The 72,089-nt window shown below is 45.4% G+C and overlaps 2 protein-coding genes, 1 non-coding gene and 2 pseudogenes across 3 annotated transcripts; 2 read left to right on the forward strand and 3 right to left on the reverse strand.

Moving 5' to 3' along the window:
* Positions 1-1,479: 1,479 nt before the first annotated feature.
* On the reverse strand, positions 1,480-6,277 carry LOC136486140 (uncharacterized; annotated as a pseudogene).
* A 2,082-nt stretch (positions 6,278-8,359) lies between these two features.
* LOC136489185 (uncharacterized) lies at positions 8,360-21,929 on the reverse strand (annotated as a pseudogene).
* A 6,648-nt stretch (positions 21,930-28,577) lies between these two features.
* Positions 28,578-29,453, reverse strand: LOC136489186 (uncharacterized). Its single transcript, XM_066485899.1, has one exon. The coding sequence runs from the start codon at positions 29,451-29,453 to the stop codon at positions 28,578-28,580; it is 876 nt and encodes a 291-aa protein (XP_066341996.1).
* Positions 29,454-58,886: 29,433 nt separating this feature from the next.
* On the forward strand, positions 58,887-58,990 carry LOC136490293 (small nucleolar RNA R71). The gene has a single exon (XR_010767584.1). It is a non-coding gene; the product is annotated as a small nucleolar RNA R71 (small nucleolar RNA).
* An 8,911-nt stretch (positions 58,991-67,901) lies between these two features.
* Positions 67,902-68,844, forward strand: LOC136485232 (actin-binding protein wsp1-like). Its single transcript, XM_066482154.1, has 2 exons — positions 67,902-68,583; positions 68,712-68,844. The coding sequence occupies exons 1-2, from the start codon at positions 68,051-68,053 to the stop codon at positions 68,719-68,721; spliced, it is 543 nt and encodes a 180-aa protein (XP_066338251.1). The 5' UTR covers positions 67,902-68,050; the 3' UTR covers positions 68,722-68,844.
* Positions 68,845-72,089: the final 3,245 nt, after the last annotated feature.

Below are 72,089 nucleotides of genomic sequence, written 5' to 3' on the forward strand. Positions count from 1 at the left end.
CACACACATAAATCATACGCTTATGTGTATCTTCGAAGACCGGGGCTCTTAATTTGGACATACTACAACTTGTCCTACCAGTTATGAGAAATTTAAAAAAATAATGAAAATTTGGAATCAAGAAAACAAAATTTATTACCTCCGACCACAAATTTAAGAAAAACTAACAAGATGACCTGCACAAATAACGTGGGATGCTAGTGTATTTCATTGTAAAGCATTATATTTTTTAATTTGATAACAATTTTTGAAAAAGGTTTTTATTTTTTTAACTATAATTGTCCGGTCTCGATGGTCTGCAACTATACATCCACTTGTACCAACTCTGTACAACTATGAATTACCAATTTCTTGGCTCAAATGACTCTCGTAACGTTTAATGACTTCCTATGTTCCATTAGACATAACTGAATCCATCTCACTCTATACCACTTTCTTCCAACAGTTAACATCAAAAGAAGAATATGTCTCTTCAATGGTTCTTGGTGTCATCGATAAGGTACACATTTGTCTCTTACTCTTTCGAGTAACTACAATATCCTCCTCCTCAGGATTTTGCACATGAGGTTCCTCGATTTGTTCTAACGGAATAAATAACTCATGGGGTATTATAGGTTCATGACTAGATGTATTCACTTTCAAAAAAAAGTAACATCTCTAGACTCCATTCTAGTATCAACATGCATATCGAGGCCTAGAGCCAAACTAAAACTTTGGACTCCTTTATAAACATGATAATAATAATTCTCAATATGTATATATCTATATAAAATGTTACCATGTATAACATTTCGCTAAAAGCAATATTCGTACCAATTTTTTTCGAAAGGACAGCAAAAGCTTTGCCGCATATTTTATTAGACGATAGAAAAAGGAAAAAGACCGTACAAATTCGTACCAAATAATTATACATATTAAATTGTGTTAAAAGTTTCGTCTAACGTTTCTCAATGCAAAGTCAATGATGATGGTATCAACCTCATCCAATAATTTCTTCTCAATGCATCATGTTGTCAAACCATTTACCCTCTCTTGAGACATTGAAGATCTCAAATGGATCTTCAACAATAGGCACTGTTTGGGGAATGTTAAAGAAAGTTGATGCCATAGTCACATGCATTGTTTCAGCATGCAAACATATATCATGCTAGCAAATGCCCGTGCATTGCTATGGAAAAGCCTTAAAAGAGTATGAAAAAATAGTAGGTCAAAATCAACAGGCAAGCAAACTTTTAACTCAGCTTAGCAACATACTATTCCGAGTCACGTTCCATTAAATAAGCATCAATTTCAGTAACACTATCAAATCAAGTACATGATAATCAATCTAGCCAAAGACTCTCTGTAGTCTTTTGTCTGTGATGCACCGTCGTGAATTCTGACATCTGGAAGCACAAACAAGTCCACATAAAACATTGTATGAAACAAAAAAAAATGACAACATCACATATATCCTAGTTGGATTCGCATTGTTTAGAATTAGCTTGTACGTATAGGATCAGTGATGGAGATTCGTCGATATCCAAACAAGTGTCGCATCAAGTTTGGTAGCCTTGGCTCCAATGGCGTCGTAGCTGTAGCCGTAGTTTCAGTTACATGTGGAGTTGCATCGCTAGTGCGCAGCTTGCAACATCTCCTAATCCCGCGTAGTTCTTCCGCCACTTCCTGCATTGTCGGCCTCTTGACCATCTCATCTGCATTCAAAATAGTACACCTCAGTGCCAACCTCCCCATCTCTTCAAGAGCAGCAGTATCTCGTTCAGCTGTTATATCCTTATCAAACATTGCCTTCCCACTGTTATCCTTTTGGTAAGCCTTGGTAAATTCGACAATAAGTTCATCATTGTTTTTCCTACTAATGAGTGCCAATAAATTACCGCCAAACCTGTACACATCGCTTTCCAGATTCATCAACACAGTCTTATAACGAGATGGGTCACTGTCAAGCACCTTTTCAAGAAGAACGCTGTTAATTACACTGTCACCAGCATTACTTCCACTGTCCATGATAAGCTTAGAAGCCCCTGAAAAATCTGCGAGCTTTGGTACAAAGTTATTATGAAGAAGTACAGTGGATGCTGAAATACTACCATGTCCGATGGTACCGGTTGCTGATGAATGAAGGTATTGTAATGCTTCTGCAGTCTTAATTGCAATCCTCAGACGTAGATCTAGTGGGAGATATTCTTGGCTACCCAGAATGTCCAGTAAACTACCTTTATCAGCATACTCATATATAAAAGCTAGAGTTTCAGCTTCCAAGCAACAACCCAAAAGCTTGATAATATTATTCTTGTCGGCAATTTGAGAAAGGACAATCCCTCCGTTGATGAATGCCTCTTGAGAGTCTGTCACGAAATTTCCGGACCGCCACCACCGTGTTGTCCTCAAGTCTCCCTTTATAAAACTTAGCTGAAATACCTCCACTGAGTATATTTGAGTAATTATCTGTGATTTCCTTTAGTTCCGCCTTTGTGAAACTTCTTACACTGCTGAATTCTGATATAATCTTAACATTGCTAGCATTTCTTTTGAAAAAGCTACCACTCTTCTTAAGCTGTGCTTTCTCTGGCTTGTCTTTTGTGTGCCATGAATGGTGTGATGACAAAATGGATTGCGAAGATGCTTGTTCTTGTCTGCACTTCAGATCTCTTTTAAGCACCCGGAGACGTTTTTCCACATGATTCATTTCAGGGCGATTTTGAATGTCAAGTCTCAGGCACTCCATTGCAAGTTCCACAATTTCTTCAAGAATCTTATGCTGGAACCGGTGGTGACCACCGAGTTCTCGATCTTGGAGCTGGCTTGCAGCCGGCCCGGCTCGTTACGAGCCTGCACTCCCACAGGTCCCAGGTCCACCGGAGCTGACAACATATAAGGCCTTTGGGCCTTACTCAACCCAAAAGATTAGCCTGATAGGTGAGGGTTCTCTCGCCTTATATCGCTACACGATGTGGGACTAAACCCCAACAATCTCCACATCGGGGTACCCCTGCCATATATGTGACGTTCGAGATTTTTTATCGGGTTTAGCTTTTCTGACCATGGGCTCGTGATACCAATTGTTGGAACCGGTGGTGACCACCGAGTTCTCGATCTTAGAGCTGGCTTGCAGCCGGCCCGGCTCGTTACGAGCCTGCGCTCCCACAGGTCCCAGGTCCACCGGAGCTGACAACATATAAGGCTTTTGTGCCTTACTCAACCCAAAAGACTAGCTTGATATGTGAGGGTTCTCCCGCCTTATATGTTGTGCTCCTCCACCATCGCTACACGATGTGGGACTAAACCCCAACATCTTAATACTATTCTTGTTTGCTATTGATGGATCAAATAGTTTCCTCAACCCTTTCCCCTTTGCACATTCAAAAATTCCAATGAGATTCATCTGACCTTGTTTTACTCTTTTCCGAGTTATTAATTCCAGGAGAACTATTCCAAAGCTATAGACATAATTCCTCGGAGTAAGTCGTCCTGTATGCATCAATACAGGATCCATGTAATCTATACTTCCTATTACCTTGCTAGCATATTGAGTGATTCCACCCAAAAGAAGCCTTGACAACCCAAAATCAGAAACTTTGGCTGTAAAATTATCATCTAGAAGTATGTTGGCCGGCTTAATATCACCATGACAAATAAGGCTGTCAATTGATAAATGCATCGAGTGCATGTAGCTCAATGCTTCCACACACCCTATAGCAATACTCAATCTTATATCCAAGGGAATTGCAGTGTCACTGTTGTGCAGTATGTCATCGAGGTTTCCCTTAGGTACATACTCAGTTACCAATGTTAGAGTACTTCCACCCACACAACAGCCTATGAACTTCACCACGTTCTTGTGTCTCATTTGACTATGGATGCTTACTTCTTCCATAAACTCATCCCTCAAATTGTCAGGGATATATCTCTTCACTGCAACTAAATCATAGTGATCATCAAGGACCCCTTTATATACTTCTCCAAATCCTCCCTTCCCGTTAAGTGTGCCATAGTTGTTAGTCATTCCTTCAATCTCATCTTCGGTGAAACACTTAATTTTTTGCCACATAGCACCCATGGATGAGATCCTAGTCATAAACTGAATGTTTGAATCCATGCCAACAACACAGATCCTATAGTACAAAATGACAGTATAGACCCTGCAAGAAAACAATTTATTACATGTCTGAGCAAGGCATTGTAACATTTATTTAAAAATTTCATGTTTTTGTAAAGCACATTTAAAGGACATACATGTCTATTGGAATTTTAGGACCACAGAACACTAACTCAACAACCCATCCTTTTGTACAATCTCCTAAGGTGCCCTTTATAGTATAGGTGCACTTTCCTAAACAAACTCCTATCTAATCTCTTAACCAATCTAATCTCTCTCTGATCTAATCTACTAAGGAGTCCAGCCTAGCCACGGCTTGGGCCTGCTGCCTGGCATGGTCGACGCCTATAAGTGCGTCCAACAAAGGAGTCTAACTCCCTCTCTGTTTGTTTTTCATTTTTTTAATGTGATATCCATATAGGTACAATGCACTCCCTCTGGTTATAGGAACAAATCAATTACGACAATAATACTCCCTCCATCCCAAAATAGTAATAATCACATTTCGTGCAGGGAAAAGTCAAATCTTACAAACTTTGAACAACAATTTGTCAAACTATATACAACTATAAGACATAAAATTTGTATCGATTTTATTCCAAGTGCCCCTGAGATGATATTGATCCTTCAGAAATGACACTATATTGTAAGAGAAATTAGGAGTCAAATCTATTTTGTATGACTTTTTCCTGATCAAAATACACTTATAATTCTGGGAGGGAAGTAGTATATATTTGGTATGGTCATGTATGTAAGATTCAAATGTAAATTTGTGTTGGAAAACTTGCAAATCTCATCAATCTCGAGGATTTTAGGAACACATTATACAAGATATTCATGATCAAAGATATGCATCAAAGACTTTACAAAGTCAAACGTTTATCCAATTTTGATGAACTTATTAATTATTTAATATATGTTTTTTTTAATTTTGATGACACATATCTATAGTTTTTCTCTCTTGGCATAGAACTTCATGTGTCTTCAATATGCATCTAGTTAAAACTACCTTAGCTTAAGTTATGGTGATTCTTGTTGCAGGCTATAAGTTAAGATAGTTTGAATCGAGAGAAAACAAGATTAACATGTTCTTCTAGGACTGATGAGGTATTACTCCCTCCAGGTTCATAAAAGAAGTCATTTTGGACAAGGCTTGGACAAACATTGAGAATATAAATCATGAAGAACCTTTAAGTCGTTGAGTTTAGAAATGTGAAAACCATAAGTATAGATTTGTCTTGAAAAATACTTTCATAGAAATATACATACATCAATTTTAAATAAATATTTTTATAAAAATAATAAGTCAAAATTATATTTTGGAGACCGTTTCACTGTCCAAAGCAACTTCATTTAGGAACCTAGAGGGAGTACCTTATATCTTATAGGAGTTATAGCTGTATTTTCGGACTCCCATAATCGAAAGGTAAAACACCATTACGTGACATGAAAATAATGAAATTACACCAACATCCAAGTAGTGTATAGAAAGCTCCATGATAAGGCAAGGTTACTATGCTGGAAATAAAGCCTAGTCATAAAGAAATACCGTTATTTGGTGAATTGACTTAATGACCTGAATAATATAATGGCTGTGGAATTAATCTTGTGTATGTGTCATAGATTTTAAGAAGAAATAATCAAGGAAACAGACTTCCTAACAGGCAACAACTACCTAAAACAAGACATTACATTCTTGGAGTGGACTGTTAGAGGTGCACCCCAGTCTTCCTACCATTTTGCATCAAGAAGTTGGGACTTTGGGCTGGCATGGTGCCATTGCCATATGATGGCACAGATAGATAGAAAGATAGATGTTTGCATATTCCTTGGGCGTTCCGGCGTCCAGGTTATGGCCTTCTGTTTCTCTCTGTGTACTACCCTGTTACGCTAATGGAACTAGACTAGAAGCTCGTTAGGTCGTCCTGCTTTCTAAAAACATAGGAGTAATCCTTAAGAAACTCCCCCCAAAATTCGAAACTTTCAGAACCCTGCTAATAACACCTCACGCGAATTGGTTTTCTAGCTATCACAACTCGAAAAGCAAGACAGGATGGGAAATTGGGAATGTGCGATGATGGAGAGAATGTTCATACATACCGACAGTTGAGTGATGAACACCGCCGGATGAATTCGCAGCGACGAAGCTTGCCGTCAACGCCGCCCCGGAGGTCTATCCGTCGACGACGGCGACAAGCAGCTTGTAGCTTCAGCGGTGCTTTAAGGAGTCTTCGTTCCTTGGCTTCAGCGCCTCCAGCCTCCAGAACAAGTAAAACACACCCATCTCTATTATTGTCAAGCTGGCATGCAAGTTGCAACCGCAGCTGCAGGAGTTGTTGTCACCAGTTGACTTTGGGCGCCGGTTACGAGAACTGTGTTGATCAAAGTATATGCAGAAATGCAGAATTAGCAACACACCCATCGTCTCTATTATTGTCAAGCTGGCATGCAAGTTGCAACCGCAGCTGCAGGAGTTGTTGTCACCAGTTGACTTTGGGCGCCGGTTACGAGAACTGTGTTGATCAAAGTATATGCAGAAATGCAGAATTAGTTCATGGGTCACCTTGATAGATATGTACGGAGTATCTTGTGATTTTTTAGTGCAGCGCAATGCTCGGAAACCCACGGTGACGGTGACAGTGCAGCACTATATTCCAGTTCCAGCCAGGCCACCGTACCGCCGCTGGAACTAGTACATAGGCCTAAACACTGTACAGAAAATGCAAGCATGCATCCACCGACCCAAACCGCTAGCCAGTTTATATCATCTCCCTTGGAAAAGAAACCTCCGTATCTTTCTCTAATCATCATGGAAGTCCTTTGTCAATTTGTCATGTTCGGTTCGAGACTGAAGAAGTTGAAGGTACAGGGGGACGTGAGAGATCGGGGGAAGAGGGGACCGAGCGATTTCAGAATTTGGAACTCGGTGCGTGGGCCTCAGTGTTTGACACCTAATTCACGTGCTGTCACGGACCTTGGTATTCAGACAAGAATCAATCAACAATAACAACAACTCGAGTTAAGGGAAGTAGGGAATCTGAGGTAAGAGCAAGAACAGGTACAAGACGTTTTAGGACAGAGGAGGAAGACAAGTTCAGTCTTGTTCGGTTTTCATCCCTTCTGCCAGTGTTGTAGCTTCCTTTTGTAAGCCATCTTGGTTGACTTGGGCTGAAAACCCACTTGCTACTCACCCGTTTGTCGAGTATTCTGGCCCAACCAATGCGTGACATTCTCCTCCGCTTAAAATGCGACTTATTTTTTTAACTAGGCAGGAGATTTGTCTTTCAATTAAGAAAAAAAATAGAGTTTCATGTACAATAATGGCTAGCCAAACACATGATGCCTACCAAACAGGACATCCGAATGGTTAACCTACGCACGCGATGCGGTAAAGTAATACCATGAGTAATCGTTGCCAAACATGGCTGCAGAGCAGCCAGCAGCTCTGACTTCCCATGGCAAACCTCATATGACCCACCCTACCAATGCCAGGCAGACGAGCCAGAAGCATGAGGCCGCTACAAGTCATCGTTATCAAGCTCAAACACGTCGCAAGAGCAGCTCCAACTTCCCATCTCAAACCAAAGCCCCATATCCGCCAGCCACCAAACCTCACACGCAGAAACCCCAAGATGTCAACGAAGGAAAGTCCGCCCCATGTTATCGTTGCGGAGCCATATCCTCTGATGCAGTAGCTCCGACTTCACTCTGCAAGACCGACCTCCAAACATCAAGTGGGCGTCGAGAAGCAGGGGCAACCACCAAGGGTGACCTCTATCGAAGCCAAGACAACTTTCCAACAGCGACGCCTTCAGGAAGGGAACGACGCCGAAAGCGCCACCGTCGCTTGTCCAAAAATGGACAAGTTAGGGTTTTCACCCTTGGAAGACAATGCTAGAGGGGAACAATACGACGCCCCAACAAGAGAAGTGCCGCCCACAAGCGTCACCATCTTCAAAGCTTTCGCCCAAGGTTCCCCCCTAGCACAAACTTCGCCCCAAGATGCAGATCACCGCTTGCCTACCACCAGTGTCGTTATCGATGTCCAGCCGCCCCATGGAAGCCCTCTAGAGGGGCATCGATGCCCCAACTACACACGGCAGCCGCACAGTTGTGTCAGCCACCACCCTCTTCAACCGGGCATCCCACAGAACCAGACTTGGCTCTGTCCAGTGCCGGCCCTAGAGGGAGGGCATGGGGTGCGATGGCCAAGGGCCCAGGCGGAGGAGGGGCCTAAGCCCAGTATATAAACCTCCGGTCCTATAGTCCATTAGACATCAACAAACTATTGAGAAGAGAGGCAGAGAACTGGTTAGTCGACAGCCTTGGCTTCTGGCTTTCTTTCCCAATGCCAGTTTTCACCACTGGGCCACGGCGGAGAGTAGGCGAGGAGCTGTGCTGCAGTGCCACACTCTGATCGTAGATCGTGACTCGCGTGTTCGACGCCCGAGTGCCCGACGCACACATGCGGAGTCGAACGAGGCGGCGAGCCGCACCACCGAGAACGGTGCACGACGGCGGCAACCAGGCAGAGCTCCACAACGACGAGTTCGCCAGAGGGCCCTCAAGATCATAGGACCGGTGCTGGCTCTGTCGCACATGCAACAGTGGCGCTACTCCATTGCAGCCCACCACTTGCAGGTCGCAGCCCTCTAGCTGCGCGCCCCATGGCCGCTCGTCGTCGCCGGCACCCTCGCAGCAGCCGTATGCCAGCGCGCGGCCACTGCATGCCATCAGGCCAGTGCCGAGCACCCCACGGCCACGCCCGCTATTGCTGAGCACCACCGCCGCCCCCGCACCCGAGGCCACGGTGGCGCCGCGGAAGCTCCGATCGTGGGGTGACAAGATCCCACCCCCAGGCACCTGATCCGTATCCATGTCCACCGGGTCTGCGCCCCCGGCCACCTGAACCGCACCTTTGGAAACCAGAATTGAGGATGGCACCGGCCGTCCTCGAAAGCACGAGTGCGGAGGATGGGAAGCGAGGTAGTCCTCTGAGCGGCGCGCAGCCGACAAGCCAACGGCCGGCCAAGCAGACGCCCATGCCTCCCTCACACCGGCGATCACCAGCCCGGCACTCCTGGGGTCAGCCACCCGCGCCCCTCGCAGATCCGGGCAAGGATCGAGAAAACTTTGCCACCGCCGTCCTTTGGGAACCGCATGGGCATCCTGGCGGCTGCCTTCAGCGGTGGCGAGGCACAGCTTCGAGGGAGAGGTGCGGCGGAGGCTGGGGCGGATGGAGTGCCGCCCGTGTCGCCCTGTACGGAAAGCGACGCAGGGCCAGGGTGTACTCTGAATAAAAAATGCGGCTTATCCCCAAGCTGCTCTTCATGCTACTGGGATCCTATAGAGCTTGCAATTTTTGTATGTTGAGGATATGCAACTACCTTGACATTGGCTACTATAGGATCGGCTATCTCGATGTCGACAAATACACAACAACACCAGTAGAAGAGTCCCTATCACCGCTATCGTCCATGTCACTCCCGCTATGACTGCGGAAGAGAATATAGGGGGGGGGGGGGGGGGGGGGGGGGGGGGAGAAAGGACAACACTAGAAGGGAAGTAGGGAACGTAGGCACCGCCCTTAGGTGCTAGATTCCTTCAGAGACGCGGTTGATGATGGAGAAGCAGCAAGGGTGGTTTGAAAGACAAGACTTCAAAATCCAATCGCAATCGTCAGCTTCACTCTTGCTACGATTGAGGGGGAACGCCGGAAATAAAGGTATGTAAGGTTATATAAAATAATTGGGGATGGAAACGAACTCTATAGATAAAGATAGAATCCTAGTGAGAATAGAGTCCGATTAGGCCTAGTACACCTTCGAGTCTCTCCCCTGCATACTATATACCCCTTAAGGATCAATGCAGTCAACAATAAATCATTATGGTGTTTATCATATCCAACATTTTCCACAGAGTGGACCACCTGTGATACTAACTTTCCACATAATTTCTGCAAGGCTTCACTCAAGAACGGTTGTAGCCTGTATAAACAGGTTGCTACCCCCCTATAAAAATAATTTTTATAGCTGCGATTGCCTCATTCTTGTGAATTTATCAAACATATACAAATTGCTGAACTACAATTCACGCATATTTCATGCGGGGGAGAAATGAAGTTCTTTTGAGTTCTACTACAAGAGTCAAGAGTTGATAAACACACTTGTGCGTAGGAGAGCACAGCAACCATTGCATTTTATTTGATGCCTCTCCAGGCACAGATTGGACAGAAGAACAGCATTGATCTGCAATATCGAGTATCTATAGAGGTTTCGTCATCCCAAACGCAGAAGGGCACACAGAGTTACACTGAACATATCACATTACAAAACACATGAGAATTGTAAGGTGGGTTCATTCCAAGAGAGGTCCATCCTGCTGACCAAACCGCTCATTCATGCTATTACAGGTTGAGGTTGATGATCTCCTCGGTTCCATTGGTATATAAAGCCGCAATCCCAAATTCTGGGAATAATCAACTTCTGCTGGCATTGCTCCAGATGCGCTCATAAGCATCTTAAAGCTTCCTACCTCGATCTGGTTTGGGGGGCTTGGGTAAATGCGAAAGATGCCTTAGGATGAAATGCCAATATACATGTAGATGTAGCCTCCTGGTCCGTGCTCACCCTACAACATCTCCTGAGCATCCGAAGGTGTTCTGCCACTTCCAACATTTTTGGTCTCTCCTCTGCTTTTGAAAGGGTACACTTCAGTGCCAACCTTCCGATGCCTTCAAGGACAGTGTTATTCCCTTGAACTGTTATTATATCCTTATCAAACATTGCATTCCCACTATGATCTACCTCATAAGCTTTGTTGAACTCGTTGACAATGTCAAGATTCTTCTCATCATACATCTTCTTCCTCGAAATGAGTGATAAGAGAAGAATGCCAAACTCATACACATCTTTCTGGGCTCTTGACAAGACCAATACACAATAATCAATTTGTCTGTCTTTAACAGGAAGTCCCGTTTGCTTGGCAAGCTTCTGTACCCATGAAAAACTTTTGAACTTTGGAGTGAATACACAACGTGGCTTTTGTCCCGGTTGGGAAAGGGCTTTTGTCCCGGTTTCCCAACCGGGACTATGAATCCGAGACTAAAGGTGGGGACCTTTAGTCCCGGTTTGCTACAACCGGGACTAAAGATCCTCCCAGCTTAAAAAAAATAATGTCTCCCACCGCTGCGCCCCGTGAGATTCGAACCCAAGACCTCATGCACTGCCTCGCGCGGAGCTTACCACCCCACCTACACAACACATCTAACAATGGATGTGATGCTTTCCTTTTGAACTAACCCATCGGGGGACCTTTAGTCCCGGTTGGTGTTACCAACCGGGACTAAAGGGTCCTTTAGTCCGGGTTGGTGTTACCAACCGGGACTAAAGGGTGTACCTTTAGTCCGGGTTGGTATTACCAACCGGGACTAAAGGTTGGAGGACTTTTTAGTCCCGGTTGGTGGCTCCAACCGGGAGTAAAGGAACCTTTAGTCCCGGTTGGTATTACCAACCGGGACTAAAGGTCCTTTAGTCCCGGGGACAAAAAATGCCGAGGCTAATACTAAATTGGGACATCGTTCTAAAGTCTGTTCTCTAGTAGTACAAACAAATTGCATGGTTGAACAGAATCATGTGCGGTAATGCCTATTGCTGATGAATGGAGGTATTAATGCTTCTGCAGTCTGAACAGCAATCTTCACACGCAGATATAGTGGGAAATCTTCCTCGCCATTCAGGATGTCATAGAGGCTACATTTACCAGGGCACTCATATACAAAGATTGGAGTATCAGCTTCCAAGCAACAACCTAAAAAAACCATGATATTCTCGTGGGCAACGTGTGACACTTGCATCCATGAGTTGATGACAACCTCGCTTTTCAACTTTCCAAGTTTCGACCAGTACACCGCGCACAGCTGTATTGTCCTCAAGTGTACCTTTGTAGACAGTATTTGGATAAATTTGAAATCTGAATGACCAGTTCTGAGTCAATTTCGTGAGCTCGTCCATCGTAAACATTCTCACATTGCTGAGTTTTTCTAGCATCGCAGAATTGCGAGAACTCCTGAAAGTGCCAAAAGACTTCTTAAACCAGCCTATGTCTTGCCCTCTTCTCAGAACATTCCAATGGGCCCTAAGTCGTATTGCCACATCATTGATTTTTGGACGTTTGTCAATCTCCAATGTCAGGCAGTCCATTGCCAATTTTACTATTTCAATAAGAACCGCCATGTTGCCCACATTTGCTATCTCTGTATCAACTAGCTCCCTCAGCTTACTCCATTTGGTACAATCTCGTCTTGTAAAAGTCCTAATAAGGCTAAAACTCCCATCTCTTACCCTTTTCCTAGCTATAAGTTCAAGGAGAACTATTCCAAAACTATAGACATCGCGCCTTGGGGTAAGACGCCCACTTTGCATATATATAGGATCCATGTTGTTGGGGGAGCCCATACGGAGTATGGGTCAACTCCCCCTCGAAGAGGCCTGATGAAGGAATAATGGCGGAGGCCTAGCCGGCGGAGGCTCTCCCCAAGACGGCGGAGGCCTAGCAGGCGGAGGCTCTCCCCAAGATGGCGGAGGCCCGGCCGGCGGAGGCTCTCCCCAAGACGGCGGAGGCCTCGCCGGCAGAGGCTCTCCCCAAGACGACGGAGGCCCAGCCAGCGGAGGCTCTCCCCATGACGGCGGAGGCCCAGCCGGCGGAGGCTTCCCCCCAAGACGGCGGAGGCCTAGCCAGCGGAGGCTCTCCCCAAGACGGCGGAGGCCCAGCCGGTGGAGGCTTCCCCCCAAGACGGCGGAGGCCTAGCCGGCGGAGGCTCTCCCCAAGATGGCGAGGCCTAGCCAGCGAAAGCTCTTCCCAAGACGGCGGAGGCCTAGTACAAGAATGACGGTGGAGTTTCTCCCTGGGACGGCGGAGGCTCTCCCCGGGACAACGGATGCCTAGTGCAGTGATCATGGCGAAGGTGTTCCCCGAGGCGTCGGAGGCCCACCAAGGTGCGGGACGATCAAGTCAGCAAGGCATATGTGAGGACAGTTGATGGGCCTCCAGTGGGTATCGGCTTAGGCCCAAGGTGAAGACATCGCGAGACGGTGTGATGAGAACACCCCTGAGGTTAGATACTAGGGCTAGAATATTCCTGGATTGTACCGTAGCAGTTGAGGGGCACTGTTGTAAACTCTGTAAAGTGGTAGTTGAGCCCTATAAATAGGGAGCACTTGTAACCGTGCTGGGGGGCTGGTAAATGAATTAATGAAACTCTAGTTCTTGTGAGTCTGTATTTGATCCTCATTCTCTCTTTCAGGCAGTGCCTCTGCCGAAGCTAGAGATCGGAGCCTTGGCCAAAGTCGAAGGCCTCCGCCCCTTTCTTACTCCCACTTTGCCACAGCCTACTGAATCCCTCGTTTAGCGACCTTCTGTCTGGAGCCTCCGACAGAGGATTTTGTCCGACAGGAGTGCGCTGCGTTCAGGGACCTCCGCCCATCTTAGGCGGAGGCCGGCCTCCGCCCATCTCGGACGGAGACCCCGACCTAAGATGAAGGCCTCCGCCCACTTCTCACCCTTGTTAGAAACCGATGTTTCAACAGTGGCGCCCACCGTGCTCAGCACGAAATATTTCAAGAGTTACGAGTTGGAACCATCGAAAACTTTTCTCTGAGTTGACAGTTGGAACTTTGTTCGGTCGCCGACTTAAAAAATCCCCGAAAGACCTCCGGATGTCGAGCCTTCGCACCAAGCCTTTGGCATCCATCTGATAGCCTTCGACAGCCTCGTGGTGTACAGCCCTCGCACAAAGGCTTCAGCCTACTGCAGTCCAGATAAGTCACGAATACATACCCCGATCTGGCCGTCCAAGTAATTATTGTTTCGCCGTTACTCTGCACACACCTACTCTGATTACAGTCATGTTGCACCTAGATGCACTAAAATATGCAATGATTCACTAACCTTTGTCTATGATAGCAAAGCAGCAGAATTATTGTAGGCAAGCTTCCTAGGAAAAGCTCCAACAAGCAACGTCCAAAGCTCAACTATTGCTCTGGCGTCAGCTCCGGAGCTACAGTAACCGTCAGGTGCACAAGTCTTTTGGTTGAGCAAATGCAGGGCCTCCGACCTCCGACGTCAGTCTTCCGACGGTCCTCGCGATCGTCCTGCCACCCACGCGGAGGCTGCGCCCTTCGCCGCGGACTCATGAACAACTCCGGCCCTGATCTGCTACTCGCTCCACAGGCTGCCCGGGTGATGCTGGCAAGGTGGTCGCCTTCCGGCGGTCTGCTCCAGCGTCATCCGCGCGGAGACTGAATCCCGATCCAGCCGGACAAAGTTGCCTTCGGCACAGGTGCAGGTTATCATTATTGAATGGTAAAGCCAGCTCATGCAAGCGATGCTCCTGATTTTGGCGAAGGTGATCTGGTCTCCCGAAGCTGCTCGTTTGAACCAGATCATTTCTTATTTGTATTATCCCACCAATGGATTGGTGCTCACGAAGGCTCTGGCAAAGTCTCACTCCTGATCCTGAGCGAAGACCTCTTGAATCTCATGACCTCATGCAAAGCTGGACTAGAGCACATACTTATTCTGAGCTATGGAGTTTGATGTAATTCATCAATTTTCCATCTGAGCTCAAATCTCCATGGGAGGCTATCACCTTCACTCTCGTACTTTCATTGGAAGCTAGTTGCTGCTGAACCAAGAATTTCCATCAATCGGGGTTGAATTCAGTTTTTCCATCAGCTTGGAAGTGAAGCTATTATGTGAGAGCTGGAGCCTCTATCACTCGGTCAGAGTCCGAACCTTCATCACTCTGTCAAGACTGCTGGAATTCTCTTCAATCTGTAATGTTGGAGCCGGACCTCCGTCGATTCATTGCCGCTGGAACCTTCGCAGTTGTTTGCCAAGGCTCTTTCGGTTTTTCTGGTGCTTTCAGAAGTTATGGGGAAATGGAATTTCTCACCATGATGAGCCTTCGTCATTATCCTGGTTTCTTTGGAAGCCTTCAGAAAGTTTCACTGGAATTTTTCTTCAAGGCCATCGCCACATCACCTTAAGCCTCCGGCAGCTTTTTCTATAAAAAATATATATCACGAGCGTATATCTCAACCTCTGTGTGAGAAATTTCTTCTCTGTGCTAGCTAACCAGCAGGAACACAAGCTAGCTTCTATTTGGATTGAGCAAATTCAGGAGTCATCTACGCTCTCTCTCCCATCCTGGAGCATGGCCAGGGCAAGACGTGGGCACGTGGACCTGACAGCAACTCGACGCGGCCGTCGTCCTTAGCGTCTATGCCGGCCAGAACGCAAGCCCAAAGGCTGGCATCGCATCGCCCAAGAAGCCGTCGACACAACCAAAAAGAACCAGTACACGAAGGCTTCGGCCCAGCGACCTCCGCGCGGGCGCGGAGGCTGTATCCTTCGCCACAACTCCGGAACAACTCCAGCCACGTCAAGAAGTGAAGGGGGCCAACTGATTTTATCCGCAGCTACCGGCCCAGCATGTTGGCAACGAAGGACTTGACCTCCGACGCAAACCGCAGCTAAGTAACTTGGCCACCCATCTAAACTCTTCTGCAAAAGTTGTATGTTACATTTACGTGGGACTCAAGCCCTTTACCTTCCGATCTCATAACATAATCCAGTATGCATGCAAATTTAAATAACATAATCATTATTGCTGTTTATCGAAACCACACGGCGAAGGCCAAAGAATTTTTCGAACACATGTACCTTCGTATATGATATATTTCATCCATTTATCTATACGCTAACCTCCGGCCATGGTTTAGGTTGCTTATCTTTTCGCAACTTCGAATTCTTGAACTACAACACCAAATGTATCAAAATAGTATAAGAGAATACTTTTCATCAGCTTATAATCCTAGCAAAATTCGCCCTTGTCATTTATTTTTACACATTCTTGGTCTAACCTTTGCCTCTCGAGGCAAATTTCGTAAACCAACCTTCATGTACAACTTGTCACCAATGTGACCAAAAAAGTTGTTGCAGCCTTCGCCAAATCAAAAGCATGGCCTGAGTGGCTATACATGCTTGGCCCAGGCCCGGCTAAACTTAAAATAATTTTTAACTTTTGTCGAATCTTTTTTTTACTAACATGCAGGTCACCAGCACTGTAAGTATCTCTTACCATCCCAACCTAACCCCTCACATAGAGCACATTTGTCTTGCTGTATGAACGTTTCCACCATCTCAAAATACATTAGGGTACATTAGTTAGTAGTCCCCATAAAACTCAGCCTTCGATCAGAGCAGCCTCCATCATCAGTTAGTGGGCAACCTTCGATCAGTTAGCAGCCTCCGTCATCAGTCAGTGGTCAGCCTTCGATCAGAGCAGCCTCCGTCATTAGTCAGTGGGCAGCCTTCGATCAGAGCAGCCTCCGTCATCAGTCAGTGGGCAGCCTTCGATCAGTCAGCAGCCTCTGTCATCAGTCAGTGGGCAGCCTTCGATCAGTCAGCAGCCTCTGTCATCAGTCATTGGGCAGCCTTCGATCAGAGCAGCCCTCGTCATCAGTCAGTGGGCAGCCTTCGATCAGTCAGCTGCCTCCGTCATCAGTCAGTGGGCAGCCTTCGATCAGAACAGCCTCCGTCATCAGTCAGTGGGCAGCCTTCGATCAGTGCAGCCTCCGTCATCAGTCAGTGGGCAGCCTTCGATCAGTCAGCAGCCTCCGTCATCGGTCAGTGATCAGCCTTCGATCAGTTAACAACCTTCGTCAGTCTTTGGCCTTCGTCAGTTTGGGCCTTCGACAGTCATGGTCTTCATGAGTTAGTGGACTTCACCTATTATTGGTTTTTAGCAACCTCCATCAGTCATAGGCCTTCGACAGTTAGCAAACTTTGTCAGTCAGTGGCCTTCGTCAGTTAGTTGGTTTCCATCAGCATTACACCTTCGGTAGTGACTAAACCTTTGAGCCCTCTAACACTAACACTTTCCCTCATTTTTGCAGGTGGCGTTGTTCAATCTCTTCCTTAAAGTATTTATAACATATTAATATGCATCAACCTAATGTTATTTTGTCTAACCTTCGTAAGGAACTGATTACTTATATATTCAATAATAGTTACGTCCATACCCGTGCAGGTCCTCAAATGGCAGCCTTCGCAAGCTATCTGAACTATAACCCTCTCATATAATGCAGAGCTTATCTTTTATTCAAACTTTATCATCATTTTTGCAGGATGCATAATAACTTTACACCTTTTAAATATTTTTGCGCAAATGCTATCATTCTCATCATCGCATACATATATTGTGTAAGTACATTGCAATGCATGGCCCGGGCCACCCGGAAGAAGTCCCGAGAATACACGGGCGCCATGACTCTATGCATCAAAATCCTGGAAGAAGTCCTGAAACAACACGGGCACCAGGTCACGAAGCTAAGGCTGTCGTGCTGAGACATCAAAATCCTGGAAAAAGTCCTGAAACAACACGGGCACCAGGTCACGAAGCTAAGGCTATCGTGCTGAGACATCAAATCCTGGACGAAGTCCTAAACCAACACGGGCACCAGGTCACGGAGCTAAGGCTCTCGTGCTACCTTCACGTATCATATAAATGACTAACCATCTTTTGCAGCTAGTGGGAAAGCCAGTGCCTTTCCGGGTGTCGAAAGACTTGCAAAGCAAGTCGATATTCGACGAAGCTATAATGCCAAACCTAAGTCCCTAAAAATGCAGGAGATCAACTTAGTTGCATTTTTACGACTTCTCCGGCCTTCGACATGCGGCGTCGGTGTCTATGTAGGCATCGCCTTCACCAAGCTCTTCGGCATGAGGGGCTCCGCAACCATCTTCGGTAACTTCACCAACATCGCCTCCGCCAAAAACACCTTTTGGCCTTCGCCAAGCAGCTTTGCAGGAGGACCTTCGGCAAAACCATGATAACTAGCCTCCGCCAACGCGACGGCATGAGGGGCTTCATCGACACCTTCATCGTGTACAACAACATCGCCTCTGTCAAACAACTTTTGCAATATGGCTCAAGAACCTCCGTCGACACCTTCGACACCAAGTTCTACAACACCTTCGTCGACGTCTACATCGGCAAACTTGGTTCGGAACACCTACTTCCACTACTACAACTGCGTTGCCTACACCAAGCATCACTAAGGACCTGGTCACGAGCACTAGCCAAGAGGGGCTAGGGAAGCACGCGGACCAGCTTCTCTGGGGCATCAAGTCTTTTTGCCTGGTGCTCGTGAGCAACGGTTTGAAGGCCTCACAACAACCTTCTACCTCGACTACTATGACTACGTCGACTACACCAATCGTGGCTAAAAACTCGGCCATAAATGCCAGCCAAGAGGGGCTAGGGGAGTGCACCGGAGGACCAACCACTCAGGAGCATGAGGCCTTTTGTCTAGCGCTCGTGAACGAAGATTTATTTGAAGGCCTCCACCCAAAGAAGGATCAGAGATGAAGACCTCCGCCCGAAGAAAAGTTGAAGGCCTCCACCCAAAGAAGGATCGGAGACGAAGACCTTCGCCTAAAGAAAAGACGAAGGCCTCCACCCATAGAAGGATCGGAGACGAAGACCTCCGCCTGAAGAAAAGACGAAGGCCTCCACCCAAAGAAGGATCGGAGACGAAGACCTCTGCCGGAAGAAAAGACGAAGACCTCCGCCCAAAGAAGGATCGGAGATGAAGACCTCCGCCCAAAGAAAAGTCGAAGGCCTACGGAGGCCAGCACGCCAAGACGATACCAGACTCGGAGGTAAAGACCTCAGAGATGAACACCTGCGAAGGCTTTGGAAGCAAAGGCCTGCGCATCATGAAGGCACTAGAGGCGAAGACCCCAGAGATGAAGACCTAGGGAGGCCTCGGAGGCGGAGACCCGCACGCCGAGATGACACCAATGGCAGAAGACCCGAAGGTGAAGACCTCTGCACCGAGAAGAGACACAGACGAAGGCTCATACAATCGGGCCTTGGAGACACACCTGCGCGCCAAAAAGACATCAGAAGCAAAGGCCTCAAGGATACAGACCTACGCATCATGAAGGTCCTAGAAATGAAGACCAGAGCACTGAGCGAAGCCGATGAACCATGCTATAGAAGCAGCAGAAGGAGCCGAAGGCCATAGATGAAGAAATCTGGAAGATAAAGGCACCCAGAGCTGAAAGCCTAAGGAATTAGTGCATGTATAGGTTAGAGTCATGCGCGTGCTCTTTTCTCCATGCCCTTTTTTCCCACAGGGTTTTTGGGATGGAGTTTTTAGCGAGGCGTGCATGAACGGGTTGCGGAGGGCAATCCTCGCAACCAAGATCTGGGTTGTATAGTGCCTCTTCTTGTATGAACATCTACCAGGTCATGTAGTACCGTCCATAACCTAGTAGCTAAGGGGCTACTGTTGGGGGAGCCCATACGAAGTATGGGTCAACTCCCCCTCGAAGAGGCCTGATGAAGGAATAATGGCGGAGGCCTAGCCAGCGGAGGCTCTCCCCAAGACGGCGGAGGCCTAGCAGGCGGAGGCTCTCCCCAAGACGGCGGAGGCCCAGCCGGCAGTGGCTTCCCCCCAAGACGGCAGAGGCCTAGCCGGCGGAGGCTCTCCCCAAGATGGCGAGGGCTAGCCAGCGGAGGCTCTCCCCAAGACGGCGGAGGCCCAGCCGGCGGAGGCTTCCCCCCAAGACGGCGGAGGCCTAGCCGGCGGAGGCTCTCCCCAAGACGGCGAGGCCTAGCCAGCGAAAGCTCTTCCCAAGACGGCGGAGGCCTAGTACAATAATGACGGTGGAGTTTCTCCCTGGAACGGCGGAGGCTCTCCCCGGGACAACGGATGCCTAGTGCAGTGATCATGGCGAAGGTGTTCCCCGAGGCGTCGGAGGCCCACCAAGGTGCGGGATGATCAAGTCAGCAAGGCATACGTGAGGACAGTTGATGGGCCTCCAGTGGGTGTCGGCTTAGGCCCAAGGTGAAGACATCGCGAGACGGTGTGATGAGAACACCCCTGAGGTTAGATACTAGGGTTAGAATATTCCTGGAATGTACCGTAGCAGTTGAGGGGCACTGTTGTAAACTCTGTAAAGTGGTAGTTGAGCCCTATAAATAGGGAGCACTTATAACCGTGCTGGGGGGGGGGGCTGGTAAATGAATTAATGAAACCCTAGTTCTTGTGAGTCTGTATTTGATCCTTATTCTCTCTTTCAGGCAGTGCCTCTGCCGAAGCTAGAGACCGGAGCCTCGGCCAAAGTCGAAGGCCTCCGCCCCTTTCTTACTCCCACTTTGCCACAGCCTACTGAATCCCTCGTTTAGCGACCTTCTGTGTGGAGCCTCCGACAGAGGATTTTGTCCGACAGGAGTGCGCTGCGTTCAGGGACCTCCGCCCATCTTAGGCGGAGGCCGGCCTCCGCCCATCTCGGGCGGAGACCCCGACCTAAGACGAAGGCCTCCGCCCACTTCTCACCCTTGTTAGAAACCGATGTTTCAACACATGTAATCCAAACTGCCTTTCACATGACTAGTGTATTTAGTGATGCCACCTGAAAGAAGCCTTGACAGTCCGAAATCTGATACTTTTGCTCTAAGATTGGCATCTAAAAGTATGTTGGCGGGCTTAATATCACCATGACAAACAAGGTTATCACTTGATAAATGTTGGAATGCATATAGCTCAAAGCTTCTGCACAGCCTATAGCAATACCCAATATTGTGTCCAAAGTGAAAGAATATCCAATTCTGTGAAGGATGTCCTCAAGGTTTCCTCTGGGAATGTACTCAGATACCATTGTTAGTGTAGTTTCCCCAATACAGTAGCCAATGAGCTTTACTACGTTCTTATGCTTCATTTGACTATGGATACTCACTTCTTCCATAAACTCTTTTGTCAAATTGCTACGGATATATCTCTTCACTGCAACTAACTCATCGTTGTCATCTAAGAGCCCTCTCTAGACTTCTCCGAAACCACCTTTCCCGATGGCAGTGCTATAATTTCTAGTCATTCTTTTGATCTCATCTTCTGTGAAAATCTTAATGTCATGATTGACGTCTACTTTTTGCTTAAACTTATCATTGCATTGCCTGGGATTTGCAGCCATAATTCTGTTTTCTGCAGGTTCTTTTCCACGCGAACAGTACAGATTCCACAGCCTTGAGCGACCCTTACACTGCAAAAGTAAAAAAAGAACGGAAAATTAATGTTAGGATTCGTTTGGATAGGTGGAACTGATCTGTTTCTCAAGGGAATCGTAAGAATCACCAACAAACGAAATTTTCACTGAAGGATTTGGAGCCTGAAGGTTTCGCTGTTCTTCCTTCGTTTGAGTTTGAAAGCACTGAAAGCTGGTTTCTGTTAGAATCTGGCTGGCTTGCACCAGGGTTTACAATTTCGGCGAAATATCGCCGAAATTTCCGAAATATCACCTTTTTCGCTGAGGTCCGAATTTTTTTTTGTATCGGTCAAAAATTTTCGGTTAAATTCATCTTTCACTCTAAAATTACACCAAACCACACTAAAATGTCCCTCCATATCATCTAGTCTTATCAAAGCCCTAAATTTCTTCAAATTTATTTAATTTTCTCACTCACACATTGGACGGCACTAGTATATGCAGCTCGCCCACCGTCAGCACACTGTATTACTGCGGCTCTACTTCTGTGATATATTATGTTATTTCGTCGATGTTATATAAATTTATGATGGATGATGGATTATAGAGTTTTTCTAGTGAAATGATGCCAAATTTGTTTAAAACTCAATTTAAATTTATTTAAATTTGAACCGATATTTCTGAAATTTCCGAAATTTCGTATTTATCGCTGGGGACCGAAATTTTTTTCTTACCGGTATTGTAAACCCTGGCTTGCACAGGTGAGCAGTAGCTTCACTCTCTCTCACACACACTACACTGGGGGCTGGATAGAAGGTAGGGGAAGAGAGGGGGAGCACAGAACACACACGCACAAGCATCAGCAAGTGCTGCTGAACTGAACTGCTAATTTCATTACCATAGCTGCATATATATACGCAGAGGTAGCTAGTGAAGGTGGACTGCTGTAGCAGTCAAGTCTACTGTCCTACTTGGCTTCTAAGCCTTGCTAGAAAATTGCTCTGCAGTTGCAAGGGAATTGAACTGCAGTAGCAAGGAAACTTAGATCTGCAATTGCTTGCAGACTTCTCTTACAGTTTGTACCCATTCTGTCTTCCCTTTGCAATCGTGATTGTACATTTTTAGTTAGTCCTTTTAAGTACAACAAGTTAAAATGGGTTGTCTTTAAGTTATTTTTTCCCACAAAAATTCTTAACTTTTAAGCATATTTGAATTTATATGATTTTTTTTATAAAAAACATATTATTGGAAATCAGAATTATGCCTACCAGCCAAACGATCTCGTAAAGTAATTCTGATTCACTATCTAAAATGTTTCTTGAAAGAATGTGGATTCAAAACGTTTCTAAGAATCTAGATCTCCACCAAATGCATATAAGACTGGTTTTTGAAACATTTTTCAAGTAGCATTAAATTTCATTTACTCAATTTTTTATTTTCGTAGAGCACGTTTTACTTTGTTTAAGAGTTGCTTTTCACTCTTTCCTATATTCTGTGTGTGTTACGATGAATGTGTGTTGTCAGGGTTTTTTTTTCATAAGTTCAATAGTCAGATAACAAAAGGACATGGTATGACGCTTGCCATACCTTCAATCCGCATAGCTATTGGCTGCAACTACTCATTAAAAAAAGCCCACCACATCGTAAGATAGAGGATGAGGAAACAAGTTGTTATTTGGACTAGTGGATCTAATGGGCTTCAATATGTCTCTCTACCTATGGTCTCACCTATCATCGATCGTGAAAGTTGCGATCCAAGAGGCGTGCAGCGACCATGGCGCCGAGTGGCACACGAGCTGTCACCTTGTTGCTGTTTGTCACAGACCTTGATGTCGAGACAAGAATACTCAACAATAAGACCCAAGATTTACTCAATTCAAGGTACAATTAGAGAGGAATTAGATAGGGAACAACAAGAATGGGAGATAGGCAGGGTCCTAGGACAGAGGAGGAAGATGAGCTTGGTTTCCAGTTCTCCCTTGTTACCCCTTGTTCTCATGCTGACTGGATGTTTTATGCACCTTGCTCCTATCCCGACAAAGGGCCTCCGAAACAAGCCCATAAGTTCAGCCCAGTAGCCTAGCATTGAGGCCCATGACATTCCTCCCTCCTTAAAAATTAGCTTGACCCCAAGCCGACATCTAATACTCCATGACATTGACAAGAAGACCATATACATCACATTGTAGGATCAATCTTATCTGACACCAAATCCCGCCATGTTAGATTTGTATATGTCATTGTTCTTAGAACAAGTTAAGCAAGCACAACACTGAGATCTGAAGAAATTGCTCTAGTGCAAACTACCATGGATTGCACATATGTATCGTGTTTCCATATCCCGACTAGTTGAGAGCACAAGTTCCATGCAGCAAGCTCCCAGCATACTCAATAACTTGCTGCAAGATAGCTTGCCATACGATGTTGCTATGGGAAATGATATAGCCAAGCACTTGTATAAAATTTTGGTCGGGCCATAATTCCTCTCGACCAACTAAGTCTGATGCATGCACAACCACATAAATATCAAGCAATTCAGGCCACAGGTTCCTGATCTCAAAATAGTCCTCACGCTTGACCATCTCTTCAATGGCACTATTCTATAAAATGCATTGATACACAATGCACTAGAGTAACCTTTGCAAATATGGAGCCCTTTTGCACTAAGCTGAATGCTTCTTTGTGTCAATTGCTCAACTAGAGGCCACTTTGTTTTATTACTTCGGGAGGGAGGTGGTGGTGTTCATGTAAGGGGCTAATCCTTTTTTCCTCCCTATAATACAAAGATCCGCAGCTCTCCTGCACATTCGAGAAAAAACATTACTTCAGGAGACCAAGTGATAGGAAATTCCTCGTGTTCCTTCAGTGAAATGCCTCATATAACTTGTACTTGACCCATTTACTTTAGGGAGTCTGAGTTCTTTCTAATCAAGTGATTGATCTTTATTTTGGCAATGTGTAAATAAGACCATGCCGTTGAGAAATTCTAATAGAACAGTCAAACTCCAATAATTCTAACATTGGTACTCCTTTTGAGAGCCAGTCGATACAACCTGGATAACTCTGATGGGACAATTTGACATATTGTTGGGATCCAACTACCAATGATCCGAGGGACATCCAAATAGCATAAGCTTGCTGTGGTGGCCAAGGAAATTGAAGCCCAAAAATAAGAATATGCTTCATTTTATAGCCAGCTAGTTTATGAACCCCATAGTAGAGATCATTCAAATGTATAGGAAGAAATGCAGCATGACTAAGCAAATGATACTTGTATTGGGTTGTTTGAGCCAACACACCCTCTGGTGAAGCAACAATAACTGATCCACTCCACTAAAGAGAATCTCCCCTCGAAGATGAGTTCGGTTTCTAGTTCTGTCGGATGATTTAGCTCCGGCAATGCCTAGCAACAAGATCGCATAAGATGAATAAGATGGTAACACACGAGACACAAGGGTTTATACTGGTTCGGGGCACGATGGCGCCCTAAACCCTACTCCAGTGGTGCTGCTGCTCTTGTATTCGTATGCTCAATTACAGGGGCTGTTGCTCCTAGCTACGTGGTAGATTGGAATAGTGGAAGATGGAACGATCCCGAGCCTGAGGTCCCTACCCTCCTTTATATAGGCAGAGGGGTTAGGGTTACAATGAGGGTGATCGGGCCAACAGATTGGATTCCTAGTTTGTTACATAGAACGTGCAACATATTGATCCTAGCTATCGTCTAGATACGCCTATCTTGGATATCTCTGGGTTGCCTTGATCTCCACGTCGGTCAATTGCCCTAGCCCTTCGCGGGCCTCTTCTTGGTGGCTGCTGGGATGATAGCATGGACGTGGTCTCATATACAGGCAGTGCGGGTACCCCTGGCCCATATATCTGACAGTAGCCCCATAGGACTTAATGACAAGCTAGCTGGTAGCTTTAGCCCTTAGGATGTCATGTAGCCCTATAAGTTTTGAGTACTGTGAGTACCGGTGAGCCGTTCCTCGGGCGCCGAGACTGTAAGCAGTGCAGCTTCAAGTATTGAGGAGCCAGTACATAGCCGCTCAGGTGCCGAGAGCATTTCTCGGGTACCGAGCACTTTCCTCAGGTACCAAGGAGTGTGGTGGTTCACCATTAATCAAGGAACGTAGTTCCCTGAGCGCTATGAGCGTCTGGCTCGGGTGGTAACACCCTATGTCGGGAAATGTGGTTTCCTGGGTGTGGCCCTTGGGACGTTGTCAATGTCGTATTCGGTTAGTAGCACCTTTTAGCTGGAAGCGTGGCTTCCAGGACGTTGTTAACGCCAAGTTTGGGTGGTTGCACCGCTTTACTCGGGAAGTCGATTCCCGATGCATTCTGGCGTCCGCTAGTGGTTGCGAGTCATTAAGTCCTAATCAAAGAACAGATAGTTAGGATAGGGTAATCGCACCGCCATCATTTTCCGTGTCACTCTGCCAGTTGATTTTTAAGGTGACCCGACGTGGGTCGTTGGTTAACAGACACTAAGGGCGTCATGTTTTTCTTCGAGACCCGTAAGCAATGTGATCTCGAATTTTCATGAGCTTCTTTAGCGGAAGGGGCGAGGTCGGTGTCTCGGAGCCCTGAGGCAAATATAGCAGTGCCCTAGGTCGGGAGCCACCGTGGGCGAATAACAAAGCGTGAGCAGCTGTCGGCAGTTGCGTATGTTACTCTTCGAGCTGAGAGCGGGTAGAATGACTGAGCATTCGTGTCCTAATGAATAGGGGGACAGGACTAAGGCTGACCAGCATGGGCACATTATAAAACTCTTTTTCTAGATTCAAGGAGCTCGTACTTTGGTTACAGCCATTGGCTAACCAGTTTTCTGGTTTCCCGCAAAGAGGCACATATCCGCTGAAATAAGGTACTTCGAGCTTATCTGGGTATTGAGTGATTTATGTGACACAACGTGTCAAAGGTTTTAGGATCATACTGGTGACCCTCCCGAATACCCCCCTGACTCTGGTATGGCAGGGTCAGTAGTGAATGAATCACTACTGCTTACACTTGCTGAAGGGGTGAGTCGGACTGAGTTCTCTATCTGAGTGTCAGATCACGTGCTTGCACCAGCTCGGGTGATGGTGCATCAGGTTTGGGCCATTGGGCTCCATGGCCTCCGTGGTTGTGCAGATGGGTTTCTTCTCAATGAAGCTAAGGCGTCGGTTTTGGCAGATCGTCTCCCCGTGCATGTTTCTCGAAGGTTGTGCCTCTCGGAGATCATGGGGGCGTGGCCTGGCCTTAACTTCTACCTTGGCTTGGGTAGATTGCTGGGATTCTGTTGACCATGCACATCCCCTGCCTATAAAATAGGGGAGAGAAGGAGAATTAGTACACCTGCATTGTAGCCTTTTCATACTCACCTTCCACTGTTCATCGCACCCTCGCCTTCCCATCAGATCCTGCCTGTCGTCCATGGTCGAAGAGACGCGCTTGCGGGAGGAGCCAGAGGAGGGGTCGGCCAAGGGCCGCGTGCCCCTTTGTCCTCGAGCTTTCCGCCTAGGCTTGTTGGGATTTAGATGAGGATGGATCTGTTCTTGAATTTATTTCTGAAGGAATTTGATGGGTTTCTTGATGTAGCAGTTTCTCATCGGTGTGTTCGGTGCCATGGCCCGCAGCTGTTTGGGGTGCTCTGTCGCCGTCACAACCTCTGGCAACACGGACTGCATCATCGTTGGGTTCGCCTTCCTCCGATGATGAGGAGTTTGATGATGACAGCCATGACATCCACACCGTTGGGGGTGAGCTAGACGTGGCCAGACGAGCCCTCCAAGACAAATGTCGGGAAGTGGAGTGGCTGAAAGGGTGCCCCTCGGTGGCTGAGACGGTGCTTGGTATTGCGGATGGAGAGGCGGCGGAGGCTAGGGCCGTGGATACGGTTGCCCGTGCTGAGCTCGCCGGTGAGTAGAGCTTCATCTTCACCGCATCATGTTTGGAGTTGTCTTTTCCTCAGTGTGATAGGCTTTGAGTCCCCGTTCGTTTCAGTCGTGCAGGAGCAGCTGTTTGCTGTCTAGGCCGAGGTGATGGATCCTCGCCGAGCCAATGAAGGATTGGCCGGTAGATCGGCGGAGGTGGCTCGTTTGCGAGATGAGTCAACCTCCTAGGCGCGTGGCGTTGCCACCATAGCGTGGGTTAATAGCAACTGCTGTAGCATTGGAGGAGGCAGTGGGTGCCGCCATTGAGCTAGTGCAGCCGATGGGGTCAAGCTTCCACGAGTAGGCTCGCAGGCTTCTGGCATGGATCAAGGAGGTGGAGGCACGTGTGTTCGCCATGGGGCTGCGGCGGGCCTTGCCGCCACCCACCTTTGACTTCAGCCTAAGGTGGATCTACGTGCCATGGAGCCTGGGTTCCCGTCGAGGGTGGAAGTGCTCGAAAACATCAACATCGGTCAGTTAATACTGACTTTGGCACTACCGCTGATGCTGTTGCTGCGGTTGTGAGTGTGGAGCAGGTCATCAAGGAGACCCCTTGTTGAAGGCAGGCCCCGTGGATTTGCTCTCCTATAAAAAGTTATCTGAATAAAATATTGGATTTGTAGATTAGTAGCACTCTTGCAAACCTTCTCGTGTGTGATTGTGCATAGTTGTAGCCCCCGAGCACTCGGATAGGTTAGCCTAACGTGTCCGAGTGTTTTGGACTTGCAAAATCACAACGAGTACTTCATTGCCCTTGAGTACAAGCATTGTACGAAGGCGCAGCCCCCGAGCGTTTCGAGCTGAGTATCGCTCGGCCAGTCTAGCCTCACTCGGGTGATGCGATGGTGGCGTAGCCATGCCAACATCTTTTGTCTTTAGAATTGGTTTGGTAGCCCCGAATACCTTATAATGTTAGTATAACAGTGTAAGGTATTCAGAGAAAACGCATACCCGGTAGCATTGTGTAGATTTAAAACATCGCCCCTGAGCAACCTTTGAGAAGGTGCTTCATAAGTTGCTGAGAGTGTGCGATATTTTACTTGTAGCTGTCATTAGATATGCATGGTGTTTCCCTTGTGAAAGGAAAAGGAACAGCGGGCGCGTTGATGGCGTGAGCAAGAATCGCCTTATCGTTTCGCGTCCTTTCATGGCTTGGGACCGCCTCGAGTTTTATTATGTTAAGTGTCATTGACACTTCAGGTCCCGGTCTTGGGGTTGTCCTTACTAGCTGGGTCATCCCTCCTGTCCTCTGATTTTGCCTCTTTGGGTGCTTGCTCGGGTGCCTCCTGGGGCACTGGGGTAACTGGCGAAGTTGAAACTAGAGGGACAGGGGGTAAGATGCTGGCCGGTGTGGTTGGCATAGGCTGATGTTCTAGAGACTGGAGCGAGTGTCGGGGGGCTCCCGAACTTGTATCACGCTTTGCCCCATCATCAAGCCTTGGATCATCCAGAATTAGGTCCCGTTGGGCATGTTCCACAGCTAGCCTCTCGCACTTGTAGGCGTCTTAAAAGTTACCAGTGATGGTAATAACGCCGCGTGGGCCTGGCATCTTGAGTTTGAGGTAGGCATAGCTAGGGATCACCATGAACTTGGCATAGCAAGGCATCCCGAGGATGGCGTAGTAAGGACCATTGAAGTCAATGACTTCAACGGAAAGTGTTTCCTTGCGGTAGTGTACCTGGTCACCAAACATGATGGATAGGGTTATCGTGCCGTGCGGCGTGACCCGACGTCCAGGGACGATCCCTTGGAACAGAGAATGTGAGGGGCATAGTTTGCCAGCCCCAACACTTGGCTTCTGAAAGGCATCGTTGTAAAGGATGTTTATGCTGCTGCCTCCGTCCATCAAGACCTTTGTCATTTTCATGCCTTCTATAATAGCACTAACCACTAACAGAAATCGACCGGCCTCGACAACATGATCGGGGTGATCGTCTCTATTAAAGGTGATTGGGCGCTCCAACCATTTTAGATAAACAGGGACTGTGGGGGCTGCAGTGAAGATAAGATGACAGATTACCTTCTCACGGCGACAATCCTTGAAGCCCTGTGGGCTGCGGAAGATGATCATGATGCCCTGGACGTTGGGGTAGCCATCTTGATCATCATCATCAGTTCTATCCTTGCCCTTGTTCAGATTGCCGCCCTTTGACTTGTCCTTGCTGGCTTGCTGGGTGACTTCTCGCCTGTATGTCTGGCAGTCCCTGGCTAAGTGATTCACTAGGAATCCATGGTTTTGGCATGGCTTGTTCATGATTTCATCAAACTTGCCGCGGCCTCCACGGCTTTGTTTGGGCTTGTTGCCTTCTTGTTTTTTGGTGTTGGCCACAAGCTCGCCTCTGTGCTTGCGATCCTTCTTTGTGGGCGAGGATTGGGCCATGCTATCAGCGAGTCGTGACATATTTGCCGTTGCTGGCATTGAAGCAATCTTCACAATCGACGTGCTCATGTGCTAAAGCGAATACGTCTTGGAGACTGATGTTCTTCCTTCGCCCAATGTCTTGGATGAGGGTGTCACTATCTACACCTGTAGTAAAGGAGGTAACAATGCTAGCGCCGGGGATGTCCATGAGCTTGTTCTTGCACTATTTGAAGCACTTGATATAGTCATGGATGCTCTACCTTGTCTTGCATTTGCATCCTAGGAGATCCCATGAGGTGCCAGGCTTAGTGTAAGCTCCCTCGAAGTGGTTGCAGAACTCCCTTTCGATGTCCACCCATCGTTTGATGCAATCTTCATGAAGATTATTCAGCCAGTTCTTGGCCGAGTCTGTGAGGTAGATCGGGAGATATTGGATCCTGAAGAAGGGGTCCGGGGGGGGGGGGGGGGGGGACGCCGCCTTCATGGCGAGGCAATAGTTTATCAACCAAATTTTTGGATCCATTTTGCCATCATATTTGTTGATGTTTGGAGCCCAGAATCATAAGGGCATCAGGGCTGGTCGGATCTTATACCTAAACATGGGAGGCCCGACTAGGTCATAGGAGTCATCCTCTGGTGCGCGTGGCATAGGATCAGGAAGATTTCTTGGGTTCCTTCTGTCATGAGGCATGTCGCCCTCATCGTCGGAGTGATAACTGCTCCATGCATCGTCGTTGCCTCCACCACCTCCATAGCCTCCTCCATTGGTAGTATGCTCGCCCCCGCCACATCCGTGCCCACCACCTCCCCGTCCGCCTCCGTTGTCATTGCCCGGTTGAGGGGCTAGACCTTGGTGGCATTCGGGATTATGACGTGTGGACCTGTTAGGTCTGCGCGGTGGACGAGCCCCCGAGTTTTGGGGCGTGTGGTTGTGAGTGGGAGACGCATCGCTGGGCGCTGGTATGTGGTTGGCTACGGCCGCCATCAGCTCCTGGATCCTTCAAAAGGCTTGTCGGCCCTCCTCAGTAGATGGCTACGGCATAGCCGCCGCCTCCAGCATGGCCTCGGCCAAGTTTTGCTCAGTGTTGGAATACGGCGAGGCAGCCCGTAGGAAGTCATTGAGGGCCCGGAGGCCCCACACCGCATTCTGCTCCTGGAGCTGGCATCGGAGTTTCCGATTTTCATCTCCTAGCACGTCGTTGTGATTAAGCAGTCAATCCCGAGCTTGTTGGCTGGTCTCGTAGGGCGCTGCATAATAAAACTCAAAGTAATTGTGGGGAGAGTGTTCAGGAGTGCGGTACCTGTTCTCCTCATAATCATTCGTGCTTAGGTAATAGCTGTGCATGTGCGAGATGATGTCATCATTGTCAATATTCGCACCATTGTCGGTATACAACTGGTCGTAGTCATAGAGGGAGTGGCGGGAAGCCGCCGAGTTAATAAGCTTGGAGGCATCCGTGTCGTGCCACTAGTCGTTGTCATCGGAGTTGTTTGATTCCCCATAGGACAGTGCTGCCCTGGCTAAGGTTGTGGGTGGTGACTCCGACAAGATTCAAGTCGAAGTCGTCATTGCTACAATCCTGATCATTTTGATCTGGGTCCAGAGGATCCTTTGTAAGAGGTTCGGGGGGTTGTATTGTAGCTTGAAGAAGCTGGGTCTGGCGAGTCATCGCTGTGTGCATAGGTGCTCCCGAGGATCGGGAGGGAGTTTGATCGGCTGTTGAATCCACCGGTAGGCCAGGATCCCCGATCTTATGAAGATAAAGGGTGGCATCAAAACTATGCTCTTAGCCAGGATTGGCAAGAACCTGACCATAATGGGCGAGATGACGAGAGATGGCGAGTGGTCCTCTGTCTATAGCCTCCTCTAGTCTAGTAGCGAAAGCACGGATCTAAAGCGACTGCTCCTCCTCTTGTTCGGTCGGTTCAGGCTCCTGCAAGCACATGTCCCCAAACCGTTGACGATGAAGTCGAGCTTGCCAAAGGTGATCTTCTTGCCCGGCCACATCATCTCCGGTTCATCACCGAAGTTGAAGACAATTCCCCTCTGAAACACAAGAAACAAATCTATAGGCGAAAGGCCCCTACCTAGTGCGCCAACTGTCGGATGATTTTAGCTCCGGCAATGCCTAGCAACAAGATCTCGTAAGATGAATCAGATTGTAACACATGAGACACAAGGGTTTATACTGGTTCAAGGCATGGTGGCGTACTAAACCCTACTCTAGTGGTGTTGCTGCTCTTATATTCGTATGCTCAATTACAGGGGCTGTTGCTCCTAGCTACATGGTAGATTGGAATGGTGGAAGATGGAACGATCCCGAGCTCGAGGTCCCTACCCTCCTTTATATAGGCAGAGGGGGTGGGTTATACTGAGGGTGATCGGGCCAACAGATTGGATTCCTAGTTTGTTACACAGAATGCACAACAGATTGATCCTAGCTATCTTCCAGATATGCCTATCTTGGATATCTCCGGGTTGCCTTGATCTCCACGTTGGTCGATTGTCATAGCCCTTCGTGGGCCTCTTCCTTGGTGACTGCTGGGCCAATAGCATGGACATGGTCACATATACGAGCAGTGCGGGTACCCCTGGCCCATATATCTGACAAGTTCTCTATTATTCCCCTATGTTTGCTGACCGGATGTTTTATCCACCTTGCTCTTGTCTCAGCAAAGGACATCCGAAAGAAGCCCATAATTTAAGCCTAGTAGCCAAGCATTGGGGACAGGTTCATGTCACTATGTGGTCATTAATTCGTGTCTCATTTTATCACACTCTTGCGTATCCTGATCTCCTAGACACTCAACTAAATGTTGAGATATTTAACTATTGGTCATTCTAATAGATATACATTCAAATTATCATATTGCCCTTGCCTCTTTACAAACTTGACACATGAAAAAAGTTGTTGCTACATTCTTACCACTTCGGTTAGAGTGACTCGCCAGTGTAGATCAACACTGAGAAATGATTGTATTGCCCTTGCCTCTTTATCTCCATCTCCCCATGCATTATTCTAAGTATTATACGCCTAAGAGCATAGTAGAGCATCACATGTGCTTGATCAAACCAATCAGTATTACATGAATGTGTGCACACACATAAATTGGGAGGGCTAGGGCCAAAAGGAACACCCACACCATGCATCTGCTAGCTCAAGATCCTAGGATCATTGGAGCACCAACGTCAAGCCCAAAGGAGGCAATGTAAGGCCAAGGTTGGGACCAGCCAAAATAGGCCACACTCGAGCCTAATTCGAGGGTCAAGAAGCATCTCCATATCACAAGGAAAGTTGCCATGGATTAGTAGGAGCTGAGAGGCATTAGGGAAGGCAGCTCACAATGAGGCCATGATGGGAAGAGGTTGCATTGCAGGAGATTGTTGTGGGCATCGAGCTGAGGAAAGAGGGATTAAGGAGCATTAGATGTGGTCTATGGATGCTTAAGAGTACACATGATGATGACAAATTCTCACACACACAATCTAGAGCTCCACCCATGGCAAAACTAGGCCAACAACATCACTAGGACAACATGCACTCGGTGTGTAGAAGCTAAATAGGTGTTAGTGCTTTTACAGAGAGAAGACAAACATGAAAAGCAAGAGCAATAGGGATGGACGTGGTACCAAGCACAACCACAATGCTCGTCTCCACGAGCACCACATCATCCTACTCCTCATCACATGGAGGAGTAGAATCAGCATTAAGGTCATCGTGGCAACCTCTACCACTCCATTCCACAGTGCTACGCATAGGTATGACCACTCCCACAATTATCATGGCCCTACCTCAAGGAAGTTAACAACATAGCCATGAGAAATAATGGTGGTGGTGTTGAATTTAATCCTAAGCATAAACATCTAGATCTAGCACATGTGCATAGGATCTTATACATAGTCTCATACATGATCATAGTTCATACATAATGTGGAAGTACTAAATAGATGTCAGACTAGAGTTGGACTATGCCTTGAGTGCCTCAGGTGTTGATGTGTGGACCATAGGTGTAGTAGGTGAGTGAGTTCACTAGCTGATGGCTTAGAGTCACTCTATAGATGATGAATGTGAGTTATCAGGAAGTGGCGGTGATGAGATCCTAACACATGGCTATGTTAAGCCTTGGGATCTATGGTTCCCGACCCAAGAGACCCCAGTTGATCCCTCCAGCATCGCTCGGGGGCTTGAGAGCTATACCCATTGGGTACGCTCGCGCGCACCCTCAGACTAAGGAACTTGCTCGAGCCTGAGCACGCTAAGGCCTCTACTCAAAGCTCAGGGGCTAACCCGAGCCTCAGGCTCTCAATCGATGGGAAACATAAACCTGGCCCTTGGCTCCTGCCCGGCCTATGACGCTAGCCAAGGCCCGGGCACAAGAAGACACTCCCCAAGCCATCGAGGCTTGGGGGCTCCTCAATGCAGCACTTTGGGTGTGGCCTTGCCCTCCCCAGATAGGGTCATGCACAGGGTGTGACACAAGAAGACAAGCTTTCCCTCAGCCTCTAGGGGTTTAAGGGCTCTCGGGCCCGCACGTCAGCCCCTGGAGCTGACCTTCGCCAACAAGAGGACTCCAGAAGGTCCACCTAGAGGAGGCCAGTCCAAGCCAACATAGCCTCACATGCAGAGTGTTAGAACAGAGCAGTCGGACAACGCCCAGGGCTTCTATAGCTCCACGACATCACCACGGTCCATAGAGCGTCATGGCAAGACCCTCCTGGAATCTGGCGCATGTAGACCATAGGATCAACCCCTCAAACCACCTTGTACCCGACATATCTCAATATATAAGGGGTAAGGTCAGATCCTAGAGGGGAGAGGACGATCCTAGATAGATCATTCCATTCCTCATCCATTAGCTCCTGCTCAGCACCAAGAGTAGAGCAACATAGAGAGGGGCACCGAGAGCTCCTCGACCGCACCTGTCGTCTTCCTCCTCTCCAACGAGGGGAAGGCTCCACCGATGGTGAGGCAACCTCAGGATTAGCATTGAGCTAACCTCCTACCAAATCTCTCTCTGTACACTCTATTGTAACCCTCAATTTTGGGTGCTCTTGAGTATAAGGATCATCAGCTACTAGATGTAGGACATCGATCGGCCCAAACCAGGATAAACCGTTGCGTCCTCTTTGTGATTCTTGTGTTCTTCAGTCCACCCGAGCTACCAAAAACATGTACTCTGACACTGATTCGAACAATAGTGCTTGCCATAGTTCCGACCCTACGACAGCTGGTGCGCCAGGTAGGGAACTGCATCAAGTGCGATTCAGGCTCTACGGTGGCCAGAGCCACCCGCCTCATTGCTGGAGCAAGCAACGCCACCCTAGATGGCAGTGTTCGCTTCCTTGGCGAGTTCATCATCATAGCCGGCGCCTTCACTTCGGGCTAGGTCATCAACTTTGGGAGCCTGGCCTACGTCGTCGACTGCTACGGAGAGCTTCGTCCGCTCAACGGGGCTGCGCCGGCAGGCAACGAGCTCCTGGCGCTACCCCACTGCTGGGCCTCCTAGGAGCAGATCTCGAGGTCCTGGCCTAGCAAATGTTGGATCACAGCTAGATGTTCTACATGCTAGCAACCGTCCATCACCAGATCACCACCGGCGAGGTGCTTCCGCCACCTGACCACTTCTGCTACTACCTCCTGGACCTGCCTTTCGGGATCCAGAATGCGGCGGCATCCTTCCAGCAGGAGATAGAGCACCTCATCAGCCACGAGGTGCCACGAGGCGCCATCCTCTCTAGCACCATGGGGGCTAACGTCCCCTCGCTGCGCACCTTCCTTGAGATCCTCTCAGGGAATGGCCCAGAGTATGACTCCAACGACATCGACTGCTACGCTCCGCCATGCATGTGCTACCACATCCACTGTGAGGTTCCAGTCAAAGAGGCACTTGAGTTCACACTGTCGGACCAGAGTCCTCACAGCCACATGGACTACCTTTGAGAGAAGGCCGCTCGCTTGCAGGCTCTACAAGCGGATGTGAGGCCGCCGAGGTGGAGCTCGAGCACCAAAGGCAGGACTTTGCATGGCAACAAGCCGCGCAGCCTCCCGGCAACAACGACGACACCCGCACGGGGGCTCCCAGCACCATGCGCTTCCCCTCGAGTAGCCTACGACATGGCGGCCGCTGCCTGTCGGCTGGAGGACATCTCCTACACGCTGGACCCAAAGACCAACGAGCGGCTGTACGAGGTGAGGTGGCTTCTCCGTGTTGCCCTCGAGCAGCAGGCCGAGAGCTCTGCTTCCCGACGTAACGATAGGTCGTCCTAGCTGATGACTACCGCCAATGGGGATCACTTCGATGCCCATGCCCCTTTAATGGGTGGAGGTGATGATGACTCTTCTGGTAGGAGCTCCGACCATCCACGAACCAGGTGCGCCAAGCCTCGATAGGAGCAAAGGCGTGAGCTTTCCCCACGGCGGCCTCTCGCGCATCACTGAGTCGGAGGCGGCTATGACATCCGCAACTCCATCAAGGCTAGGTGCCACACTTAGGAGCAGTCCCGCACTCTAGAGCGAGGTGTGGAGGGCGTCGCCTCGGATCACTTTGGCCCCTAGGCATTTGGTGCAACGATTCGAGCGTCCCCCTACCCTAGGCAGTTTCGGCCATCGATGCACATCTCCAAGTACATTGGTGAAACTAATCTGGACCATTGGCTCAAGGACTACCGCCTCGCCATGAAGGCTGGGGGATCGAATGATGACTTCGCTGTTCAGTACCTTCCTCTACTTCTATCAAGCTCGACTAGAGCTAGGCTCGAGCAGCTTGAGCCCGGCAACATCCACTGCTGGGGCGACCTCCGTTCTGTCTTCGTCGGTCACTTACAGGGTACATACACTTGACCTGGGAACTCATGGGACCTCCATAACTTCAGGTAGAGGGCCGACAAGACCCTCTAGGAGTACGTCCAGTGCTTCTCCAAGAAGTGCAACAAGCTTCCCAACATCACCGATGCCGACGTGATCAATGCCTTCATCTACGGGACGACGTATGAAGTACTCATCCACGCACTCAACCGTGAGACCCCACGCATGACACGGGAGCTCCTAGACATTGCCACCCAGTATCCCACCAGCGAGGAGGCCATCCAAGCCAACTTCAGTGGCAAGGCCAAGGCCACCGGCCACCTCAGCGGTGGGGACAGCGGTGACAATCCCGCCTCATCCCAGCGTCATCGCGACAAGAGGAACAAGGACTAGAAGCACCGTGGGGATGAGATGGTGGCCATGGCTAACTGTGCCACCAGGCCTCAGCCCTGCGGGCACGCTGCATGCCTCGAGCACTTCAAGAAGGCGCTCGAAGCCCCCTACCCATTACATAGGAGGCAAGCAAAGCACCTTCTCTAGGATTGTGCCACCATCAGGGCCTACATCTATGGCACCCTTGGCTAGTAGGGCAAGGCCCAAAAGCTAGCCCCAAAGGCCAACGAGCCGGCAGACTCCGCCCCGGAGGACGATGCCGAGTTCCTTGACGCCGATCGCTGCCTCATGATCTTCGGGGGCTCCTAGGCGTACGAAACCCACCGGCAGCACCGCATCACCGAGCAGCAGGTGAACGCTGTTCACACCCTCATCACCCTAATGCAGCTCCGATGGTCCTAAATGGCCATCACCTTTAACCAGGGGGATCACCCCGATCGTATTCCACACCCGGGATGCTACCCGCTCGTGGTCAGCCCGATCATGGGCACCACGCACCTCTCCAAAGTGCTAATGGACGGGGGCAGTGGCCTCAACTTACTCTACGCTAGCACCTTGGATAGGATGGGCATTCTGTGGAGCAGCCTATGCCCCAGCAAGGCGCCGTTCTACAGGATCGTCCCGGGGATGGAAGCGGTGCCCCTTGGGTGTATTCGGCTCAATGTCACCTTTGGCCAGCCGAACAACTTCTGTAAGGAGCCACTCACCTTCGAGGTGGTTGACTTCCCCAGCATCTACCATGCCCTCCTAGGCTGGCCATGCTTCACCAAGTTTATGGCTATCCCCAACTACACCTATCTGAAGCTGAAGATGCCCGGCCCCAAGGGGGTCATCACCGTCGAGGGTAGCTTTGAGTAAGCCCACTACTGCAAGCAAGACTGTGTCGCCCAAGTGGACACACTGATCGCCCCCTGTGCTCACGATGGCCCTGTCTGTGGCATAGGAAGGGCGCCGGCGAAGGAAATAGCCAAGGCAGCAGCGGTGCTCAACCAACCGAGCATCGGCAAGGCACCCAAGGCTCCTGGCGGCTGTGATGGCTCGACTGGCCCCTCTATCCAGGCCCTCAACCCCCCAGTTGATGTGAGTTTCGACCTTTCCCCATGAGGGAAGGCCATCACCGAGGCATCCACCTAGAAGCATCACCTCTTGAGCCAGAACCCGCCTGCCGACCTCCTTCGTCGGCCTACCTCTCCAACAACAAAAACCAAGATAAGTCCCATCCTCCATATGTTCTTGCTCCGCTTCTCTTTATTACTGTCTCCTTCATCCCGAGCGACTCCCACAGTGCCTCGGCCATGCCAAAGGATTGACAAATCTAACCACCTGTTGCCCTCTTTGCAGGAGAACTCTAGCAGAAGACCTCCTGGGAGAGGCAAGGAAGGGACGAACAGAACAGGAGAACCGGGCAAGAGATCAGCAAAAGCGCTAACAGAATAGCCCTGATCACCGCGTTACCAGCTATGTCCTCTTTCCCTTCTCTTGTGTCCATTTCGATCATTTGTAGCTATCTCCCTGTTTCTCGATCCTTCATTGGATCACGTCTCCCAGCCTTACGATGGCATGGGGCCTCCTAGAAGGGGCATCGCCGAGGGTTCTAAGGCCAGCCCACTAGGCTTCAAGGCCACCCAAAGCATCCAAAGGTGTGAGGGATGTTCAAGGTCGGGCACCATAGGCCTTAGCCAGGCGCTTAGAAGTGAAACCGACCGACCTTCGAACAATGTCTGAGTACCGACCTCGAGTCACTCGTGGTGACCCAACGAGGGAGGTAGCGAGCCCCCGAGCATCGATAGATGGGCTTAGGAACTATACAAGTGGCACGGTCGGGAAGCCGAGGATCTCCCCTCTGGGGCACATGACCAGGTCACAGAACGACCGTAGACCTAGGGTTCTCACGGACTCACCCGCTAGCAGCACGGGTGCGACAATCTTGGCCACCGAGGCCATTGTCATATAAGCCCATCCCAACGAGGGACCTAAGTCTCCGAGCATGACTCATGAGCAATGGAATTATAGACGAAGGTAATTTCATTTCATTAATTAGGACCTACCCAATTACAAATATACGACAAAAAAACTACTGGATTTGCAGAGTGCCGGCGCCGTGACCGGGCAACCACAAAGGCCCATCGGTGACCGGCCATGCAAGTGACCCGACCTCCCCCCTCTCATGGTCGGCACACTAGCCAAGGGAGGAGGTCGGGTACCCAAGTCGAGAGCTCGACAAGCCACCGGCGCGAGGGTTGGAGCGCACTAAGAAGAGGCAGAGAACTCCTAGTTGTAGCTTGGAGATTGGCCTGACCTTAGCTACTCGAGTCTTCCAAAGAGCACAACGTCTGACCCGACCATGAGCTCAGGCGGACGGTCAGGGGCTCACGAGCGGCAATATGAGACTCGGGCACCCCTGAGCCTCACAGGTGCCCAGAAGCCTGTAGGCGTCGTCGTGTCGCCCTCGTGTGCCTACCTTCATTGCTCCCACCGACAGGGTCATGGTAGCAGCTCAAGTGGGAAGGTCAGCCGCCAGCCACCCCCCTCCTGGCATGCGCACCTCAGCATCGTTGCAAAGAGCCCTAGCCCAGTGACTGCCTCAACTCCAAGTCACGACTGAGGCCTCGCTGGAATCCTTCCACTCTCGCAAAGGGATGGCTTTGATGGCCAGGGAAGGGGAAGCAAGGCTTACTCCGAGAGAGGTCGTGCTTCATCATGACCATGGCTGCCAGGAGTTGGATCTGAGAGGAAGAAGAGAAGGAACCAAAGGAGGGATAAAAGGTGCCGTGTCCCCGGGAGTCCCCTTTTATAGCCCTAGTCGATGTGCAGCGAGCGGTTTCAGGCCCTTCGATCAGCCATCGATGTATAAAAGAGGCCCTAGGAAACTGGCTAGGTGTCCTTTCAATCCCCATGACGTACCTCGGAGTGGTTGCGTGATGGAGGCCACACAGTAAAGGCAGAGCCAGGAGGACGCTGACAACGAGTCAAGTCCCCGCTCCACTTTCCACCACGCGCGCTGCCACTCCGCGCATGCCTTGTTGTAGGACTTGAGGGGATCCGACTCCCCTCAGGCCCACCGGCTGCTGTCAATAGCCCAGATCCACGCACGCCAAGTGCTGCGGCCTCTCCTCCACTAGATCTACTCCACGTGGCCCGGCGTCCCATCTCCCAGATGACGTGGGAGGGTGCGAGAGTGCATGCCATAACTCCTCCGTCGGGAGTGGAGCCCCACGCGCCATCAACCACCTGCACAAAGTGTTAGCCGACGGGACATGCCCAGAAGTCACCATGCCTGCTGACAAAGAGGCCCCACAATGGCCTCGGGGGCTGCGCCGGCTCCCCAGATGGAGCGACCTGACCCCCCGGATCGATGGGCGCTTGGACGGCAGACCCCTAAAATCAACCAACTCTCCGGAATGGGGTCGAGAGCTGCTGAGTGGAGGGCCTAGTGAGAGTCCCTCGCCCGAGCTTGGCGCGCTCTCCGTACCCCGACCTATGGTCACAGAAGGTTGGCCCAAGAAGGCCGGCCTGAGTGGATCAGAGCCTGCTACCGAAGCCCTAAGAAGGGCGTGGCGCACTGGATGATCAGGTGGCCACAACCCAGAGCCCAGATGCTCTCGTTCACCCAACCCATGACAGGCTCCGACCAAAAAGAAGGGTGCCCTCGGGCCTAAAGTTGGTAACTCCCAGACGAGTACACCAAACCATCGCTCGGACCGTAGACCTATGCGACATAGGATCAAAACAGGGGTCAGCACCACTATCACCCGACCTCGATAGCCGAGCACCCCTCATCACACTAGGGAAAGGGCCCCACGCGGGGCATCCAAATTTTGTTGGACATTGGAGAATGTGGTATTTGCTGATACACACCATCAGCCTCGAAATTTACTCAAAATTTGCTCAGTGCCCTTATGAAAAACATGCATTTTTGCCGGAAGACACCGGCATCAACTGTTTTATTAATTTCTCACATTTAAGGAGAGAGAATATGAGGAAAATAACCTTTTTACGGTTAATCTTCAATGTCGGTCAGTTTTTTTTTACAACAAACAGATTTATATTAACAGCATGAAGCTGAGAGTATTGTTACAGCTTGCATGTGAACAGAAGGCAGTGCAACCGAAAGCGGGCACTGATGATGGTGATGCAAATAAGAGCATATAGGCTGAAGAGTTGAGGCGGAATCAGAGAGACACTGTCTAGCCAAGCTATCAGCAGTTGAGTTAAGGTTTCTAGGAATCTTGAAGATCTGAGAATGACGCCGAGTAGAGCAATTGATGAACTGCTGAGTGAAGAGCTTCATCCACCACTCTGGATGGTGAGTGTGATCATTTTGATAAAGGAAGTCCACCATCTGCTGGCAATCTGATAAGAACGTCGTACTGTTGAATTGGAGGGCTTCATTAAGGGCAGCGGCTAGAGCTAAGGCAGCTGCCTCAGCCATTACCACATACAATTGCGCCTCGGTCGGTTATCTATTCACCGTCTCTCTAACTCTCTCTTTTACTCCCGTCTCTGGTCTCTCTTATCTCTCCACCTCACCGCATCGGCGCTCCGCCGCATCTGGATCTACACAGCAAACGCCGGGCGCCTTCTCTTCCCACAGGATCGGCTCGCACTCTCTTGTCCCTGCCCCCAAAATTTTCACCGAAAAGAAAGGAGGGCAAACCGTGCCTGCTCACGGTCCACAGAAATCACGATCTCCAGGATCAGGTTCCCAAGGTGCTTGACGCTGCTTGTGCTCGGCTGCATGGGGAACTACAATCTTTGCAGTGGCCATGGTAATTGCCTAATTGGTTGCTTCATTTAGAAATTATTATAAAGCACGATGAAAACTTGACAATAAGTAAGAGATTGACAGAAAGAGAAAGGGCGAGCACAATGAGAGTTACTGGCAGAATTTGCAATTAATATTTACAAGGAAAATTTTAACAATTTTTTTTTTCCATTTGTGTTCATGTATGCTTTGGTGAATTGGTAGTGGCGTGAATCGCAGATTGGAGAGTATGGGGTCCACTCTAGGATACTCCAGGACAGGCACAAGGACGACTTCTCTTCCCACTTGGAGCTTCTTAAGTTAATCCTCAGGCCTCGTTTGAATGTTATCGTATCCATCTCAATCCACATGTATTTGGGTAAATTAAGGTGGACATTAGTTCAAGCTCCACTCCAATCCACCCCAACATACGTGGATCGATGCGGATCACTACATCCAAACAAGACCTCAATTGGAATAATCGAAGGAGATTGAGAAAGATTTTGACTCGTAGGGAATTTAATCCCCTAAAATTTAGCATTGACCGAACAAGCCCATGTCGATGGGGAGTGACACCTTGTCAGCAGTATCATCCACTCAGGTGGTGTTTAAATCCAGGGGCTAAAGTTTCAGGGTGTCAAGTCAGCTGTCACGTGCGAGTGTCACATGCGAGTGTTCGGATAATAATAATAAAATAAATTACACAAGTTCTCAGTAATTCACGAAACGAATTTATTAAGCCTAATTAATCGATCATTAGCACCACAATGTCAAATCATGGACTAATTAGGCTTAAAAAATTTATCTCGTAAAGTAGTCGTAATATGTGCAATTAGTTATTTTTTAGTCTATATTTAATACACCGTGTATGTGTCAAATATACGATGTGATAAGGATTAAATTTTAAACTTTAGAGGGAGAAACTAAACCAGGCCGGTTGAAAATCGCCTAGTAGGCAGGCTGCAGAGGTGCAGCACTGGTCGTGAGCGCGTGTGTAGGAAAAGGAGGAAAAGGGAAAGGAGTCGGAGTTTCCCTGCATCGGGGGGTGACATGCAGCTGTGGTCACTAGCCACTACCACGGCCATGGTCTAAAGAAAGGAGATTATGCACAGGTATATTTAGGTACTCCCTCCATCCTAAATTGTAAGTCATTCCAAAAATCTTGGAGAGTCAAAGTTTTTCAAGTTTGACCAAATTTATATAATAAAATAATAATATTTATCATACCAAGTAAGTATCATTAGATTCTTCATTAGTTATATTTTCATATTATACCTATTTGATGTCATCAATCTTTGTGTTTCTCTCTATAATTTTAGTCAAACTTGAAAAAGTTTGACTCTCCAAGATTCTTGAAATGACTTACAATTTGGGATGGAGGGAGTACATTTTTCATTTGGCACAGTTAGATAGATTTCTCGAAACACCGAGGGTACGAGACCAAGAGATAGGTGATTGATTGAAAGCAGCAAAAGGCGCTAAAACATACTTACCGCACAGCGCAGCAATGAGCGTCGTCCAGATGGGTGGGAAGCGGATGGAACACGACAAACGGCCTGTTCGCTTGTTGGTTTCAGCCAGCCTAAATCAGTCAACCAACAGTATTTTTCTCTCATAATAAACTAGCATCAGCCAGCCCAAATCAGCCCAGAAACCAACCAGCTAACAAGCTGAAAACCTAATATTTTTTTTTCTCGGTTGACTTGGAATCGGTCAGTCCACTTACGCGTCTCCTCATTAATTAGAGACATGCTTCTAAATCCACGCACTGTACTTCATCCGTCCTGAAAAGGATATAGTTCTAGCATAATACAAGTTAAACAATTTTGAGTTTGATCAAATTTATAAAATAAAAAAAGAAAAAAAAGTAGTAGCATATGTTGCGCTGCTGATTTAGAGAAAGCCCACTCTGGAGCCTCCTGTCCAATATGGAGTCACTTGACCTCGCGTGGTGGGAAACACCAATGGCGTTATGCCATCAAACCAGAGGATGTATAAAAAAAAACAGAGGATGGCCTCGGAGAACCGTGGCCGACGGAGCTTTTCTCTCCCAAGCTTCACCACCCGTGTGTCATGTGACTCTTCTTACTAGTGTTCGGATGAAGCAGATATATATATTAATAAGTAGATGAAGCAGGATGCAGCGTCTAGGTTACATGCTGCGAGGAACGCGGCTTGTCGAAGAGGAGGGCTGCGTAGCCTAATTATACAGCTGATTACTTACTGGTGTTTGGTTCGAGGAATGAGCTGGTCCATACTTTTCTTACTTGCTATATTTTTTATTTGGTTGGTGGAATTGAATGAGTTGATTCGTCACCACATCATTCCTTACAAGCTAATAATTAGTATATACATGAGGAACATATTGATTCCACAAAAAATTCATAAGATGAACTCACGATGTATCACCCCATGAAGTATGGGGTGATTCCATAAACAAAACACACCGTAAGGGATTTAGGGTTGGGCTACTATTAGAGGGCTAAGTATCCCCCCCCTCGAGAAGGACCAGGTGGAGCACCGTGTCCTTTATCTTGGAGAATAGTGCCTGTGCTGTCATCCTTGAGTCTCCAAAGGTCACTGTATTTCTTTGCTTCCAGAGGCACCAGAGGGTGAGGATTGCCAGTGTGTGCCCATCTTGTTACCCTGACTCATCATATGATAGAACCAGTCTTCTATATCACTCTTCACTTTGAAAGCCCTAGTTTGGTTTTGGATAATTGATGAAACCTATGAACTAATCCTTGAATTAAGTGAGTAGACAAGAGAGGATGGTCCAAAGCCAAGTGATGGAGCTAGATGATGGTCAAGGTGATGATGATGACCAAGAGAAATGATCAAGTGCTCCAACTTGAAAAAGAAGAAAAACAAAAACAAAAAACCAAGGAGACCAAGGCAAAGGTACCAAATAGGTTTTTATTTTGGCACTCAAGACACCATAGAGGGTGTGAGTGTATTTAGGATCGATAGCTGTACTATAAAGAGGGGGAATATTTGGCTAAGCGATTATCGAGTGCCACTAGGTGACATGATTCTTGCATATGCATTAGGGACCTAGTGTGCTAACAATTAACCCTTGAAAACTGCTTGAAAAAATGCTAACACATGGGCACATGAGTTATAGACTTAGTGATTAGAAACTTAGAAGCAAGGGTGTGGTGATTGCGCTTCAATCAAGTTGAAACAGGGGCGTCGGACCCTGTTTCCCAAGGCGTCGAACCCTGCCTAGCTCGGTCTGATGGCTAACCCTTGCGAGCGGGTAGAAAGGAGGTGGCGTCAGACCCTGGTGATCAGTGGCGTTGGACTGACTGTGCGCACTGTTCCTTCGCACGTGTGAGGGCGAGGTTGGCGTAGGCACGACACATGGCGGCGTCGGACTCTCACCGACATCCGACGATTTTCGCCGTTCTGGACCCTCTCTGCATAGTTTTGGCAGGCGTCGGGCCTACACTATGTTGAGTCCGACGGTGCGTCTGTTGTTGTGTCCGGTGATGCATTCGTTGGCAGCAATGGTCGATTCGTTTGAATGGGATGCATGGCAACACAGGAGTGGCCGCGGCAGGATGTCGGACCCTGCATCGGACGGTCCGATGGCTCCGCGCAGCCATGTCCGACGGTCACTTATGTGACTAACGGCTCTTTGAGCCAAGGGGGCTCTATATATAAATGTTGGCCGGCTCTAGCTCACTCTCTTGCACATTTTCATCAGTGATACATCCTTGTGAGCTAAAGCAAACATCTCCCACTCATCTCCATTATTGATTTATCATCATAGTGAGATTGGGAGTGATTCCTAGTGCATTTGCTTGAGTGATTGCTTCTAGTGGCACTTGGGGATTGTTGTGGCTGTGGATTTCTTGTTACTCTTGATGGCTGCCGCCACCTAGATGGCTTGGAGCAGTGGAGGAGCATTGGCACGAGTTGGTGATTGTTCGAGGCCATCTCCCGGTGATTGTGAGGGGTCTTGTACCTTCCCCGGTGGAGAGCCGAAAGGTAACTCTAGTGGATTACTCGTGTCATTGAGTTACCTCACTTGTGGGTAGGTTTTTGCGGCGCCTAAGTGTTGGGCTAGGTTTGTGAAACACCTATTAGCCGCCGATCCACCAAGTGTTGGTCGACACAACGGGGACTAGCGTGTCGGCAAGCACGTGAACCTCGGGAGAAAAATCTTGTGTCCATTGTAATTGGAATTCTCCCGATTATTGATTGGGTATTCATATTGTGATTGGTTCATCACACTTGCCATGGTGGTAAATTCATCCCACTCACTCTATAGCATTTACTTTGTTTACATTCTTACCTAGTCAAGCTCTTTAGTGTAGCTAGTCTTTGAGAGCTTGTTAGTTGGGTTAGTGAGGCTCTTTAGTTAGTCTTTGAGAGCTCACTAGCTTAGAGAGTAGTGACCTAGCTTTGTGTGTGCTTAGAGATCATAGCAACTAGAATTGTGGTATAGGTGGCTTGCATCACTTGGTAGAGCTAGAGCAAAACTTGCTATCACCATTTGTTGTACTAATCATTTTGCTCTAGTGAATTTGTAAAGATTTTTATAGGCTATTCATCCCCCTCTAGCCATTTAAGACCTTTTAAGTGGTATCAGAGCCGTGGTCACTGTTTAAGCAAGGCTTAACAACCTTCGGTGTCAAAAGGTGGATCAAGTTGTGTTTAGCCATATGGGGGGCAAACCACCGTTCTTTGATGGTACATGCTATGACTTTTGGAAGAGAAAGATGAAGATGTACCTTGGTTAAATCAACGATCAAGTGTGGGATTGATAGAAAGTGACTATGTGATTCTTGATCCCACCAATCTCACCAACAATGACAAGGCAAACAAGAAATGCAATACAATGGCTCTCAACACCATCTACAATGCCATTGATTCAAAGGTGTTTGATCAAATCAAGGATTATGAAAGAGCTAGTGAAGTGTGGAAGAGATTAGAAGAAACATATGAGGGCACACCAGCGGTGAAGAGTGGCAAGTTGTACATTCTCAAGGACAAGTTGACAAGCTTCAAGATGAAAGATGATGAAAGCATTTTGGAGATGTTCCATAGATTGCAAGTAATTGTCAATGACTTAAAGGCTTTGGGTGAGAAGATAAATAATGATGATGTCTCTCATCGGTTCTTGATGTACTTACCTCCAAGATTTAAGACATTGAGATTGATCAGCATAAGAGGAGGATTGAAGGACCTAACCCCTAACCAAGTACTAGGTGATGTCATGACACAAGAGACATACTGTGTGGAAAGGGAGGGGGTTGATCAAGATGAGAAGAAGGATGAGGATAATTAGAAGAAGAGTGTAGCATTCAAGGCTAGTACATCATCAAAGAGCAAGGGTAAAGCAAAGAAAGAAGAACCAAGTGAAGATGAAGATGCTAGTGACATTGATGATGGAAGCCATGTCTCTCTTTGTGCGCAAGTTTGGCAAATTTATGAAGAACAAGGGCTATGGTGCAAGAAAGAGAAGAGATAGCAACAAGAGCAAAGATTATGTGAGAAGATGCTACAAGCACAAATAGCAAGGATCATGTTATAGCGAATTGTCCCTACAATAGTGACAATGATGAGGATGAGAAGAAGAAGGAGAAGAAGGAAAATAAAGAGAAGAAAGAGAAGAAGATGGCCTTCCAAAAGAAGAAGAAGGGTGGCAGATGTGTGGTTACCTAGGATAGTGATGCTTGTTCGGATAATGATGATTCAAGTGATGATGATAAGAAGACATCCAAGAAGAAGGCACTTGTAAGCATCGCCATAAACAACAAGCCTTCTCTCTTTGACACTCCATCAATTCTTCATGGCAAAGCCCACCAAGGTAAAATATGATGAAAGTGATGGTAGTGATTGTGAGAGTGATGATGACGATGAGTACTCAAAAGAGGAGCTCATGGACATGTTGGAACAAGTTCATACTTGTTTTGAGATGAAGAGAAAGGAGTGCAAAGAATTACTCAAGAATGTAAAATCTCTTAAGCAATCATTTGATGAGCTCAATGCTACTCATGAGAGGCTAGTGAATGCCCATGAGAAGCTTAGCAAAGCTCACTCTAAGCTTGAAAAGGCTCACTCAAGAAGGAGATTGTTGTAACATGTGACGTAGGCTCTACTTGTGATTTAATTGATGAATCTTTCTTTGAGCCAATCATTGTTGCCTCCACTAACCCTTCTTGTAGCACATCCACTTCTACTTCACCTAGTGAGGTTGTCACTTGTGACTCCACACTAAAGGTGGAAAATGAGATCCTCAAGGAGGTAAATGAGCTCACTCACGCCTTAGGCAATGCCTATGGTGGTGAGGCCTGCTTGCTAAAGTGCTTGGGTAGCCAAAGGTTTTCTCTTAACAAAGAGAGATTAGGCTATACCCCCAAGAATGGCAAGGCGGCCTTTACTCCTTACAGGACTAGTTTTGTGAAGAACAATGGTCAGTTTTGCAATAGATGCAAATAAGTTGGGCACCTAGAGCAATATTGCAAGAACAAGAGCAAACCAACTAATGTATCCTTAATTAAGTTTGATACCTGTTATTTGCTTACCAAGGGTGTGAATGGTGTGCATGCTATGTTCATTGGTACACCAATTGTGGGCTCAAAGAAGAAAGCCAATTGGGTGCCAAAGACCGTAGTCACTAACCTTTAAGGACCCAAGCAAGTTTGGGTACCTAAAAAGAATTGATCTTCTTTTGTAGGTCAATTACAAAGCCGGAGGAAGGCATTAGGTGCTTGATAGTGGGTGCACACAACACATGACCGGTGATTTAAGAATGTTCAATTCAATCAACACAAATGATAGCAATGGGGTTGAAAGTATAACATTTGGTGATAATGGCAAAGGCAAAGTCAAAGGGCTTGGTAAGATTGCAATATCCAATGACTTGAGCATATCCAATGTGTTACTAGTAGAGAGCTTGAACTTCAACCTTTTATCAGTAGCACAACTTTGTGATCTTGGTCTCAAGTGCATATTTGGTGTGGATGATGTAGAGATCATAAGTGTAGATGGCTCTAACTTGATATTCAAAGGTTTTAGATATGAGAATCTATACTTGGTTGATTTCAATGCTAGTGAAGCTCAATTGTCAACATGTTTATTCACTAAGTCTAGCAAGGGTTGGTTATGGCATAGAAGGCTTGGTCATGTTGGAATAAAACAATTGAATAAATTGATTCAGCATGACTTGGTTAAGGGCTTAAAGGATGTGGTGTTTGAGAAGGATAGATTATGTAGCTCTTGCCAAGCGGGAAATCTCAAGCATTTAAGTTGTTGCATATGGATTTGTTTGGGCCAACAACATATACTAGCATTGGTGGAAACAAATATGGATTTGTAATAGTGGATGATTTCACTAGATACACATGGCGCTTCTTTCTTGTTGATAAGAGTGATGTGTTTGATACATTCAAGACATTCGTCAAAAGAATACACAATGAGTTTGAAACAACCATCAAGAAAGTAAGAAGTGACAATGGTAGTGAATTCAAGAATACTAGAATTGATGATTTGTGTGATGAGTTTTTAATTAGGCATCAATTCTCGGCCAAGTACACTCCACAATCAAATGGCCTTGTTGAGAGGAAGAATAGAACTTTGATTGACATAGCAAGATCAATATTGAGTGAATATAATGTTAGTCATTCATTTTGGGCCGAAGCAATCAACACGGCTTGCTATTGTAGCAACTGCCTCTATTGTCACCCAATGTTGGAGAAGACACCATATGGGCTCTTGAATGGTAGAAAGCCCAATATTGCATATTTTCGGGTTTTTGGTTGCAAATGCTACATATTGAAGAAAGTCACTAGATTGAGCAAATTTGAGAAGAAGTGTGATGAAGGCTTCTTGTTTGGTTACTCCACTACTAGCGAGGCTTATAGAGTTTGGAACTTGTATAGTGGTACTCTTGAGGAGGTTCATGATGTTGAATTTGATGAAACCAAGGGTTCCCAAGAGGAAGATGAGAATCTAGATGATGTGAGAGGCACTCAATTAACCAATGCAATGAAGAAGATGGATATTGGTGATATAAGGCCTAGAGAGGTGATAGAAGTTGAAGATGACAAATATCAAGTGCTCTCTAACTCAAATGTACAAGCTAGTGGTTCTCATGATCAAAATCAAGCTAGTACAAGTGGTGCTTGAGTGCAAGATCTACAACAAGTGGCTAGTGCATCATCTCAACCAAATGACCAACCAAGTGCAAGTAATCAAGTTCAAGTGCTCCAACCAACAAATGTTGCAAGAGATCATCCATTAGACTCTATAATTGGAGATATTTCCAGAGGTGTGCAAACTAGATCAAGATTGGTATAATTTTGTGAGCATTTCTCATTTGTGTCATCCATTGAACCGAGGAAGATAGATGAAGCTTTGAAGGATGTTGATTGGGTCAATGCTATGCATGAAGAGCTAACCAACTTCATAAGAAATCAAGTATGAGAGTTAGTTGAGAGGCCTAAGGATCATAATGTGATTGGAACCAAATGGATCTTTTAGAATAAGAAAGATCAAGATGGGATAGTAGTAAGGAACAAAGCAAGATTGGTAGCACAAGGCTATACACAAGTTGAAGGTCTTGACTTTAGAGAAACATATGCTCCGGTTACAAGATTGGAAGCAATTAGGATCTTGTTAGCCCAAGCTTGTGCCCATAACATCAAGCTATATCAAATGGATGTGAAGAGTGCATTTCTCAATGGCTACATCAATGATGAAATTTATGTTAAGCAACCACCTGATTTTGAAGATGACAAGAAACCCAACCATGTGTACAAGTTGAAGAAGTCATTATATGGCTTGAATCAAGCACCTAGAGCATGGTATGAGAGGTTGAGGGATTTCCTACTCTCTAAGGGATTCAAGATGGGCAAGGTTGACACCACTCTCTTCACGAAGAAGATAGGGAATGATTTGTTTGTGTTGCAAATCTATGTTGATGACATTATTTTTTGTTCACCAATCAAGATTTTGTGAAGAGTTTGGAAACATGATGGCTAATGAGTTTGAAATGTCCATGATTGGAGAGCTTAGTTACTTCCTTAGTCTTCAAATCAAGCAAATGAAGAATGGTACATTTGTGAGTCAAGGCAAGTACATCAAAGACATGCTCAAGAAGTTTGGAATGGATGATGCAAAGGCTATCAGTACACCTATGGGGACAAATGGAAAGTTGGATAGTGATGCTAGTGGCAACATGGTGGATCAAAAGTTGTATCGGTCTATGATTGGAAGCCTACTCTATGTGACCGCATCAAGGCCGGATGTGATATATAGTGTATGCATGTATGCTAGATTTCAAGCCTCACCAAGAGAAAGTCATTTGAAGGCAACAAAAAAAATATTGAGGTACTTGAAGCATACACAAAATATTGGATTGTGGTATCCCAAAGGAGCAAACTTTGAGTTGATTGGTTATTCGGATTCTGATTATGCGGGATATAAAGTTGAGAGAAAGAGCACATCGGGCACATGTCAATTATTGGGAAGATCACTTGTGTCTTGGTCATCAAAGAAGCAAAATAGTGTAGCACTTTCAACCGCCGAAGCGGAGTACATTTTGGCCAGTAGTTGTTGTGCTCAATTACTTTGGATGAATGCCACCTTGAATGATTTTGGAATCAAGTTCAAACAAGTGCCATTGCTATGTGACAATGAAAGTGTCGTGAAGCTCACCAACAACCAGTTTCAACATTCAAGAACAAAGCACATAGATGTCTGCCATTATTTCATAAGATATCATCAACAAAAAGGGGACATTTATTTTAAGAGTGTGGGCACCGATGATCAACTTGCCAATATTTTCATCAAGCCACTTGATGAGAAGAGGTTTTGCAAGCTAAGGAATGAATTGAACATATTTGACTTCTCAAATATGTGTTGATGCACCCCCATTATGTGATATGCCTCTCCTTCGAGCAAAGCAAGGTAAAATTGATTGACATGTCATTCATCCATGGCTAAGCACTTGTTTAGTGCATCTAGTCATTCCTCATGTTTTATAGGCTCATTCATGAAAATCAAATGGATTTGATGCTTGTATGGTACCACTATTGCTTGTATGTATAAAATGATCTAGTGGTAGCATATGACATGTGTTGGCATTTCTTAGCGTCACTACCAAGTATGGAGATATAATCCATCCCTGGCAATGGCGCTAGAAATGCTTGTTGGTATTTCTTAGCACCATCACTAAGATTTAATAAACCTTAGCGACGCCACCAAGAAACACCAACACGATAGTTCTTAACGATTACAGAAACAATATCCGCAAGTACACGGATCTATCGTTGTAGCATTTCACCCAAAAGTATTCAGGGTATCGTTATTTATATTTTCCCAAAGAAAGGCACGGTGTAAAGATTCTAGCATGGATATGAACAAGATTACAAGCTTGTATACTAAACCAAAGTTATGACAGGGGTAAACATGGTATATTCAGGATAGTGGACACACACTTGGGAGAACCTCAAGGATAAAATAGAAACAAAGAATAAAAGAATGTTCCTAAGTGGAGCAGGCTTGTTCTAATATAGCCATTCAAAGAATAGTTGATGATCATACAAATTACATGGTTAGAGCTAGACCTAAGTGTAAGATGGATGGGGAGATCTCTGGGCACTGGTCTACCAACAAGCCAGGGGGACTTTATGAACTCCTACATGAATACCCAAATGTGGGGGATTACAAGCGACAGATAGCGTTGTCACTACCTGCCGCCTATTTATATATCTTATGACTATTGGACTAATTCTGCAAGTGCATAGAATATATTGATGTAGCACTTCACTTGGGAGTAAACCAAGTATCGTATTTATTTCCACAGAGAAGGCATAGTATGACTGAGATAAATGATTAACTAAATTCTAGTGAATTACCTAGGCACGAATGTGATGGAATAAATGAAAGAAAACTACACTAACTAAACTAATAAAGCAAAAGAAACACAATAATGGTCACTAAGTGGGTGAAGATAAATTAAGTACTATCTTAATTAATTCAACCTATCAATTGTCTAGCAAGATAAGCAATGAATATACTTCGGGGCGTACCTACCCTAAACTCACCCTAAGGTTGATTAGGCACAAAGCACCACGATCCCTATAATTTAATAACTAAGTCCAACGTGGTGGAATACAGAGGATGGACAGGGCTGTCACCACCTGCCACCTACCACAATCTATCCAGAGAACTAGCCACAACCCAAGGTACCCTATAGTCTAAGCACCATGCTTACACTAAGTGATACTACTCTAACTGCGCTAAGATCAGATCACCAACTAGTGACAAGTATCTCGTATATCGGAAACTCACTAACTAAACAAGAAATGATCAAAATATTCACAACACTACTTTACTCTAATTGCAAGAAAATAATGCTAAAAATAAAGACAGGTACTAAAGGAAATATAAATAGAAAGCAAAAGTAGCTTACAAGAGCTTACAGAGAGACTCCAGAAGACTTCTCCAAGATCCTAGCTCTTTACTTCTTCACTATCACTCTCACTACTAACCAAAACTTAGGAGTAGAGAGAATGATTCTACTTGGGACACTTTACAACTCTGGGAAACACCTCTATTTATAGCACTAAGGAGCAAGGGGCGTATTTGTAGGTAGCAGAGAGGTGGTGGAGGTGCCTTGGGCATCGGGTGGCCTAGTGAGGGCATAGACCGGCCCTCTAATGCACCGCCATTGCATCGTAGGGTCATGGTTTGCTACCAAAGTCAATTGCCACTATAGCACATGTGAAGATTTGGTCTTGAAGGCAATTGCAAGGTTGGTTGATGGCTCTCAAGTGGATGACAATGGGCCCATGGATCCATGGCGAATGAATCTTGTCCACTGCTTGAACCGACATGAAACCGACATTTGTGAGGTAGTGTAGGAGCTGTCCCACATATCGATGATGTGGATAGGGATAGGGTGGCATCGGGCGGCGCCACATGGCCACCGACCAGCGTGGCACTATGGGCCCAAAGGCCCCTGCCATGTCCATGTCCATTTGCCTCCATGTCACATGTTTTGCTCCATTTTCACTATTTTTCCTGCATTCAAATAGACTTCATGTACAAGTGGAATTCCATTAATAATAAACCAAATCTTTCCATTTTATGTTGATATTCCCTTGAAATGTATGAATTGTTGATGGCTAAAACAGGTGTTTAGTGACCATCAACAAGCTCCCCCAAGCTTGCCTTTTGCTCATCCCTGAGTAAAGATGGGGACTTAGCATGAAAATGTCAGTTGCTTACTAATTCCTACATTTCTTCTCATAAACATACCAACCTTTGAATTGGAAATGTTAATATAGGAACTCTTACCCATATTACCTTTGTCTCCATGGGGCTTTTGGCCTTCACCTTGTCTGAGGTTTGAACACAAATCAACTAGAAAGGGGGTCTTTTCTCCTTATCTATTTTGCCTAGAAATATCATCTAGAGGCTTTTATAAATTTTGGCAAGAAAAATCTCAAGCTCTAGTTCTTTCTGTGGCACACTCAATCTCTCATAAGTGTGTATGCTCCTCACCAAAGGCTTAAGTGTTGCCTTCATCCCTATCACTAAAGCTTATGTTGAGTTGTGGTCAAGGAAAACATGAAGGCATACATCGCATAGTATTTATTGCTAAGTCAAACACTTGGATAAAAGGAGCAACAAGTCATAAACTTAAACCAAGAGAGTGCATGTGGGTGGTATATGTGGAATTTACTCCTTTCATGGCATCCTCTTTTCTTGTTGGAGGCATGGCTACTTCTCTTTTCCATCTCTTTTTTTCGACATGTGAAACACAAATCTTTTTATTCTTTTCTCTCTCTTTTTTTAGAGATAGCCATGCTCCCTTTTGAGAGATATTTCAATGAGGAACAAACTTTTGCCATGGAGTAAATATTTGGAGTGGAAAGCATGTGGGTGCATACTCTCAGTGTAAGAGTAGCAAATCAACAAGGCTTGACTAGGCTCACTACTAAGGCAAGTAGCATGTGTGGAAGTTTTCTAAAGTGCTAAACATATATGGCTCTGGTAGGTGTTTCTTGCCACAAAAGATTTAAGCAAGTTTTTATGTTTTCACAAATAAATTCTCCAGTGATAAACTTTGCTCATGGCAGGATAAAAACTTGCTCCATTCTTTGCTAATCATGATGTTCTACCACTCAAACTTAATTCTAGCACTTGCAACCCAAAGGACTCAAGTTCATGGTAAGAGAAAAAATATACTAACAATGCCAAACATCGGTGGTTGTAAAAATGAGAGTGGTGCAGAAACTAATAGAGCAACATTTATTTGGGTCCTGCAGTTGTCTCCTTTTTATTAGGCAGTAGTGAGAGTGTTTTTATTTGAAATTAAAAGCATAAAGCATAACCATGGATTACTAGCTTAATTTATTTATTTACAAAGCATAGCAACATTTTTTTAGATGCTAACGAAATTAGAGATGCAAGAAATATAAATACTACTAAGTAGGGGCATATAATACTTACCTTGGCGGGGCTCCTCCCCCAAGCTTGCTTCTATCATGGGATCAGTTGCATCTCCACCCCATGCGATGATAGACATCATCCCAATGGTGGTCGTTCTCTTCAGCTAGCGCATGCATGGCCACTAGCTCTCCTTTGGTCTCCTGCTGGTACTGCTGAAAGTTCTGCACATGTGCATGAAAGTCATGGCAAAGCGCGGTGGTGTCGAGGTGGATTCCCTCCATCTAGTGTTGTAGGAAGCCTACATCACGCTCCCAATCTCCAGGAATGGCTGGAGTGGAGTGACATCCTACATGATAGGAGGGGGATATCCCTCTGAAGTGGACAACTCCATATCTCTGCGATCTGCAAAACGAGAAGGGCCTTCTCCAAATGTAGGAAGCCACTAGAGCCTCCTGCTGAGTGCAGCTGTGATCCGCCATGCTGTGGCTGGTCCTAGGGAGAGACCCCTTCTGGCACCTGCTGCCAGTGCTGCTAATCCCAGTGAGATCCTCCCGCCTCCTATGAACTAGGCAGGGCAGCCCAACCACCCCACTGAGATGGGTGCTCCATGCCCCGGTTGAGAGCGTCTTGAACATTTTGTTCAGCCTGAGCTTGTGCGGTAGCTTGAGAGGCAGCAACTTGTCTTCTTGTCATCCTCCTTGTCACCTGCATTTCACTTGCAATCCTATGGTTGTATGCTTCTATTGTTTCCAATGGGATGGTTAGTCGGTCAACATTACTTAGCCAATATTCCATGTTGGGCAAAAGAATTTCATTGACACACCCACGATAAGTCATGACATAAGAATCATCCTCTTGATCTATTTTTAGCATGTGTGCTTGGAAAAAGTGATCATAATCAAGATAGACTCTATCAGTGGGTAGTAATTAATTAAAGCCCTATCAAGCAATCCCATGTTTCTTGCAAGTCTAGTGATTAAGGAGGTGCACTCCACATATTCATCACTTTGAAAAGTTCCTAGCCAATAATCTATCATGCCAATGATAGGAGAAATACGAGTTTTATTTAGCATGGCATACATGATTTTCATTTCATCAACTCTAACGGTACGAAGATCATTGCTAGGAAACAATGTCATAGCAAGCCATCGGTGCATGAAATGCAAAGTGGGATTATGAATTTCAATAGTCCTAGGTTGAGTAGAGCTATCTTTGTCACTAATTTCTTTCCAAAAGTCTACTCGATCAAATCCTTCTATGGCTCTAACCAAATTATGATTGCAATTTTTATTAAAGCCTAACAAGACACTAAATTGTTTCCAAGTGTAGGTATATTGCTCACCAAAAAATCTAAATGTGACATGCGTAGCGGTTCTAGTGAGCGTGCATAAAAATTTTATGTGAGTTCCCTCACTCATCTTCATTTACCCGCCAAAAATTTTCCCATCCTATTGCACGGAAAATAACTTGGAATTCGGTGATCATACCTGTGTGATTGAAGAAGTCGTGGTCATAGGCGCAGGTGTGATGAAATGTTCGGTCTTTGATGATTCAGAAAGCTTGCCTCTCGCGATCATCCACCAAGATCATTTGCTCATCACTTGTTAGAATGTGAATTGTTGCTTCTCCACTCTCTTGGCTTGCTTGGTCGATGGACATGGCATCGCTGCCATGGTTGCTTTGGCTTCCCGCCATAGAGTTGTCATCCGACGGGAACTGAATGTGCTTGTTGGCCTTCTTCTTGCTACTTCCAATGCCCAAGGCACCTTTGAATTTCTTCATGATCCTACAAGCAAGAGCAAGCTAGAGACAAGAGAGGGGTTAAGGATTAGTAAAACAAATGAACTACTCCCTTGTGTGATGAGTGGATCACCACTACGATGTTTCTCCTCTCCCTAATAATTCATTTGCTTAGTTATTTAAGCAAAGATGCTCATGGTGTGGAGTACGAAGGAGAGAGGAGGAGTGGAACTTCAGTCTTGGAAGTGAAAGTGCTGGTGGTCTGTGTGTGAGCTTCACAAGGACATAAGTGAGTGGAGACGAAAGCAAAGTGCCAAAGGCACTAGAGTAGGGCGCCGGTCGGCCCCTCATGGTGACAATTCTGCCACCCCTTGCATGGATTCCCTCCTAGATGCCCTCACAAGTGTGCCACCAAGTGAATGAGTGAAAGGAAAAGGCCAAGAGGTGAGTGAATGGATTTGAAATGTTGGAGGCAAGGGCAAGGTGTGTAGAGGGTAGAGAACAAAGTGGCCATCATATTCTTTGCTTTGGCCTTGCTCTTCATGTGCATGGAGGAGTGAATGGAGGTGAAAGGAGCCAATAGGGGGCATAGGTGGGGCCGGCCAATGGCCAAGAGTGGTCGGGCAGCCACCTAATCCCCCTCCTTTATGAATGTCAACCTTTTAAGCAAGGTACTAAGCATGTTTTGACAAGAAATGATGATGCTTAGTGAAAATAAATAGGGATTAGATGCATACCTTTGCTTAACTCAAATCGATTTAGCTCCTCGGATTCCTTCCATGCCAATGATCTACGGTGGCTTGTTCCCATGAATGATGGAATCGTCATCATGCCCATGCATGATAGATATGTCGGGAGGCTTTAACTCCACCGATGAACATTGCTCCGGTCTCGGCTTGAAGTGGAATATTTCTTCCTTGCCATTTATATTGAGATGAATTTCTCTAGCTCCAACATCAATGTGAGCATTTGCCGTACTCAAAAGTGGTCTTCCCAAGATTAGTGGTGTTTTAGTGTCGGCACTAATATCCAACACTACAAAATCTACGGGTATGAAATAGCTCCTTATCTTGACAAGAATATCCTCCGCTATTCTTGCAGGATATCGGACTAATTGATCGGCTAGCTGCAAACACATTGTAGCTGGGGATAATGAATTATGATTTAAATTATCATACACTACCTTTGGCATGACGTTGATGCTTGCTCCAACATCATAGAGGGCTTGATCAAATTGCTGGGCATCGATGGAGCATGAAATAGTGGGATTTCTTGGGTCCTTCTTTTCAGGTAGCTGATTCAATATGGCTGCACTGCACTCCTCGGTCAATTTCACCATCTCTACGCTAGGCAACAGCTTCTTTTTGTTGAGTATATGTTTTAAATATTTGGCATATGTGGGGACCTACATAGCGTCAATTAACGGTATATGTATATATAATTTTTGAATTACCTCGATAAATTTCTTGAATTGTTCATCCTCCATTGCCCTTCCGTTGCGCTCTAGAAATGGCAATACCTCCATGTCATAGAATTCATGGGGGACTGTCCTACCTTTTCTTGGAGCTTAACGGGGGCTTCTTCTTCAGCTGGGACTTCGATTACTACTTTCTTCTTCGTCGCTTAAGGATATGGTGGATCACGAGTGGTTTTTCCACCTCTTGTGGTTATAGCATTAACTTTTTCATTATGTGGAATTTTTGAAATCAAAGTAGCTAATTGATTTTCTAGCTTTTCATTAAAGTTAAGCTGGTTTCCTAAAGCTAGAGAAAATTCATCAAGTCTAGCATGAATATCTCCTAGACCCTATCATGGTCAAGCAATTTAGCATGAATTTGTTCATTGATTTTGGTTTGACTAAAAACAAGATCTCTAAGAGACAAATAATCGAAAGGATGAGTGGGTGAATTACTTTGATTAACTCGCAGATTCCATCTCTGGTAAGGCTGATGTGGAGGTGGTCTGTATCCACCATCATTGAGAAGGGATTTAAGGTCTCTATTGGGGCAGGCATCACTAGTGTGATTCATGCCTCCGCATTTTTCACACGACAGGCTTACCTGTGGCTGCTTGGTTGCAAAATATTCTAGCGCAGCACGATCTCTTTTCCAATTTGCTCTTTTTTCTAACTTATTCAAAAGATATTCCATAGATAAAGAATTAACTTCATAAGTATGGGATGTACCTTTGAGATGTTCATCGGTCCATCCTTGGTTTTCTACCATCTTCTCGATCAACTCCTTTGCTTGCCCTACCTTTAGGGAGAAGAATGCTCCTCCAGCGGCAGCATCAAGGTGTTGACAGGACTCCATTGAAAGTCTATGATAGAAATTTTGGATGAGCAGCCAGTCCTCCATTCCATGGTGAGGGTATGCTTAGACGTACTCTTGGAGTCGCTCCCATGCCTCCGAAACAAATTCTCGGGCTTGCTGTTTAAAGTTAGAAATTTTGCTACGAACAAGATTTCTTTTTTCGACGGGGAAGAACTTGACGAGTAAGTCATTAGAACACTTCTCCCAAGTATTTAAGGTTCCTGCGTTGGAATAAAACCAATGCTTCGCTTTTTCAAGCGATGAAAAGGGAAAAAGTTAGAGTCGAATGGCGTCTTGTGAGACTCCTCTAATTGAGATTGTGTTGCAAATCTCCCAAAAATTCTGAAGATGGGCATTGGCATCCTCGGAAGGTTTGCCATGAAAAGGGCTTGCTTGCACCATAGTTATTAGTGTTGGCTTAAGCACAAACTCTTCTTTTTCGCTAAGAATATTAGGGCCTACGGCTACATTGGAGATAGTAGGGAAGGAATAATCGTGAATTGTCTTAACAGATGCACCAGAACTGGTTGATGCAGTACTGCCAGGATGAATAGGATTGGTGGGTGGAGGTTCTGAAAACACTGGTTCATTTGGGATTTCTGAATGGACTGGCTCAGTTTGTGGAGGATTTGGACGGATCGGGGGAGGTTTCTCCGAGGAGGGGTGAGACTAGTTCTCGCCCTTCAAAGGAGAACCTCAGGATCATCCTAAAAATCTTCCGACAAATTGAATCCACCCATACTTGACTTTGTTGTAAACAAAGCAAGCAGACTCTAAACAAGGAAAAATCACTAAAACTATACTAACCAAATATCTAGGCCAATGTCTTCCTTGGCAACGACGCCAGAAATGTTTGTTGATATTCCTTATGACTATTGGATTAATTCCGCAAGCGTACAGAATATATCGATGTAGCACTTCACTTGGGAGTAAACCAAGTATCGTATTTATTTCCACAGAGAAGGCATAGTATGACTTAGATAAATGATTAACTAAAATCTGGTGAATTACCTAGGCACGAATGTGATGGAATAAATGAAAGAAAACTGCATGTTTACACCAAAATTTGGGAAGAAGATCTTCTGATTTTGTATTTGGGTGTCTTGTACTTGTTTTTGTCTAGATTAATCAGTCATCATAAATTTGCTATGATCCAAGAGCATCAGTTATTTTGATTCATATCATTATCATTTAATATTAGCTGATAATCCTTGATTTAAAGATCTTCATTTCATGGCGCCGGATATCGACTATTTAGTCAATAGCCTTATTGAATCGGCTATCTAGCCGTACATTTGGTACCTTATGAAGACTTACCTGATGAGGATAAAGATGTCATTGGTAAGGCTATAGAGGAGTTTCAGAACAAGTGCTTGTTGTCATACACCAAAACACGTGATAATAAAGTTGTTCAGAAATATCCACTATCGAGAGTTTTGATGCATGGACCGTCAGATACAGATGAAGCTGATGATAGGCATTTCTTTATAGAAGTTGTCAACAAATCTGTTCATGATGCAATGCTGAATCATAATACAGCTTTCTTGAATACATTCCATAATACCATGAAGGAGGTGTTTCATGGATTTCCACCTGATCAGGTTGGATCAGCTTATTACAATATTCCACATCTGTCGACTAAGGGGGCTAATCAAGTCGGTACTAGTCATCAAGAAGCAGCACTAGCTAAGAGTGATGATGTCCAGGCAATTCAGAATTCATCTGAGCAAATTTAGGGTGCTACTACTAATCAAATGTAATATAATCCAGGATCATCAGTGCAGCATGTGCAACAGCTGATAGGGCAAGTTTAGAATCAGATGGTTAATTTTGGTACATCAGGCCAAATACCACCGTCGGCTCAAAAAATAGCACCATCGGTTCAAAGGATTCATAGAGATACAGATCCTAATGTTTTCAATCAGAGATTTCAAACAGTAAATTAGCAAGGAGCCTGACGGATAGATATTCCATAAGGATATCATTATGGTTCAGATTATAATACCCTCTATATAATTCCAAATCTAGGATATGAAGGCACTTACAATTTCAATCTGCAGATGGGTCAGCAATTGCCAAGAAATCCAAAGTCAAATGCTGATGAATTGTTGCTCAGAGTAACCAAAATGATGAAAATTAGTTTGGTTTAAAACCAAAAGGGCAAACCTTATTGTATAAACGTCCATATCTAGAGTGGTATGATTTGGTGGCCCTTCCTATGAACTACAAGCTTCTAGAATTTTCTAAGTTCACTGGTCAAGATACACAAGTACAATAGAACATGTTAGTCGATATCTTACTCAATTGGGTGAAGCCTATGTTGAAGAAGCACATCGAGTTTATTTCTTCTCTGTGTCCCTGTCAGGACCAGCTTTCACTTGGTTTTCATCACTAGCGGTTAATTCTATTGCCAAATGGAGTGATCTTGAAAAGAAATTTCATATGTATTTCTACATTGGGATAGGGGAAAGAAAGATTATAGATTTGACAACTATAAAGCAAAGAGCTAATGAATCAGGTGCTGAGTTCCTTTAGAGGTTTCGAGAAACAAGAAACTTATGCTTTTCATTGAATTTGACTGATGATCAGCTAGCTACGTTGGTCGTTCAAGGAATGTTGCCAACATGGAGAGAAAAAGCTGCTTGGGCAAGAATTTGACAATTTAGGTCAATTAGCTCATCGGGTGGCAGCACTTAATAGCCAATTCTAGAATATGCGCAGAGATACCTGATTCTAGAAGAATGTTGCAATCGTTGAAGCTTATAATCCATATTTAGTTGATGATGATGACGATGAAGAGGAAATTGCCGTAGCTGAATGGAATTGGGGTAAAAAGATAGTAATGGTTCCAAATCCTTGGGGAAAAGAAGTTGAAGAAAGTTATGATTTTGATGTTACAAAAGCAGACAAACTTTTTGATTTCTTGCTTGTGAAGGGATAGATTAAACTGCATGCCAATCATGTTATATTACCTCCTGATCAGTTGAAGAATAAGAAGTTCTGCAAGTACCAAAACACTACTTCTCATACTACTAATGATTGCTAGATTTTTCGACAGCATATTCAGAGGGCTATTCAACAAGGGAAGCTTAAATTTGATATAGCTCGGAAAATAAAAGTTGATGATAACCCTTTCCCAAAGGATCAGAACATGGTTGATGCTAAGTTGTTCAAAGGGAAAACTAAAGTTTTGACATCAGTTAGGGCAAGAGAAACTAGAACAGTTGATCCAAAGATGCAAATATCGGCTGATGAATATAGAAAAATTAAAAGGCATCGTGACCAACAAAAGAGCTGATATGAGCAGGGAGAAACATCGAGAGATGGTGAGATGAGACCACGTGTTACATCTCAAATTATGTTGAATAAATGGCAATAGCAGAAGGAGAAAGATTATCAACGCTGGTTAGAAGAGAAGGAATATCAACGTCAACAAGAAGAGAGATATGAAAGAGAACAAGCTGAGTCACATTGGAATTGCCTTTTCTTCAGACATTGTTGGAATGAAGGTTTAAGATTGCCTACTAGAAATAATTGCTCAGAATGTAGCGAATAATATTGAGAGTTTAGGCAATCTCAAGTCAACTGCCGGTCTATCCATGATCGAATTGAATATCAACATAATGATGTGGATCGATGCTTAAAAAATAGAAGCACTCATGATCGGCTTGGAAAGCGAGTTGTTGATCAGAACTGGGCCAATTATGAAGAAGAGGATAATGAAGAGTATGTTTGGCAGGAAGGACAGTGGTGTCCAGGAGGTATAACAAGAAGTCAGAAGAGAAGAGTACAACGCCTAAGGAGCAGAGAATTAGAACAGGCTCAAAAATTTGGTAAACCGCAAGTATGTCGTCCTAAACAAACAACAGATAAGGGTCGGCTAATATTCAAATGGCTTTTCTTTTACCATATGAATTTAAAGCTCTAGTAGATCAAGAAGTCTATTTGGATTTTGATGAATCAGAGTATGAAGAGATGGCAGCCCAGTTGACATTGATATAGCAAGCTACATTTGATAAACAAGTTAAGCATCGGCATTTGAAGGCTTTATATGTGAAAGGCTTTGTCAATGGGAAGCAGATGAGTAAAATGTTGGTTGATGGAGGTGCCTCTATTAATCTGATGCCTTATAATACTTTTTGCAGGCTTGGTAAAGGACCAGAAGATCTGATTGAGACTGACATGATGCTTAAGGATTTTGGAGGTAATGCGTCCAAGACCAGGGGGCAATAAATTTTGAATTGACAATTGGAAGCAAGACTTTGCTCACTGCATTCTTTTTCATTGATGGAAAGGGTTTATATAATTTACTCCTTGGTCGTGATTAGATTCATGCCAATTGTTGTGTACCATCGACTATGCATCAATCTTGATTCAGTGGCATGGAGACAATGTTGAGCTAGTTCATGCTGATGATTCTATAAGTATAGCGACCACTACAAGGTTCTACCTCTAAAGCCACACCACATGATTGCAACACCACTAATTTGGTTGCAATAGGTGGATCGTATTGCAACCTTTTAAAAAAATGGTTGCAATATGTGCCTATAATGCAACGGACTAAATTTGTTGCAATATGTATGGTTTGTCGTTGCAACAGGCTTGTGCTACTGCAACCATTTAAGAATTGTGTTGCAATTAGTTGGAATTATTGCAATGGCATTTTTGAGTTGCAATAGTATTAGTTTTCGTTGCAATTACTTGGTGTTATTGCAACTATATTGGATTTGGTTGCTTTTGCTTGTAACTATTGCCACGGTTATTATGGGTTGCAATAATGTTCCATGGTGTTGCAATTGCTAGGGTCGTTATTGCAACAAGATTTCCGAATGGATGCAATAGCATGTTTCTATTGCCACGGTTTTCTGGGGTTGTAATAATCTTTTGTGGCGTTGCAATTGTTAAGTACTTATTGCAACTACAATTCTAAATGGACGCAATATCATGTTAATATTGCCATGATTTTTTTGTGTTGCTATAGACTACCCCTGATGCAACGGCCTAAAAGTGTTGCAATATACCAAAAATGGTTGCAATAGACAAAATGCTCCACGCATTAGACTACCCCTGATGCAACGGCCTAAAAGTGTTGCAATATACCAAAAATGGTTTCAATAGACAAAATGCTCCACGCATTTCTAAATAATTTACCAAAATGGGGGTGAGGAGGATTCAAACCCGCGACCTGCCACTAAAGATGAGCATGTCTTACCACCACATCATGGTTGTGTTTGTGATTTTTTCTGGCATGTTTCCTTATACATGTTTGGTCCAATCATTTGAAATTCAAAACCGAAATAATATGGGATAGGCTGCATGCTTGCGCCTGGTCCGAGCTGGCCTCCTGGCGCCAGCTGCAAGCTAGAGCCCATTTGCCAAGGGAATTGACGTGAAAAGGGCAATAAAAAGATACTGGCCAAGGGAATTGAATCCAAGACCTCGGACTAAAGCCAAGCGCACCGTACCACCACACCACTTCATTGTTTGTGACTTACTTCGGCATACATTGTTCTTAACATGTCAGTGAGAGAATACAGAAATTAAATCAGAAAAAATATTCCTTAGTTGAGACTCAAACCCAAGACCTCGACAAGGAACCAAGGAAGTCTAACCACCAGGCTACAGCAAGTGTTTGTGCCAAGATGGGGGAATTTTCTTCCAAGTACTAATTTCGTCCAGTTAGATGAACTGATTTGGAATGAAGAACATATGAATAGGTGGTATTTCTATTCTTAATAGTTGATATTTCTGAAACTTTTTAACAAGCAATAGCCTACGTATATGTTGTTGTGTAGGAGTTTCAAAAAAAATGGAACTCATTTGACATTTTCTATCTTTTAAATAAATTTCTGCGTGCTTACCGAAAGTAATTCCAAATTGAACTGTGCGTACCTCCAATAGGAGTCAAAAAAATTTACAAAGAACATATTTATAGTCATACATTTCACTCTATCCCATATCCCAGAGTTGTTAGGGAAAAACATTTGTTTGCTAGGGATAATTCATCCTTCTATTCCTAAATTAAGATCAAATAATTGTAATAATTCTAAATTTTGTCAGAAAATTCTACAATTTTGCATGGTAACATGTTTTTGTTATCTAATCATCATATAAAAAAACTCAAATGATTTTAACAAGGTGGCAATAGACATTGTTCACAAATTGATACATCTCTCACATAGTTATAAGTGATTAATATGAAAGTTGTACCCAATTGTGAACAATGTATACTACCATTTTATCGGATGGAGAAATTACCAATACAAGAGTTGTAAATCACGTTGGGTTGTACAACTTTGTTGTTGACAACTTTTTCATTTGAAATCATTAACTGTCCTAAAAATATGTTGGAAGCTCTCATATTTTGAAATTCAAATTTTGAATTATTCAAACAAAGTCGGATAAAGAAATGACCAAAATAAAAGTTATAGATCTTTATGATTTCTACAACTTTGTTGTTGATAACGTTTTCATTTGAAATGATTTACTATCCTAAAATTCTATTCGAATTCTTATATTTTAAAATTCAAATTTTGAATTGTTGAAACAGTGGGTTCTACAACTTTGTTTTTGACGACTTTTCCATTAGAAATTATCTACTATTTCAAAATTGTAGAAGTTCATAAAAATTCTAGAAGGAAAAAAAGAAAAAGAACGAACACGTGATGACATGCGTGTCAAGCGGTTCTGTCTTCGTCGCTGACCACGGGGCCCACCGTACCGACGTGGAGGCATAGGACTGGCCGGACCACGTCACCAACCCCACGGCCTGTGCCGCTCACCGCACCATTTCATTCACTCCTGCACAAGAGCAAATACTAGCTGCGTAGGAACAGTGGGACCCGCTCTGATGCAACAGCCTAAAAGTGTTACAATGTACCAAAAATGGTTGCAATAGACAAAATGCTCCACGCATTAGACTACCCCTGATGCAACGGCCTAAAAGTGTTGCAATATACCAAAAATGGTTGCAATAGACAAAATACTCCACACATTTCTGAATAATATATTCTATTAACAAAAAAATGCTCCACGGAGGATTTGATCGTAGGAACTAAAGTACAAGCAAACCCTCATCTACCACTGGGGTACTGAGGTGTGTTCGACATTAAGTATACTTTATATTACTTGTTTACATGATGAAGATGGCTAATTCACTTCATTTTTCAACATGGACGATCACCATCCGTATCTTCCATGACAATTTCAGAAAACAAAAAACTATCCAGCATGCTGATATTTGTGCTTATAACAGAAAACAAACATGAGTATAATAGTTTAAAGACCAACTCTAGCTATTCATTATCCCAGACAATGTGATAGTTTTCAACAAAAAAATCCAGAAACACATTACTGTTGAACAAAAGATAAGTATTTAAACAAAGAAATCATCTTCTAGGCTCGATTCCCCCACCGCGCATCTTTTAATTTTTTTCCCAATTTCCAATGGGCGCGGCCGGTGGCCGGGTGACGTGGCAGGCAAGTGGCTAGGTGATGTGGCGTCCTTGCCCAAGGGATGCCACAGAAGCAACAGTGCAACAAATTGTGTTAAAAACTATTAAATACCACAAATATAAACCAAAGAACATGTAGCTCAGTGGTAAGTGCGGTGGTTCCTAGCTAGGAGGTTCCAGGATCAAATCCTAGATTTTGCATGTTTTTCTCTCTTTTTCCCGATTTTTCCATTTTACTCTCTTTTTTTCCCGATTTTCGGGTTCAAATATTATATTTGCTTTTCTATTTTTGTTTTCCGTATTTTTTATTTCAAAAATTTTATTTGCCCCACTTGTGTCATGACAATCGCACAACTGCCAGGCGGCGATGCCTTCGGCACCATGATGTGCTCTGCCTTGCCACTTATCCATCGCCACCACTGGAGGTTTCGGGTGACGTCGGAGAAGCGCCTATGTCTTCGACTCTTCCTATATGGAAGTACTAATCTATTTGTTCCTTGTTCCTTATTCTATTTATTTCGTTACCGGATATTATAGGCGGGCATACGAGAACATTCAAGAACTACAACAAATTAATTACCTTGCAAACATCTCCTCAAATAGATGTTGGGCGTCATCCATGTACACATTGCCCGCAACTAGGGTGCTGTCCGGCCGCCATGCCGTGCCCCTCGCCCATGGATGGCTGGCTTTAGATGATGTGAGGATGGTTTATTCTATGTACACAATTTCTAGCTTCTTTTCTTCCAAAAAAAAAGAATAGATAAAATATGTTTTTTGCATAACAATTGGTAACATAACTTCATATTTTTCTAATGTCATGGTAATTATAAGGTTCTATCCAATTTTGAGGTGAATACGAGTTTGAACATGTAAAGTGCTACTTAAATCTCAAAATTTGACTTGAGTTGCTATGAACTATGTGAGAGATGTCTCTATTTGTGAATAATGTATGCTCTAACTTTATCAAAATACTTAATTTTTTTACAAGCTTAGTTATGAACCAAAAATATGTTGCCACATCAACTTGTAGAATTTTTTTATCAAATTTAGATATTATTGTAATTATTATGTGCTAATTTGGAGATAAAATTTTGAATTGTCTCTAGAAGACAACATAATTTTTCTCCATCTCCAATACATGGTCTGTAATGGAACATATGAACCTAAAAATATTTTTGTGCAATTTTTCGAATCTTATTGGAGGGACACGTAGTTCAACTTAGAATTAATTTCAATAAAGACATAGAAAGTCAATTAAATGATAGAAAATACCAAATCTACTTCGAAATTATTCAAACTCCTACGTGACAACTTATATGTTGCCTATTACATTTGAAAAATGTATTCATCGTATTTAATATAGTTTATGTACATGTTGCTTCACAAAGATGCCTTAATTTCTTATTTTAAAAAAAGTTTCTTCACATAAGCTTTTCAGCCGCTGGGCTGAATTTAGTTTGGCCCCCCGCGTCCTTCTTCGGTCCAATGGCGCCAGCCCAAAAATTTCGCACAGTTAATTGATGCTACTACCCATCCTCCTCCTCAAATCCCTATATTTTTAAGGGTATCTTCGTAATGTCATCCTGCACCCGCGCCCCAAATCTCATCCATGTCTCCGCAATCTCACCACCACAACCCGTTTTCTCCACCATAGATCGCATCTCCTCAGTCGCCGCCGCGCCCCCATCTCCTCCTCGTCCACCGACCACCGCACCCTCATCTCCTCCCTCCACTGACTGCCGCGGCGGACATGACTCCTCCTCCGTCAGCCAAACCGACCGCGCCTCCCTCCCCAGTTCCCTCCGTACCGTCGACCTCTCCCGCGGATGGGGAGGCGCAGCGGCCCCGCCCCCTCCCCTCCCTCCAACCCCCGCCGCTGCCGGCCTGGCCTCCCGGAGCAGTCGCTGCTGTGCTCGGCCATCGTCACGGCGGCCTCCCCCCTCGGGTTCCCTCGCGGGATGGCGCGGCGGCCGGGCGGGGACGGGTTGTCGAGGAGGACTATCCAGTGGGGGAGCTCGAGGAGGACGACGGCGGCGACCTCGACTTCCTCCTCCCTCCCCGCGTCGTCGTCGGGCCCGACGAGAACGGCCTCAAGAACGTCATTGACTATCGCTTCGACGACGACAGCAACAAGGTCAAGGTCACCACCACCACCCGCGTCCCCTCACCATCCCCTCCCACGATCTCGCTCCAATCGCGCTCCATCACGCGCACGCAGCCACCTCCTCTCCCACACTCCGAGGCGCGGGAGGCCTTCGAGCACGCCGCCGCAGCAAGCGCGAGGTTCGTGCGTGATCCAATCCATCCATCCATCCCTTCCTCCCCTACCGGCGTTCCGTTTTCTGAGCATGGGGCGGCGGCACCCTTACTCCTGATGCGTTCCTGCTGTCCACCTGCTGCTGCTAGGATAGGCGTAGGTGATCCTGAACACGAACACCCGCGGCGGCGCGCGTCCTGTCCCCACTTCAACGTTCGGCACAGCGGGTCGGTCGGCAGCCGTGCGATGAGGAAGTGGATCTCGAAGATCTGGCTAGAGCCCCCTTGCGCCGCCTACCGGAGTCAACGTCCACCTACGCCTTCCCTAGGATGCGACCCGGGGCCCTCGTCTGGCGGGCTCTGCCAGCGCCATTGACTGAACATCTCCAGGCTGCGGCATGGCGTTTCAGGTTTCGGAACTCAGTTCTACTCTTGCCCAGATGCTCAGTACCAAGCCCAATTATTAATATTTCCTTGATGAAAGCAGTGCCAGCATGTTCCGGGTGATGCTTGAGTCAATGCAGTGTGGCTACGACAAGAGGAACTTGGTGCCCAAGATCCTTCTGCTAATGAAACAGAGGTTACCATTTTTTATTTTTTATTTTTAATTAGTGAACCATTTGTTCAGACTAACCTGAGAGAGAAGTACTTAATTTGCCATGCTTTGAAGAGTTCAGAGTAGCATTGCTTCATTTTACATAAGCCGTTCTTAGAATACCAGTGTTTTTTAATGGTATTTGTGTAGACTAACCACATAAAAAATACTAAATTTGGCATTTGGGAGGATTAGCGTTCATACTCAAATGGGAACCTGAAAAGGTGAGATGATATTTTCAGGATGTAATTGTTTCTGATCAGTACCTTTGTCCTAAACCACTATAGATTTATGTTTGGTTTCTTTTTTTAGTTTCTGAGTTTGTGTTTGTTGGTTGATGAGTACTGCTGGGCAAAAATAGTGCATAATAGATTCATAGTACCATTGACAAATTATGGGACGTGACACTATTCTTAATTTTGGGTTTGAAACAGACCGTGTTTCGATGACTTGTTGGATGCAACCATCAGAAGTTGGCTGGATTCATTCCAACTTTTGCAGGTACTAATTAAATACATTCCTACTTAGAGTTTCCTTTCCCAATCCCCATGATGTAATTATCCTTCTGGTTTTCAGCTCATGAATGGTGTTGAAATTTAGTTGGCATAAAATTGAATCCAGAGATCCTATATAATTGTTCTTTTGGTTTTACTTGGGCTGTTAGCTTTACGTGGGAGTAGAGTTTGCTATGATTCCTAACTCTGTGATAAAACATGAAAGATTTATTCTATCACATATTTAGCCCCATGCTTACTTTAATCCACATTTAGTCACACCTTAATATGGGCATACAGGAAGCTAATAGCCTGCTGGTGCCAATGCTATTTTATTTTATTTTTTATGTGTGCGCTGCCAAAGCCAAAACAGGCTGCGTGGAGCCAAAATGGGCACAACAGAGTGTGCCTCCTAATGGGTGGAGATTACATGTTGAAGATTTTGTTGGCCTGCTTAATACCTTAGAGCTACATGATTCTTCTAATAAAAAGTGAATGGTCATAATTGTTAAACATAAAATGTTGGAAGGTTTTGTCTGCTTGTTTTATTATGATGGCTACATAGACCAAATTTCAAGAAAACATGTTACATACAGCTATCAAATCTCTCTTCAACTGTTCACAAAATCCGTTAGTTTGTGAAAGAACGTAAGAATCTGTTTGCTACAATAATTGGTTTCTTGACAAGGTACATGAAATGGTAACCAAGATTCTGTCATTGAAAGGTTTATATGCAGCTATTACTCCCTCCTGTCACAAGTGCTTGTTGTTTTGGAAGTGCCTGTAGTCAAACTTTCAAAACTTTGATTGTCGATAGCCTTTTAATTTATATTGGAAACATGCAAATCATGTGTAGATATTTCATGGGTAATATTCCAGTTTTGTTGGGTTTTGTAAATATATTTTAAGGCAATGCGTGATCCCTGGCAACAAGTCTTTGTGACTAGAGGTGGTATAATTTTGGTTCCTAGTTCTTTTGCCTGTGACCTGATGCATTTTGCTAATATTTTTTTGTGGCTACATTATTTCAGGCATCTCAGGATCATTATTTCATAGGATTGAAGATTCTAAACAATCTTGTAACGGAAATGAACCAGGTGAGACACGTAAATATTTTTGAAGTCAGTATAGAGTATACACTCCATAGGTGTTATCTTCCCTTTTGAATTTGATGTAGCATTAACACATTCATGTCTTACGCTGTTGCTAGTACTTTGCTTCCTGTGATTTATCCTAGTCGACTTGTTACTCTTGGAAAAATGTATTAACGTCCTTTTATATTTCTTTGTAAATGTCATATTTCCGAAGCAGTAGCTGGGACAATAGCAATGATTTTCAGCTGTTTGGCTGCTTGCAATGTTTTTTAACAGAAGTGAAAGTGCCTGATCTGAAATCATAGTCATTTGATGGATAATTTTACTTTGAATGAATCAGGAAATTTCAAACCCTTTAGTCTTTAATTTATGATTCCAAATTACTTACCTTCAAAATGGTTCAATCCATGCTGTTGTTGCTAAAATAATACAATTTCAGTTTATCTGATGCATATACCAATGTTAATGATTCTTTCAGGAGCAAGATAGAGTTTGAGTGGAGCACACAGCTGACCTTTGCTACAGTACTACACATAGCTTATTACATTTTGAACTGTTCAAAGTAGCTACTGTGAGTCGGATACCTTATGTGTTTTAGTTGTTGTGCGTGTGTTATCGACTAAGTTTGACATTGGATGTGGTTTCATTAATGAGTTGTACGAACAAAGCATATTTTGGATTAATGGATGTCTAAATGCTTCTTTCATCATATATTATTCAGCATGCAATTATTGTTTGAAGCAAACAAAGCGTTGCAATATGGACTATCGATAAAATAATTTAGCGTTGCAATATATGATATAGCAACAAAACACCATACCAATGGAATAGTGGGCATTGCAATAGAGTCTTCAAACTGTAGAAATACAATAGTTAGCATGGCAATAGAGGGTCCAACAATAGCAACCAGTATTGATCATTGCAATAGAGAGGCAACCTCTAGCAACCAAACATTTACCGTGGCAATAGACGGAGGCACCTATAGCAACCACAATGTTTAGTGTTGCAATAGAGAGGCTACCTCTAGCAACCAAATATTTATCGTGGCAATAGATGGTTTCACCTATAGCAACCAGTATTGATCGTTGCAATAGAGAGGCTACCTCTAGCAACCAAATATTTATCGTAGCAATAGATGGTTCCACCTATAGCACCCACCAAGATAGCGTGGCAATAGAGGGTCCATCTATTGCAATGCTATTGATGCGTGGCAACAAGGTCTATTGCAACACCCAATATCGTTGCTAGTGCACCTATTGTCACACTTTGGGTACGTGGCAATAGGTATTTCTGGCAACACCCATGATGGTTGTCTATACTATGGGTTGCAACACTACATGGCATTGCAAC

The sequence above is a fragment of the Miscanthus floridulus genome, chromosome 10, assembly GCF_019320115.1.
Source record: "Miscanthus floridulus cultivar M001 chromosome 10, ASM1932011v1, whole genome shotgun sequence".
NCBI lineage: Eukaryota > Viridiplantae > Streptophyta > Magnoliopsida > Poales > Poaceae > Miscanthus > Miscanthus floridulus.

Coding starts and splice junctions, on each gene's coding strand:
- LOC136485232 (XM_066482154.1), top strand. CDS start 68,051: ATGACTCCTCCTCCGTCAGCCAAACCGACCGCGCCTCCCTCCCCAGTT.
- LOC136489186 (XM_066485899.1), bottom strand. CDS start 29,453: ATGGCCCAATCCTCGCCCACAAAGAAGGATCGCAAGCACAGAGGCGAG.